Here is a 72,089-nt window from a genome sequence, read left to right as displayed (position 1 = left end):
GAGTTCTTGAGCTCTCCAACTAGTTGTGGTGAGTGCGTGGTTCCAAAGAGCCGAATCCTTCTCCAGTATGCCATGGGCCTCCTTTTATAGTCGAAAGGGGTTGCCACAGTGGCACACAGGAGGTGGAAAGGCGCACAATGCTATGAGCTTATCGCTCATATTACAGGACAAGACGCATTTAATGCGTAGCTTAGGTGTCCCCTTGTTTTATTGGGGACGGGGGCGAGGCACGTCCCGTCCGTCGCCGCTCCTCCTTGCTTCGACATGCGCCCTTGCCAGCGATGCATGCGGCGCCACGTAGGCAGGCAAGCAGCTGAGGTGGCGCGGTGGTGGAGCCTCCACGAAGATCTGCATGCCGCCACGCAGGCGCTTGTTGAGTTGGCCTGGGAGCTGGATGTTGCCACGCAGGTGCCCGCCTAGCTGGTTGGGCTGGCAGCTGCATGTGAACGGCGGTGGAAACTTGGTTGGCGCGGGCCGGGCAGTGGCCTTGCTGTCGTCTTTGGCGACGGCCTTGCCGGGTGGCTCGGCAAGGGTCTTGCCGTGGCGCGCTGTCGTCCCCGGCAAGGATTTTGCCGGGGGTCTCGTGGCCTTCCTCGGCAAGGATCTTGCCGAGGATCGTCGTCTTCTAAACGTCGAGGATCTTGCCGAGGATCCCGTTGTAGGGCAAGGGATCTCGGCCACGTCGAAGATGATCCTCTCCGTTCTGTAGTTCAACTCTCCTCCAAACGTCACGGGCAGCGTGACCTTCCCCTTTGGCTGGCTCCTCCCCGGATTGACCCCTTGAAACGTGCCCGTTTCCTCGAGGTCTCCATCAGGAATTTGTAGCCTTTTTATCACGACAGGCGAGATCAAGTGCAGGCCGGCCCCGCCGTCAACCAACATCTTGTTCACCTTGAGGTTGCGTATTGTTGGCGAGACCAACAATGGCAAACACCCAACCGCGATTGTGCGGTCAGGGTGGTCCTCGGCGTCAAAGATGAGGGGTGTGCTGGACCACTTCAGCGGCTTCTGAGCGTCGAACGACGGCTCTGCTGCTGTAATCTCATGCGCCCACTGTTTAAGCTGGCGGTGAGAAGTATGCAACGAGGCGTCACCATCGACGCACATGGCCTCCGTAGCCTTCTGGAACTCTTGCTCACCGGACTCGTCGTCCTCGTCGTTATCATCGTCTTCTTGTTTCTTGTCACGGCCCCAGGCGGGCCTCTCTTGCTGGTTGTCCTTTCCGCGGCGGCCTCCTTGGCCGCCACGCTTCTTGCCGGATCCCTCGGCACCATCCTGGTCCTTCTCCTTGTCCCGCCTCTCGTACTCAGCTTTTTGCTTCTGAGCAAGCAGCTCGTCTTGTCGGCAGTTCTGAAGGTCGTGGCCCTTGGTGTAGTGGATCTTGCAGTATTGCTTGCCGGAGCTTCCTGGATTGTCGGCAGCTGCTAAGGCCCGGCAAGCGGCGCACCCGGCAATCTCCTTGCCGGGGCCGTCTGCCCTGACCTTCTTGGCAGCGCCGATGTCGTCAGACCCCTCGACGGCAAGTACGGCCTTGCCCTTGCGTTTCCTGTTGCGACGCCGGCCCTTCTTCATCGGGGTGGCGGCATCTTCGTCGGTAGTGTCGGTTTCCGCGCCGGCGCGCGATGGTGGTCCGAGCATCTTCGTGAGCTCGTTCTCGAAGAACTTGGCGCTGGTCGTGGTGGGTCCGCGGGTCGGACGACGCTATAGAGATGTTATCACAAGCTTCGTCACGACGGGCAGACGCCCGCAGCGGCTAGCGAGGAGGAGGAGAGTGCACCGTGGCCACAGCTCCCCCGGTCCTCCCAGCACCAGCACATGGTGGCTCGGTGGAGCGCCAGTCCGAGGGCCCCGCCGGTCGCAGATCGTCTTTGTTGGCGACGGCGAAGAGGCTCCGGATGGTGGCTCTCCACTCGTCGAGCTTCTCCGCAGCAGGAGGGAAGTCAAGGACCAGCTGCGCATGCACCAAAGCTTCCGCTAGCGTGGGCGGCGGCGACATCTGCGTGGATTGCGGCGCGCTTCGACTTCTAACTATGTTAGAAGGAGCTCCATTACGACCCAGTGGCTGCGTGCCATTTTCGCCAGCACTTCGGCGGGCATGCTGAACCCCTTCATGTCGCAGATGACGCATAGGGCTCTTCCCACGGTGGTGCCCAGGGTCACCTGTGTGGTGATGCTGCTCGGCGCGCACACCATGGGAAGAGCGCGCAGTGGTCGCCGGTGTGGGCATCTTGGAGGTCACTGCGCCATCCGGAGGTGGCACAACAACACCCCTGGAGGGCCCCGCGCCGCCTGCGGGGGGCCCAGCTCCGTCTCTGGATCTGGCGACGTGCGGCCGGTCGTCTGGCGCGCGAACGACGCCGCTCGCCAGGCTCTGACTGCTAGGGTGATGCTGGTGCTCGCGGACCGCGGCCCGGGCCCTGTCCGCGACCGTTCCACTGCTCGTCCACACCGGCACGAGCCGTTCGGCTCCCAACGAGCCGATCGCCGTGGCCTTCTTCTTCTTAGGAGCCATGGCGATGAAAAACTGCTAGGCTAACTACTAGACCAGATTCTCACAATTGCGCCCCCTACCTGGCGCGCCAAAGATGTCGGGGAAAACGACACCTATGGGATCACAAGAATCCCTACTACGGTTGCCGGGGCACAGGGTTGCGAGAAGAGCAGGATTAGTAACCAGCACAAGGATCGTTTACCCAGGTTCGGGCCGCGAGGATGCGTAAAACCCTAGTCCTAATTTGGTGGGTGTATTTCAGAGAGTTCTTGAGCTCTCGAACTAGCTGTGGTGAGTGCGTGGTTCCAAAGAGCCGAATCCTTCTCCAGTATGCCATGGGCCTCTTTTTATAGTCGAAAGGGGTTGCCACTGTGGCACACAGGAGGTGGAAAGGCCCACAGTGCTATGAGCTTATCGCTCGTATTACAGGACAAGACGCATTTAATGCATAGCTTAGGTGTCCCCCTGCTTTATTGGGGACGGGGGCGAGGCCCGTCCCGTCCGTCGCTGCTCCTCCTTGCTTCGGCAGGCGCCTTGGCCAGCGACGCATGCGAAGCCACGTAGGCAGCTAAGGTGGCACGGTGGTGGAGCCTCCACGAAGATCCGCATTCCGCCACGCAGGCGCTTGTTGAGTTGGCCTGGGAGCTGCATGTTGCCACGCAGGTGCCCGCCCAGCTGGCTGGGCTGGCAGCTGCATGTGAACAGCGGTGGAAACTTGGTTGGCGCGGGCCTGGCAGTGGCCCTGCTGTCGTCTTTGGCGAGGGCATTGCCGGGTGGCCCGGCAAGGGTCTTTCCGTGGTGCGATGTCGTCCCCGGCAAGGATCTTGCCGGGGGTCTCGTGGCCTTCCTCGGCAAGGATCTTGCCGAGGATCGTCGTCTTCTAATCCTCACCTGATCTTGGGTGTTCCTTGTCTTCACAATGATCTGCATGCCACCATGGAGTTGCCTCCCGAGCCCTGGCCCAACATAATGTTGGAGACCGTGGGCTCAAGGGTGGCTCGCTCTGTTGGTGTGGGGCGAGCTGCCCTGGCAAGGGTCTTGCCGGGGCTGCTGAGGCTGCCTCGGCAAGGGTCTTGCCGGGGGAACCTGCTTCGTCCCTCTGCTCTTTGAGGTCTTGGCCTTGGCATTACTCTGGTTATCTTGGGCTTTGGTCTTTCCTTGGCTCACCTCCCCTGTTCTGCTTGGTGTGACCGTGGGCACGGCTCCGACTGCCCGTGCACAGGTAAAGGGGTACAAAAGTGCGCCCCTCCTTTTGTACACCGACAATGAACCCGGAAAATTGCGAAATTTGAACACGGTGATTTGCAGGGTGTACGTTCATCATAGAAAAACTCATGGACAAAGGACAAGGGAAATTTGGATCCCCCTTCAATCTTGGTGATTTCCCCCTCGAAACCATGAAACTTACTCGTTGATGGTTCGATTTATGAAAGGCGTGGATGATGACATAAGGAAAACATTCTCAAATTTGGCACGGTGAGGCCATACCATGGCACCACGCCAGGCATCATGTTTTCCAAGCCTGTATTTCATTTTTGTATAGTTGTTAACCCAGTAAATGACGCTTTTATGGTTGACTATTGCCACACATTTCCTTGAAATATCTGCCCATTCCTTGTAAAATGCATGAGAATGTACTAAATAGCACGAGCATGGTTTTCCAGACCGTTCTTGCGCACCTTTTCATGCACCGATTGTTCGATTTTGAATAATGTGCATTAATGCCTAGAAAATGTAAATAATCCCCTAAATATGGTAAATGAGCCCGGAAAAATGTCATATTTGAACACGTTGCATTTGAGGCGGTATGTTGATCGTTGGAAAAAAACTGAATGACAAACTAGGACGAAAATTTGGATTCCCCTTCAATCTTGGTGATTTCCCTCTCGAAAGCATGGAACTTCCTCGGTGATGGTTCGATCTATGAAGGGCGTGCATGAGGACATAAATGAAACCTTCTCATCTTTTAACCAGAGCATGGTGAGGCCATACCATGGCACCATGCCAGGCGTCATGTTTTTCAAGCACGTATTTCATTTTTGTATAGTACCCAGTAAACACATTTTGGTGATTTACTATCGCACATGATTCATCTCCGTCACCTCTACGAACCGTTTGTGTTCACACACACATGCAAAAGGAAAAAAGAAAACTGTCATCCACTTCGTCCCCACCCACTCGCCGCAGACTCCTCCGCAACTCTGCACCTCATCAACCTCTATCGCGGCGGCCACCCTAAGCTCGATGGCTGTTGTCGCCGGGCGGAGGTCGCGCTCCCAATGGCATAGGATTCGGCCCCTACCGCTTTCTGCCACCTATCTGCACCGACATTCTAGACTCTGGTCGACTGGGGTTTTCTGCGGGATTGGGCCAGGGATTTTTATCATGGAGAAGGTAATGGACTTAGCAAATATTCACCCATCTCTTATCGCAGTCCGTCCGTAGCTGTTAATCAACAGGCGGAAATTGCCGTGGAATCATTTTTGTTCTAGCTGATTTGTGGGTGTTCACTCATGTGTCCATAGTGTGAGCACAAATCAGGCAACCATGGTCGTGGGCCAGTCGGAAACAAAGTTCTATCTCACCATTCCGGATGACTTCAGGGAGCGCTCGGTATGTTCAATCTGAACCTACCATGGTCGTCATGGCCTAAATTTGTGAACATATACCGTCTATTGCTACATTATCTATATATATGCATCAAATCTTTGTTACATTATCCATTTTTAATTATATATTTTTGTACTTTGCTTTCATCTATATATTGATCTGTTCTATCAGTTACTCCCATATTTGCATCTTGCTCTGTTATTTCAATATATCTAACTTACGATCTTAATTTTTATTTCAACCAGTACATCCCTTGCTTTGCAAGAATAGGAGTAGAAGGAAATCTTGGGCTTTACTTTGTTGATGACTCCCAGGATAACGTATTCACAATGCAGCATGGATTTATGATGACGGTTAGCGTAAAACTTGATAAAGATGGTCACTCCTATTTTAATGCGGACCTTTGGAGAAAAATGTCTAAGTGTTATGAACTGAAGGCTGGCAATAAAATGCTAGTGCGTGCACCACAGCCTGGTCTAATTAACATGGATGTTTACTTCCCCAACGTCATCGGCCGATAAAAGTCTGATCGAGGTTAGTGTCCTTTCAACTTTCTCCATGTTGTCATATTACTTAGCAAAATCGGGGTATTTGTTCTGACTAATTGATCACTATTTAAGCAACCAATTGTGATTTCATTTTCTAACTCTGTTCCTAGGAAGTAACAAATTATATTTACCAATTTACACACACTATATATTCTTCTGCCTTGTTCTGAATAAATAATACCTTTCCACCTTTTAAGCAGGATATGTTGGATGCATAGTGAACGATCTGTATGTTACTAAGCGTACCAAATTTCACTGAAAGGATTGAAGCATGTCATAAACTTTGTTGATAATCTAATAGAGATAGCATAGCGTATGAACGCTAGATTTTGGACGGGATTAATTATACGTATGGTGCACACATTGAACAAGACCAATTGTGTGCACAAAACGCTAGTAAAAAGTCTTATTTTAATGTGGATGCTCATAAACTATATATATCTTCAACGATATGTTACAATTGGTTTTTATTCTACATTCAACAGAAATTGCCCACTGTAGTAGTTCCTAGATCGATTTCCCGGCGTGGTCGATTTACACTTGTGCCTGCTAATAACGCCAAAGTGATTGCAAGATATTGCATTTCCCGCAGAAATGGAACCATTCAAATTAACAAGTTCTCGCTTGTTGTGGCAATGCATCCATATTGGAAAATTGGAGACACTATTCTACTCATGCTCTACCAAGGCACAGGAGGGCTCTTCCTTTTCATTGACGAAATGTCAAGTCGCCGTGATCAAGCTGCTTCCAGCAGATAGTTGTGGTTATTGGCCCTCGGACTCTTAAAATGTGCTAGCTGTTACAATGTTAACTATGTAGATATGGACCGTATGGTTGTTGGCCCGTAGCCTCTTAAAATGTGATAGTTGTTACTATGTTAAGTATGTAGATATGGACCATATGGTTGTCAAAACCGTGTTACGAAGATCCTCCTTTTGTCAAAAAGTGTAACCACTATATATATGTTACTCAAATGTTGTTACCCAAGTTCTTAAATTTTCATGCAAAGTATTAGTATCATACACAGTTCATTGAGTTTAAGCATGTGCCCGATGTCCAGAAGGCATTTGCATATTAACTGTCCATATTGCAACTTCACACACATGTTGACATAAGGAAACATATGTGTAACTTACTAATCATCGCACATGAGTACTCGCAGACGCATCGTGTGCGATACTCCTAGCCACCGCAAGCAACTAGTTTGCATTTTTCAAAGTTTTTTGTACACACAGAATCGCACACGCACTCATCCATGTGAACTGTATGCCGCATATCACACACATATTGTTAAGTTGAACCATTTCTGTTGTGTACCCTAGTCGAAAATAGATCGTCCGAGTGAAAAGTATGCCGTATATCACACACACCTTGATCTGGCTAAATGTTTCTGTTGCACTCCCAAATAGCAAACATTTCATCGGAGTGAACTGTATGTCGTATATCGCACATGCATTGATATGGCTGCCTGTTTCTGTTGTTATGCCTCATCGCAAACAGTTTGAATGGATTAACCGTGTGCCCTGCATCGCACACGCAACTAAACTATTAACCGTGTTTGATGGCTCCGCCATTGCAAACATTTTGCACCTTTTTTGATGGTTTTTTTACACCACCGTTTGTGATTAATGCATCGCACACAGTTTCTTCAAAGGGTCTCTGATCGTAGTGTCGCGTTAGCAGAATTCTACAGTAGTGCATTGAGCTATTCCTATAAGTGTCACAAACAGCCCTAGAGTTCGTCGTAAAATAACACCATATGACACACATCAATCAACCCTGATGTCACCTAGATACTCCAATGTCACCACAAGTATCCGTGGGTCAATTATATGATATGCATCAAACAACTTCAGATTCATAATATTCAATCCAACACAAAGAACCTCAAAGAGTGCCCAAGATCCTACTGGAGAAACAAGGACGAAAACGTGCATCAACTCCTATACATAGATTACCCCAATGTCACCTCGGGAATCCGTGGGTTGAGTGCCAAAACATACATCAAGTGAATCAATAAAACACCCCATTGTCACCACGGGTATCCCATGCAAGACATACATCAAGTGTTCTCAAATCCATAATAGTATTCAATCCGATAATAGTGAAATCTCAAAGGTAAAACTCAATTCATCACAAGAAGGTAGAGGGGAGAAACACCATCTGGTTCAACTATAGTAACAAAGCTCACGGTACCTCAAGATTGTGCCAAATCAAGAACACGAGAGAGAGAGAGAGAGATCAAACACATAGCTACTGGTACATACCCTCAGCCCCGAGGGTGAACTACTCCCTCCTCGTCATGGAGACCGCCGGGATGATGAAGATGGCCTCCGGTGATGGTTTCCCCCGCTAGCAGGGTGCCGGAATGGGCTCTCGATTGGTTTTTCATGGCTACTAAGGCTTACAGCGGCGGAACTTCCGATCTAGGTTTCTTTTCGGGGGTTTCTATATTTATAGGAATTTTTGGTGTCGGAAACAAATCAGGGGTGTTCCCAAGGAGCCCAGAAGCCAGGGCGCGTGCCCTAAGGGGGGCGCCCCATAGGCTTGTGGTGGCCTCGGGACTCTTTTGGCCCAACTCTGATGCTCTGTGGGTCTCTTCTGGTCCATAAAAAATCACCGTAAATTTTTAGCTCGTTTGGGCTCCGTTTGATATTCCTTTTCTGTAAAACTCAAAAACAAGGAAAAAAAAACAGAAACTGGCACTGGGCTCTAGGATAATAGGTTAGTCCTAAAAATAATATATTAATGCATATAAAACATTCAAAACAGATAATATAATAGCATGGAACAATCAAAAAATTAGATACATTGGAGATGTATCAAGCATCTCCAAGCTTAATGCATGCTCGTCCTCAAGTAGGTAAATGATAAAATATAATTTTTGATGTGGAATGCTACCTAACATATTTATCCATGTAATCTTCTTTATTGTGGCAAGAATATTCATATCCATAGGATTCAAAACAAAAGTTTAATATTGACATAAAAACAATAATACTTCACACATACTAATAAAGTAATCATGTCTTCTCAAAATATCATGGCCAAAGAAAGTTATCCCTACATAATCATATAGTCTGGCTATGCTCCATCTTCATCACACAAAGTATTTCATCATGCACAACCCCGAAAACAAGCCAAGCAATTATTTCATACTTTTGATGTTCTCAAACCTTTTCAAGTTTCACGCAATACATGAGCGTGAGCCATGGATATAACACTATAGGTGGAATAGAATATGATGGTTGTGAAGAATACAAAAAGAAGAAGAAAGTATCACATCAACTAGGCATACTAACGGGCTATGGAGATGCCCATCAATAGATATCAATGTGAGTGAGTAGGGATTGCCATTCAACGGATGCACTAGAGCTATAAGTGTATGAATGCTCAAAAGAAAACTAAGTGGGTGTGCATACAACTTGCTTGCTCATGAAGACCTAGGGCAATTTGAGGAAGCCCATCATTGGAATATACAAGGCAAGTTCTATAATGAAAAATTCCCACTAGTATATGAAATTGATAAAATAGGAGACTCTCTATCATGAGGAACATGGTGCTACTTTGAAGCACAAGTGTGGAAACACATAGTAGCATCCTCTCATTTTTTTATTTTCTTTTTTCTCCTTTTTTTGTTTGGGCTCTTCGGCCTTTTTTATTTTGGGCTCTTTGGCCTATTTTTTTAATTCTGGAATCTCATCCCAACTTCTGAGGGAATCATAGCTTCCATCATCCTTTCCTCACATTGGACAATGCTCTAATCAGGATGATCATCACACTTTTATTTACTTACAACTCAAGATTTACAACTCGATACTAGAACAAAATATGACTCTATATGAGTGCCTCCGGTGGTGTACCGGGATGTGCAATAATTAAGAGTGACATGTATAAAAAATATAAACGGTGGCCTTGCCACAAATACTATTCCAACTACATGATCATGCAAAGCAATATGACAATGTTGGCGTGTGTCATAATAAAATGGTATGGTGGAAGTTGCATGGCAATATATCTCGGAATGGCTATGGAAATGCCATAATAGATAGGTATGGTGGCTGTTTTGAGGAAGGTAATGGTGGGTTTAATGCACTGGCGAAAATTGTGCGGTACTAGAGAGGCTAACAATGGTGGAAGGGTGAGAGTGCGTATAATCCATGGACTCAACATTAGTCATAAAGAACTCACATACTTATTGCAAAAATCTATTAGCCATCGAAACAAAGTACTACATGCATGCTCCTAGGGGGTAGATTGGTAGGAAAAGACCATCGCTCGTCCCCGACCGCCACTCATAAGGAAGACAATCAAAAAATAAATCATGCTCCGACTTCACCACATAACGGTTCACCATACATGCATGCTACAGGAATCACAAACTAAAACACAAGTATTTCTACCAATCCACAATTACTCACTAGCATGACATATCACCATCTTTATATCTCAAAACAATAATAGGAATCAAACTTCTCATAGTATTCAATGCTCTTTATATGAAAGTTTTTATTATATCCATCTTGGATGCCTATCATATTAGGACTAAATTCATAACCTAAGCAAATTACTATGATGTTTCAATACTCTCAAAATAATATTATTGGGGAACATAGTATTTCAAAAAATTCCTACGATCATGCAAGATCTATCTAGGAGAAGCATAGCAACAAGCGAGGAGAATGTGTCCATGTACCCTCATAGACCGACAGCGGAAGTGTTTAGTAACACGGTTGATGTATTCGAACGTCTTCGCGATCCAACCGATCAAGTACCGAACGCACGACACCTCCGCGATCTGCACATGTTAAGCTCGGTGATGTCCCTCAAACTCTAGATCCAGCTCAGGCCGAGGGAGAGTTTCGTCAGCACGACGGCGTGGTGACGGTGATGATGAAGTTACCGACGCAGGGCTTCGCCTAAGCACTACAACAATGTGACCGAGGTGCGAACCTGTGGAGGGGGGCACCGCACACGGCTAAGAGATCAACTTGTGTGTCTATGGGGTGCCCCTCTCCCCCGTATATAAAGGAGGGAGGAGGGGAGGGCTGGCCGGCCCCTAGTGCGCGCCCCAAGAGGGGAATCCTACTAGGACTCCAAGTCCTAGTAGGAATCCACCAAGAGGGAGAGAGGGGGAAGGAAGGAAGAGGGGGAAGCCAACGAAAGGGGGGCGCCGCCCCCTTCCCCTAGTCTAATTCAGACCGAAGGGGAGCACGGCCAGCCCCTCCTGGCCCTTCCTCTCTTCCCACTAAGGCCCATAGAGGCCCATTAGTTCTCCCGGGGGTTCCGGTAACCCCTTCCAGCACTCCTGTTTTATCCGAAACTCTCCGGAACACTTCCGGTCTTTCAACAACATGGTCCAATATATTAATATTTATGTCTCGACCATTTCGAGACTCCTCGTCATGTCCGTAATCTCATCTGGGACTCCTAACAACCTTTGGCACATCAAATCACATAAACTCGTATTACCAATCGTCTTCGAACGTGTAAGATCCTAATTTTCAATTTGGATGTTAATCATTAGGTCACCATATGCATTCATGCTCTTTGCATTTTTAATTGAATTTTATTTGGACATTTTGATCATAGAAATCTTAAGCAACTCAACGACCCAAGGAGAGAGTTGGAGGTTTCACTAAATGTTCCTATTTGAATTTATTTCAAATATGAAAAGAGGATCAATTTGATTTTAATAATTTCTCTCCAATTATTTCCAACAATAAAAATAAATGAGAGAAGATAAAATGACTTCTTCAACAAAGGAGAAATATTGGAGAATAAATTTTAAAATCAAATTATTTTTATTGGTATTTTATTTGAATTAGAGAAAAACATGCATTTTTGAAAATTGCATTTTAGTCCAGAAAAATGTTCATCTTGTCCTAAATGTTAAGTTTGGCTGGAGAAAATTCTTTCTGGAATTTTTTTAGAATTTTTTTATATTTTATTAGGATTTTTGTTCGGAGCAAAATTTATTTAAAAAAAGTTCCTAGGCCGGCCCAGCCGAGCGCCGCCGCCTTCCTCCGGCTCTGGACCGGAGTCCCGAGTTCGCACGCGCCGCCACCGTGTCCGACAAGGACACGGGGAACCCCGCCCCCTCCCCCAAGACGCCCCGCCGCCTCTCCCCTCCTTAAATACCCCGCCCAGCTGCCCCACTCCTCCTCATCAAGCCGCCGCTGCCTTAGCCACCTCCGCCGCGCCGCCAAGCCGCTGCTCACCGATGCCGCCGCCGCCCGCGCACGCCGCCGTCGCCGCCTGTTGCCGCTTCCACCGCCGCACGCCGCCCGAGCCGCCGCCGCCTCACCCGACGCCACCGTCGATCCGATCCGCCGCCGGTTTTTGTCGAAAACCGTCGAACAAGTAAAACCCGAACCGTCGCCCTGGTTTTTTCGGTTTTCTGTTTCAGATCGGTTTTTCTTTTAGAATTCGCTAATTAGTGAACGTTCACCCGATCTTCTCCGTTAATGAACGTATTCGTTCGTTAGTCTCTGTTAGCGGACATTCGTCCGGTAGATTTTTTCTTTTTCTATTTGATTTTCGGCCAGGGACCTATCCGTGAATATTTTTCTTATAGAATTAGTCCCTGAACATCAAACCCTCGTTACTTTTTGCTCGTTTGTCCAAATCCAGTGAAACCAACGCCAAAATCTTCGTATCGATCCCCTCTGTCCAGATAATCGACTTGAACATGGTTTTGACAATTTAAAATTTTTGTTTCAAGCAGATTTTAATTTGAACTTCTTTTGATCGTAGTTTGAATTTCGTAACTCCGATTCGGTTGATTCTTTTTGCAAATTGAAGCTCTTCTCTTGTACTTTCTGTTCAGATCTTTTCTCTTGGTTTTACCTTGCATCTTATGATTGAGTGCTTATGTATGCTATTGTTTGTTCACAATAGAGTTTTCGGAGTGCGAGGCTACTACGAATCTCAAGGGTTTTCCGACCGTCAGTAAGGCAAGTAACACTTTGATCATATCCCTTTATTACCCAATTTTTATGCATTAGTTTCAACCCTCAAACACTGCATGAGTAGGATTTGATTAACATGTGGGTATTGGGAAGTAGTTGATGAGGTAGCACCTATTGTCTTATATCAAACCATGGGTATGTTACTACGTTATGCTTATACTGCTATGCTATGCTCGTAGACGTGGTTTGGTTTGAGAGAATTCATTAAAGATGTGAGAGTTATTGTTAACTAAGGTTTAACTTAAGGTGGGTACTTTAATACACATCTGGGTGGATTGGTTTGTGGGCACCTGAGGAATCCAGTGTTGTCCAAGGAGATCCCAGGGTATCCGTGTGATCATCCTATGGTTCGCCAGCCACGCTCAAAGGGATCATAATATTATTCATGCTAGAAACTTCCATGTGCATCCACAAGCCATTATGGGCTCTGGCATAGTTGAGTATGTTGTGTGACCTCTTTCAGTGGTAGACTAGCAGATGCAGGGGATGTAGGTGGCACTGTCTACCCGTCGTAAAGAGCTAACTCTTTTGAAAGACTGTGTCTCGGTCATCTGTTTCTCAAACATCATGTAGTGCGAGAAATTTAATGGAGGAGATCGAGTCTTGTGGGGAAAAGTGCGCAAACCTTTGCAGAGTGTACAAACTAATCATGATTAGCCGTGTCCCCGGTTATGGACATCTTGAGTATCTGGTGGTTGAATTATTATGTTGATTTCATCACTCTACTTAAATAAATTTGTCGGGTTATTAAACTTTTAATCAGGATTGAGTTGGGATTACTTCTCAATGTTTTTTTCAACCAACTTTGTAGTTAAATAAAATATATTCCTTTGTTGTTGGGAAAAACTAGCTTAATGCAAATGATAAACATAGAGCCTCCACCAGCCATATATGCATGTAGTGATAGCTGTTATTTGCTCATTTCTCTATAGTGTTATCTTGCCAGCATATTCCATGTGCTGACCTACACAGGCTGCAACGTATTATGTTGCAGAGTTTTCAGATGAAGAGTAAGGTGCGCTAGGTCGTTGTCATGCACTCAGTTTTGCCGTGGAGTTGGATGGACTCTTCTACCTTCGAAGCTTCCGGTGTTATCTTATTTAGATGGCCTTCAGCCATATTATTGTAATAACTTCTCTTTTGAGACATTCGATGTAATAAGTGTGTGATTGAACTATGTTATAAATCCTCGAGTACTCTGTGTGTCAGCAATACCGATCCAGGGATGACACTTAAGCGTAGAGACTTGACCGTCTGAGGTCGGGTCGCTACAAGATGGTATCAGAGCACACGCTGACTATAGGACGTGACCACTAGGATAAGCCACAGGATACTCCTCTCTACTCATGTCTGAATCTTCCCCATTTTCTACTCTATAGATGGCGGACCCAAGGAACAAGTTCACTCAACCGGATGATGACACTCCTTTTGGACGACACTTGAAGGAAGTCACTAGGTACCTAAGCATCGGAATACCAAGCTTCACCAGGACCTACACTGCCACTTTACCAGAAGAGGAGTGCTGGATGATTCGAATTCATGTTCCAGGAAGGACATTCACACCAGTTACTGAGCCCATAGAGTTTTCCTTTGATGCACCAACCTGGAGTCTAGGAAAGAGCATGGCCGCCAACATCGCCATTGGACGCATCGGTGAGGTATACAACAAGGATCTTAAGCACACCATCTACGAGATATGTGGACGCCGAGACAAGCAATGGGAGATGATTTGCACCAAGAGGGATAAATCCATTGCAGCCTACATCCAGGAGTTAAACCAGCACATTCGTCGTCAGGAGAACCAGATGTGCGCCAGAATAATAGACATGAAGAAGGTGATGACCCGGAACATGGAGCTAGAAGAGGAACTCAAGTCTACACGCGATGGATATGAAGAAGAAATTGCAGTACTACTAGAGAAGAATGAAGACCTGAAGAAGAAGCTAGGAATATTCATGGGAGATCCCGAACCTGAAGAGGACAATCATCCTGGAGACTACATCATAATCGACTACACCGACTTCGACCCCGATAGTGATGATGATTATGAAGACGAAGCTGGAGCAGATATCATGGAGTCTTCCACCGATCAAAATTTCTAGTCGACCACCATATTATCATTAGTATTCCCCCATGTATATACTTATAGTCCGAGCTTTTTGTAATGATAGTCTAGATTGATTGTATGATCTTGTTTGAATTGAGTGGTGTGAAATAAATGTGATTGTCTCATGTGCATGTGGGTAGTGATTTCTCTTTAGACCTCACTCTATTCTGTTCTCACCCCTCTAAAACCTATCAGATTCCTCTGAGACATGACCCCGGATTTGTCTTCCCACCGGAGCTCACTCAGTTGATCCAACAGCAGAATGCCTTGATGAAGTTGCTAGTCCAGAACCAAGGCAACAACAACAACAACAACAACAACCCACCGCCACCACCTAAAGTGGACAACTTAGCCCGTTTTCTGAGGTTGAATCCGCCGGTGTTTTCTAGTAGCACCGAGCCGATTGTTGCTGATGACTGGCTCCGCAAGATTGGAAGGGAGCTGACCACCGCAGGTTGCACGGATGTTGAGAAGGTGCGTTTTGCCGCACACCAATTGGATGGACCCGCAGCCTCATGGTAGGAGAACTACACTGCCACTTTCCCCGTGGCCAATGTCACTTGGGATCACTTTTAGCAAGCATTCCGCATTGCACATGTCTCGACTGGAACTATGAGTATGAAGAAGCGTGAGTTTCGTAACTTACACCAGGGAATCGTACTGTGGCGCAGTACGTGGATGATTTTAGTAACTTAGCTCGCTACGCCCCAGATGATGTAGCCACAGATGCCGCGAAGCAGGAGAAGTTTATGGAAGGGCTGAATGACGAGCCAAGTATGCAGTTGATGGTGGAAACATTCACTAACTATCAGGAGTTGGTAGACAGGTCTCTTATGATAGAAGGAAAGCAGCAGCAGATAGAGAGCCGCAAAAGGAAGTATGGATAGGGGAAGTACAATTCTGGAGCTCAGCAGAAGCCTCGCTTTACCCCAAACTCGGGAGGACATACCCATCATAACCATGGAGGCTAGACTCACAATGGAGGAAGTTCACATAACCATAGTGGCCCTAAAAATGGAAGTGGGAATGGAGGAAACGACAACCAGAACCGTTCCAACCCAGCAACACCCGCCAAGAAGGATCTGAGTCACGTTACCTGTTACAAGTGCGGAAAAACTGGACACTACGCCAATGATTGTTCTGAATTAAAGAATGGCAATGGAAATGGAAGCTCTGGAAAGAAGCCCAATCCATTCACCAGAGGACACGTGAACCACATCAACGTGGAGGAAGTTGAAGAGCAGCCTGACATAGTGATGGGTAAGTTTTTGATTAAGTCATTTACCGCTCTCGTTCTTTTTGACACTTGTGCATCGCATTCATACATATCAAGGGGATTTGTGGACAAGTTTAAGTTGCCAACCTTAGCCCTTAGGTCACGCATGTTAGTAAGCTCGCCAGGAGCAGAGTATATGGCTAGCCGATGGTGTGATCAGTTACCTTTAACCATTGGTAGCCACGTTTTCCCCTCAGACCTAATAATTTTGGAGTCACAAGGATTGGATATAATACTAGGTATGGATTGGTTATCGAAGTATGGAGAAACATCGACTGTGCTGGTAAGTCCATACTACTCACCACCCCTGAGGGAAAAAGGATCAAGTATGTATCTAGGCATGCGTCAAGGAGGACCCAAGTAAATTCCCTCTCGGGAGTTGTTCAAGAAGAAGTGTCAGTAGTGAAGGATTACCTTGATGTTTGTCTAGAGGAATTACCAGGCATGCCACCAGATCGAGATATAGAATTTTTGATCGAGCTATTGCCCGGCACTGTACCAATATCCAAGAGACCATATCGGATGCCCGCAAATGATCTGGAGGAAATTAAGAAGCAAATTAAGGAGTTACCGGAGAAAGGTTATATTCGACCGAGTTCATCACCGTGGGGAGCCCCAGTGCTCTTACTTGAGAAGAAGGATGGATCCTTGAGAATGGTTGTTGATTATCGTGCATTAAATGAGGTGATGATCAAGAACAAGTACCCACTACCGATGATCAATGATTTGTTTGACCAGCTGCAAGGAGCTAAAGTATTCTCCAAGATCGATCTTCGATCAGGATACCACCAGCTGAAGATGCGAGAACAGGATATACCCAAGACAACTTTTACCACAAGGTATGGGCTATATGAGTATACGGTCATGTCTTTTGGATTGACTAACGCCCTGCCTATTTTATGAGTATGATGAACAAGGTGTTCATGCAGTTCTTGGATAAGTTTGTTGTGGTGTTCATTGATGATATATTGGTGTACTCGAAGAATGAAGAGGAACACAAGGAACATTTGCGCCTAGTTCTCGCGAAGCTCAGAGAACATCAGCTATATGCCAAATTCAGCAAATGCGGGTTTTGGTTGAAAGAAGTTGGATTTCTTGGATATGTTATATCAGGAGAAGGTATAGCAGTAGACCCTACCAAGGTTCAGTCTGTCACTGAGTGGTTGCCACCCACCTCAGTTGGAGAGTTTCGTTGTTTTCTTGGACTCGCAGGATACTATAGGAGATTCATTGAGAATTTTTCCAAGATTGTGAAGCCCGTGACAGAGTTATTAAAGAAGGACACCAAATTTAAATGGACCGAGGAATGTGAGGCCAGTTTTCAGGAGTTGAAGAAATGTTTAGTTACAGCCCCAGTGCTAATTCTGCCGCATATACGCAAGGATTTCCAAGTGTATTGTGATGCTTCTCGCCAGGGACATGGAGGTGTACTTATGCAAGACGGAAGAGTTGTTTCATATGCCTCACGTCAGCTTCGACCCCATGAGTTGAATTATGCCACGCATGATTTGGAGTTAGCAGCCGTAGTGCACGCGCTCAAGACCTGGAGACATTTTCTTATTGGAAACCGTTGTGATGTATACACGGATCACAAGAGTTTGAAGTATATCTTCACGCAGGAGTTGAATATTAGGAAAAGGAGATGGTTGGAGCTCATAAAGGATTATGATATGAAGTTGCATTTTCATTCGGTAAAGGCCAATGTTGTAGCAGACGCTTTGAGCCACAAGAGTTATGTCAATTCTCTCGTAACCGGAGGGTTACCACAAGAGTTGGCCGACGATCTCGAGGAACTTCGTTTGGAGATAGTTCTGAGAAGTTTTGTTGCAGCTTTGGAAGTTCAGTCCACGTTATTGGGAAAGATTCGAGAAGCCCAGAAGACTGATAAGGAGATTGTGGAAATAAAGGAAAGGATGAGTAAAGGAAAATCCAAGGGTTTTCGTGAGGACGAACACGAAACTTTATGGTTTGAGGATCGTATTTATGTGCCTAATGATGCGGAGATCAGGAAGTTAATACTTCAGGAGGCTCACGACTTGCCATACTCGATTCACCCCAGAAACACCAAGATGTATTTGGATTTGAAGGAACATTTCTGGTGGACCGGTATGAAGAAGGACATTGCCGAGTATGTGGCAGTATGTGATGTATGTCAGAGAGTTAAGGCAGAACACCAGAAGCCAGCAGGATTATTACAGCCTATGCCCATACCCGAATGGAAGTGTGATAAAGTTGGCATGGATTTCATCACCGGACTACCTAGGACCCGATCAGGTTATGATTCCATCTGGGTAGTAGTTGATCGCTTGACCAAAGTGGCACACTTTATCCCCATGAAAACCACTTATAAGAGCGCGAAGTTGGCCAAGATATATATGACCAGGATCGTATGTCTGCATGGATTTCCGAGGACCATCGTATCAGATAGAGGAACACAGTTTACTTCGAAGTTTTGGAATCAGTTACACCAGACTTTGGGTACCAGGCTAGAGTTCGGTACAGCCTTTCATCCGCAGACAGATGGACAGACCGAGAGAGTCAATCAGATTCTGGAGGACATGTTGAGAGCTTGTGCGCTAGATTATGGATCTAGTTGGGACAATAATTTGCCTTACACAGAGTTCTCATACAACAACAGCTACTAGGCTAGTTTGAAGATGGCCCCTTTTGAAGCCTTGTATGGAAGAAGGTGCAGGACACGACTACAAGTAACTCTTGTGAGGTGGCGCACACGAGTCCACATATTCACCATATCAATACACCACTATGGAAGTTGGAGACCGTCAGTTGTTCGGACCAGATTTAATCAAAGAGTCTGAAGAGAAGTTTAATTTGATTCGTGATAGACTGAAGGTAGCTCAGTTCAGGCAGAAAAGTTATGCTGATACGAAATGCAAAGAGGTAGTCTTCGGCATCGGTGACAGAGCATATCTTCGTGTATCACCACTGCGAGGAGTTACACGATTTGGAGTCAAAGGAAAGTTAGCCCCAAGATTTGTAGGACCATATCAAGTTTTGGAATGTATGGGAGAAGTGGCCTACAAGTTGGAGTTACCCGAAGGATTGTCAGGAGTTCATGATGTGTTTCACGTTTCCCAGTTGAAAAAGTGCCATGCAGAGATGGCCGATATTCCTCTGAGAGATGCAGTGCCCTTGGAAGCAATTCAATTGGAAAGTGACCTAACCTATGAGGAGAAACCCGTCAAGATTCTTGAGCTTGCTAGCCGGGTTACACGCAGCAAGGTTATCAAGTTTTGCAAAGTTTAGTGGAGCCACCATACCGAGGAAGAAGCCACCTGGGAGCGAGAGGAAGACCTACGGAAAGACCACCCACACCTATTTTCTAGCCAACCCGAATCTCGAGGGCGAGATTCATCTTAAGGGGGTAGGTTTGTAATATCCCAATTTTAAATTTGGATGTTAATCATTAGGTCATCATATGCATTCATGCTCTTTGCATTTTTAATTGAATTTTATTTGGACATTTTGATCCTAGAAACCTTAAGCAACTCAAGGATCCAAGGAGAGAGTTGGAGGTTTCACTAAATTTTCCTATTTGAATTTATTTCATATCTAAAAAGAGGATCAATTTGATTTTAATAATTTCTCTCCAATTATTTCCAACAATAAAAATAAATGAGAGAAGATAAAATGACTTCTTCAACAGAGGAGAAATATTGGAGAAGAAATTTTAAAATCAAATTATTTTTATTGGTATTTTATTTGCTATTTTATTTGAATTGGAGAAAAACATGCATATTTGAAAATTGCATTTTAGTCCAGAAAAATGTTCATCTTGTCCTAAATATTAGGTTTGGACAGTGAAAATTGTTTCTGGAATTTTTTTAGAATTGTTTTATATTTTATTAGGCTTTTTTTCGCGGTGAAATTTATTTAAAAAAAGTTCCTGAGCCGGCCCAGCCGACCGCCGCCGCCTTCCTCCGGCTCGGAACTGGAATCCTGAGTTCGCCCGCGCTGCCACCGTGTCCGACAAGGACACGGGAAACCCCGCCCCCTCCCGCAAGCCGCCCCGACGCCCCTCTCCTCCTCATCAGGCCGCCGCCTTAGCCACCGCCGCCACGCTGCCAAGCCGCTGCCCCCGCCGCCGCTGCTCACTGCTGCCGCTGCCCGCGCATGCCGCCATCACCGCCTATTGCCGCTGTCGCCGCCGCACGCCATCGAAGCCACCGCCGCCTCACCAGACACCACCGTGATCCGATCCGCCGCCAGTTTTTGTCGAAAACGGTCAAACCGGTAAAAACCGAACCGTCGCCTCAATATTTTTTTCGGTTTTCCATTTTAGACCGGTTTTTCTTTTAGGGTAGCGAACGTTCACCCGATCTTCTCCATTAACAAACGTATTCGTTCGTTAGTCTTTGTTGGCGGACATTCGTCCGATAGATTTTTTTCTTTTTCTATTTTATTTTCGTCCAGGGACCTATCCATGAATATTTTTCTTACAAAATTAGTCCCTGAACTTCAAACCCTCACTACTTTTTGCTTGTTTGTCCAAATCCAGTGAAACCAACTCCAAAATCTTCGCCTCGATCCCCTCTGTCCAGATAATCAACATGAACATGGTTTTGACAATTTGAAACTTGGTTTCAAGCAGATTTGAATTTGAACTTCTTTTGATCGTAGTTTGAGTTTCGTAACTCCGATTCGATTGATTCTTTTTGCAAATCGAAGCTTTTCTCTTGATCTTTCTGTTCAGATCTTTTCTCTTGGTTTTACCTTGCATCTTATGCTTTAGTGCTTATGTATGCTATTGTTTGTTCATGATACAGTTTCCGGAGTGCGAGGCTTGCGACTACGAATCTCTAGGGTTTTCCGACCGTCAGCAAGGCAAGTAACACTTTGATCATATCCCTTTATTACCCAGTTTTTATGCATTAGTTTCAACCCTCAAACATTTCATCAGTACGATTTGATTAACATGTGGGTATTGGGAAGTAGTTGATGAGGTAGCACCTATTGTCTTATATCAAACCTTGGGTATGTTACTACGTTATGCTTATACTGCTATGCTATGCTCGTAGACATGGTTTGGTTTGAGAGAATTCATGAAAGATGTGAGAGTTATTGTTAACTAAGGTTTAACTTAAGGTGGCTAATTTAATACACATCTGGGTGGATTGGATTGTGGACACCTGGGGAATCCAGTGTGGTCCAAGGAGATCCCGGGGTATCTATGTGATCATCCTATGGTTCGCCAACCAGGCTCAAAGGGATCATAATGTTATTCATGATAGAAACTTTCGTGTGCAGACACAAGCCATTATGGGCTCTGGCATAGTTGAGTATGTTGTGTGGCCTCTTTCAGTGGTAGACTAGCAGATTTAGGGGACGTAGGTTGTACTGTCTACCCGTCGTAAAGAGCTAACGCTTCAGAAAGACTGTGTCTCGTTCAACCGTTTCTCAAACATCATGCAGTGCGAGAAATTTAACGGAGGTGACCGAGTCTTGTGGGGAAAAGTGTGCAAACCTTTGCAGAGTGTACAAACTAATCATGATTAGCCGTGTCCCCGGTTATGGACATCTTGAGTATCTGGTGCTTGAATTATTATGTTGATCTCATCACTCTACTTAAATAAATTTGTCGGGTTATTAAAATTTTAATCGGGACTGAGTTGGGGTTACCTTCTCAATATTTTTTCAACCAACTTTGTAGTTAAATAAAATATATTCCTTTGTTGTAGGGAAAAACTAGCTTTATGCAAATGATAACCATAGATCCTCCACCAGCCATATATGCATGTTGTTATAGCTGTTATTTGTTCATTGCTCTATAGTTTTATCTTGCCAGCATATTCCATGTGCTGACCTACACAGGCTGCAACGTATTATGTTGCAGAGTTTTCAGACGAAGAGTAAGGTGCGCTAGGTCATTATCATGCACTCAGTTTTGCTGTGGAGTTGGATGGACTCTTCTACCTTCGTAGCTTCCGTTGTTATCTTATTTAGATGGCCTTCAGCCATATTATTGTAATAAGTTCTCTTTTGAGACATTCGATGTAATAAGTGTGTGATTGAACTCTGTTTTAAATCCTCGTGTACTGTGTGTGTCAGCAATACCGATCCAGGGATGACACTTAAGCAATGAGACTTGACCGTCTGAGGTCGGGTCGCTACAGAACGTTAAGCGTGCGGACCCTACGGGTTCGAAAACTGTGTAGACATGACTGAGATACCTCTCCGGTCAATAACCAATAGCGGAACCTAGATGCTCATATTGGTTCCTACATATTCTACGAAGATCTTTATTAGTCAAACCGCACAACAATATACATTGTTCCCTTTGTCATCGGTATGTTACTTGCCCCAGATTCGATCGTCGGGATCATCATACCTAGTTCAATCTCGTTACCGGCAAGTATCTTTACTCGTTCCGTAATGCAACATTCCGCAACTAACTCATTAGTCATATTGCTTGCAAGGCTTATAGTGATGTGCATTACCGAGAGGGCCCAGAGATACCTCTCCGAAAATCGGAGTGACAAATCCTAATCTCGATCTATGCCAACTCAACAAACACCATCGGAGACACCTGTAGAGTATCTTTATAATCACCGAGTTATGTTGTGACGTTTGATAGCACACTAAGTGTTCCTCCGGTATTCGGGAGTTGCATAATCTCATAGTATAGGAACATGTATAAGTCATGAACAAAGCAATAGCAATAAACGAAATGATCATAATGCTAAGCTAACGGATGGGTCTTGTCCATCACATCATTCTCTAATGATGTGATTCCATTCATCAAACGACAGCACATGTCTATGGCTAGGAAACTTAACCATCTTTGATTAACGAGCTACTCTAGTAGAGGCATACTAGGGACACTCTGTTTGTCTATGTGTTCACACATGTACAAAGTTTCCGGTTAATACAATTCTAGCATGAATAATAACATTTATCATGATATAAGGAAATATAAATAACAACTTTATTATTGCCTCTAGGGCATATTTCCTTCAAATATAAGTGAAGCATGAGAGTTCGCCAATTTTTTCAAAATAAAATCACCGCCATGCTCTAAAAAGATATAAGTGAAGCACTAGCTCAAAAGATATAAGTGAAGCACATAGGGTATTCTAATAAATTAACGATTAATGTGTGTCCCTCTCAAAAGGTGTGTACAACAAGGAAGATTGTGGCAAACTAAAAAGCAAAGACTCATATCATACAAGACGCTCCAAGCAAAACACATATGATGTGGTGAATAAAATCTAGCCTCAAGTAAATTTACCGATGGATTGAAGACAAAAGAGGGGATGGCATCAAGGGCATCCCCAAGCTTAGATGCTTGGTTGTCCTTGAATATTATCTTGGGTTGCCTTGGGCATCCCCAAGCTTAGGCTCTTGCTACTCCTTATTCGATAGTCCATCAAATCTTTACCCGAAACATGAAAACTTCACAACACAAAACTCAACAGAAAACTCATGAGATCCGTTAGTATAGTAAAATAAATCACCACTTAGGTACTGTTGTGAACTAATTCTATATTTATATTGGTGTTATATCTATTGTATTACAACTTATCCATGGTTCATACCCTGTGATACTACCCATAGATTCATCAAAATAAGCAAACAACACAATGAAAACAGAATCTGTCAGAAACGGAACAGTCTGTAATAATCTGGAAACTTTGTATACTTATGTAACTCCAAAAATTCTGAAAACTTAGGAAATTATATGCAATTTTTATATCATTATTTTGTCAAAAATTCAGATCAAAACCACGCTTCTATGATTTTTTAAATTTCTGGCAATGAGCGCAAAAGTTTCTGTTTTTCAGCAAGATCAAATCAACTATCACCATAGACCATCCCAAAGGCTTTACTTGGCACTTTATTGAAACAAAAGCTATAAAACATGATTGCTAGAGTAGCTTAATCATTTGAACACACAAAAACAGTAGGGGTAAATATTGGGTTGTGTCCCAACAAGCGCTTTTCTTTAATGCCTTTTTAGCTAGGCATGATGATTTCAATGATGCTCTCATAAAAGATAAGAATTGAAACATAATGGGAGCATCATGAAGCATATGACTAGCACATTTAAGCCTAAGCCACTTCCTCTGCATAGGGATTCTGTGGAAAAAAATTATGGTAACAGGAATCAACTAGCATAGGAAGGCAAAACAAGTGCAACTTCAAAAATTTCAACACATAGAGAGGAAACATGATATTATTGCAATATGAAAAAGCATACGTTCCTCTCTCATAATAAATTTTAGTAGCATCATGAATTAATTTAACAATATAACCATCACATAAAGCATTATTTTCATGATGCACAAGCATAGAAATTTTATTACTCTCCACATAAGCAAATTTGTTCTCATGAATAGTAGTGGGAGCAAATTCAATGAAATAACTATCATGTCAGGCATAATCCAATTGAAAATTAAAGTCATGATGAAAAGTTTCATGGTTATCATTATTCTTTATAGCATACATGTCATCACAATAATCATCATAGATAGCAACTTTGTTCTCATAACCAATTGGATCCTCTTCCAAAATAGTGGATTCATCACTAAATAAAGTCATGACCTCTCCAAATCCACTTTCCTAATTATCACAATAAGATTCAACACCCTCCAAAATAGTGGGATCATTAGTTCCTAGAGTTGACACTCTTCCAAACCCTCTTTCATCAACATAATCATCATAAATAGGAGGCATGCAATCATCATAATAAATTTTCTCATCAAAAATTGGGGGACTAAAAATATCATCCTCATCACACATAGCATCCCCAAGCTTGTGGCTTTGCATATCATTAGCATCATGGATATTCAAGTAATTCATACTAACAACATTGCAATCATGCTCATCATACAAAGATTTAGTGCCAAACATTTTACTGACTTCTTCTTCTAACACTTGAGCACAATTTTCCTTTCCATCATTTTCACGAAAGACATTAAAAAGAAGAAGCATATGAGGCAACTTCAATTCCTTTTTTTGTAGTTTCCTTTTATAGACTAAACTAGTGATAAAACAAGAAACTAAAAGATTCAATTGCAAGATCTAAAGATATACCTTCAAGCACTCACCTCCTCGGCATCGGCGCCAGAAAAGAGCTTGATGTCTACAATGCAACCTTCTTCTTGTAGACTCGTGTGGGGCCTCCAAACACAGAGTTTTGTAGGACAGTAGCAAATTTCTCTCAAGTGGATGACCTAAGGTTTATCAATCCGTGGGAGGCGTAGGATGAAGATGGTCTCTGTCAAACAACCCTGCAACCAAATAACAAAGAGTCTCTTGTGTCTCCAACACACCCAATACAATGGTAAATTGTATAGGTGCACTAGTTCGGCGAAGAGATGATGATACAAGTGTAATATGGATGGTAGATATAGGTTTTTGTAATCTAAAAATATAAAAACAGCAAGGTAACTAGTAACAAAAAACTGATCGAAAAAGGTATTGCAATGCTTGGAAACAAGGCCTAGGGTTCATACTTTCACTAGTGCAAGTTCCCTCAATAATGATAACATAATTAAATCATATGGCAATCCCTCAACGTGCAACAAAGAGTCACTCCAAAGTTCCTATCGCAGAGAACATAAGATGCAATTGCTTGTAGGGTACAAAACCACCTCAAAGTCATTCTTTCCGATCAATCCATTGAGCTATTCCTATAAGTGTCACAAACAGCCCTAGAGTTTGTAGTAAACTAACACCATATGAGACACATCAATCAACCCTAATGTCACCTAGATACTCCAATGTCACCACAAGTATCTATGGGTCAATTATATGATATGCATCGAACAACTTCAGATTCATAATATTCAATCCAACACAAAGAACCTCAAAGAGTGCCCCAAGATTCCTACTCGAGAAACAAGGACGAAAACATGCATCAACTCCTATGCATAGATTACCCCAATGTCACCTTGGGAATCCACGAGTTGAGTGCCAAAACATACATCAAGTGAATCAATAGAACACCCCATTGTCACCACGGGTATCCCACACAAGACCTACATCAAGTGTTCTCAAATCCATAATAGTATTCAATCCGATAATAGTGAAAGCTCAAAGGTAAAACTCAATTCATCACAAGAAGGTAGAGGGGGAGAAACACCATATGATTCAACTATAGTAACAAAGCTCGCGGTACATCAAGATTCTGCCAAATCAAGAACACGAGAGAGAGAGAGAGCGATAGAGAGAGAGAGAAATCAAACACGTAGCTAATGGTACGTAGCCTCAGCCCCGAGGGTGAACTACTCCCTCCTCATCATGGAGACCGCCGGGATGATGAAGATGGCCTCCGATGATGGTTTCCTCCTCCGGCAGGGTGTCAGAACGGGCTCCCGATTGGTTTTTGGCTATAGAGCCTTACGGCGGCGAAACTTCCGATCTAGGTTTCTTTTCGGGGGTTTCTATATTTATAGGAATTTTTGGCGTCGGAAACAAGTCAGGAGGTTCCCGAGGAGCCCACAAGCCAGGGGCGCCTTCTAGGCTTGTGGTGGCCTCGGGACTCTTCTGGCCCAACTCCGGTGCTCTGTGGGTCTCTTCTGGTCCATAAAAAATAACCGTAAATTTTTAGCTCATTTGGACTCCGTTTGATATTCCATTTCTATGAAACTCAAAAACAAGGAAAAAAACAAAAACTGGCACTGGCCCCTAGGTTCATAGGTTAGTCCTAAAAATAATATAAAATAGCATATTAATGCATATAAAACATCTAAAACAGATAATATAATAGCATGGAACAATCAAAAATGATAGATATGTTGGAGACGTATCACACACCCACTTAGTTTTCATGTTCGCTTTCATACACTTACCGCTCTTATTGCATCTGTTGCATGGTAGTCCCTACTCCTCACATTGACATCAATTGATGGGCGTCTCCATAGCCCGTTGATTAGCTGCGTCGATGTAAGACTATCTTCCTTTTTTGACTTCCCCTTAATGATCTCTATCACCCCATTCTATTCCACCCATAGTGCTATATCCATGGCTCACGCGCATGTATTGTGTGATGTTGAAAAAGCTAAAGCACGTTAAAAATTATGAACCAATTGCTCGGCTTGTCATCGGGGTAGTTCATGATTAATATTTTGTGTTAGGAAGACCAAGCATGACAAGTGATGTGGAGCATCCTATAGTCATCCCCATGGATCAACATACATCTCCCCAAGTGTCTAGTGGACCAATGACACAAGCTCGTGCAAGAGCTCTCGGAACCGAGGTGACATCTCTCCTTTGTGATATTCCGTATGACCCATACGACACATGGTTACTACCTAAGTCCGGAATGCTATGTGTGATCAAGCATCAAGACGACCCTCTCGGAGATGCTCGTGAAGACGGACAAGTTCCCAAGTGCACGGATGAAGAGGACCAACGGAAGGAACCGGAGAAGTCTCTAGGACCTAGATATCAGGCCCCAAGACCCGGACTTCCGGCCCCTGCAATGTGCAGCCCAGCCGTAGGCCAGTAGCCGAGGCTACAGGGCCCGGACATCCGGCCCATCCATCATAGAGCGCAACCGAGCCGCCCGAAGACCACCCCCGGACACCCCCCCCCCCACACACACACACACGCAAAGGCCAGGACATTCCTCCCGACGCCCGAACATCCGGCCCCCTCTGTCTGCGCATAGTAACGGGCCGAAGCCCATGTACCCTTTTGCACCCTAGACTATATATACTCCTTCTTCCCCAATGTTCTAGGGTTAGCATTGTGATAGCTCATTTTGGAGATAGAGCCTTGCTCATCCACTTGTACCCCTACTCCATTGGAGATCAAGGCCTCCTAGTAGAAGATCCCCCAAGTGGATTCAAGACCCCCCCCCTTGTGGGAAGATCCCCTAGTGGTTCAAGACCTCTTTCCTCGCAGATTGGGATGAACTAGCTACCACTTTTGTTGGATTTTGACCCTTGTTTCCTCGTCGTGTATGTGGATCTACCACATGTGTGATTGGATCGAGACTATTTGAGTGTTTCCTCTCATTTTCCCTCTTGTGTTCTTCGCATTCTTCATAGGATCCACTCCAATCGTGAAAGATCGGCCTCACCCAGTATCATCTTGGTATCATGAGCCAAGGTTGATCACGAATTTGGAGCCCCTACCCCACTTTCTAGCCTAATTTTGCTTTGTTTTGTCCCAATATCGAAAATCCCCACAAAAATAGCCATACCAAATTTTTCTGTGATTTATTGGTGAGATGATGTTTTGTTGCATTTGGTCCATGGATTTGATGTGTTACTCATAGATCTAGCTTCCCCATATTTTTCCCCAATTCCATCCACGAAATTCCACTACTTTTGCCCCGAAATTTTGTTTTATCCACTAGTTCATCGAGTTCGTCCAGGATTTGGTGCCTCGGACATCCGGCGCCTAGCACACAAAAACACCTCCACCATTTCTCTTATCACCATTGTCCCCGAATCTTGACCGGTATCCACCAGTCCTTCCGCATACCACCACCACATTCCGCAACCACCACCCCTTATCCGCTACCATCTCCCAAAGTTTTGACACACTTGTTTTGAGAATTTGAGTTGCGGTTTCCGTTTCCTAACATGTTTTGGCTAATTAGGGACAGTTCGACACCGACATCACCGATGTTCATCTTCGCCATGGAATCCACATGGACAAAGACCACGGCACCATTTTAACACCGTCAACCGTAAGCAAGGACGGTAACCTCGACGACACTCTACTATATTCTCCCTTGCCATTGCATTGTTAACCCCGAGCCGATTTTTGCGTCACTTTCCTATCTCGACTAGTCATTTGAGTATTGTCGGGCAATGTTACTTGTGCAGATTAGTGATCATCGTTACCATTGCATTCATACCTCATCTTGCTAAGATCTTATCATCACTAGTGTTATACTTCGCTCCCGCATACACAATTGCTATCTTGGTTCGAGTATTTTGAAAAAAGTGGCCGAAGAAAGAAATCAAACAAGAAAGAGCGAAAAGGCTTTTAAGCAAAAGATATCAAAGAGCTTGTAAGCAAGAGCCATAGCATCATACCCCATTGCATATAAAATTGCCACACTCGATCATCTTCGATCGTCGTGAGAAAACTCACTGGAACATCATACGTAATAGCATACTTGGGATAGGAAGTCATTGCATTTTTTCTTTGTAGGTTGTGCACAAGTATCGTATCCGCCTATTGAGCAATCGTGCTGGCATCTCTCTAGTGTTGTACAACAAGAGCATTTTTTGTGGATTCCACATTTTGAGCTCGGTCCTCCCCATCTATATATCCGTTTGTGTGTTTCCTTGTGTCCCTATATAGCTATTGGTCTACTTGTTGCACTTGCATATTTTTGAATCTTTTGCGACTTTATCTGAATCTTGCTAACAATTGCATAAATTTTGTGCCACCATCCTCACCAAGCTACTCCAAAAGGTTTCATTGTGTAGGCCACTCACATATTTGCTTGCGATGATGGATAGGCCAAGTACTCCTACGAACCCACTCTTCCTTGAGCAAGATGAGGACCCGAACAACTAAGTCACCAAGAATCACCTATTCGGCGCACAAAGAGCTTTGCATCAAGAGAATGAAGCATTGAGTGACCGCATCAACCTACTCGCTACCTACTAGCGACAATCCGAGCTACGTACAAGAGACTACTTGGATAACAAGCTTTCCGCACAAATGGAAGAGATCGACGCAAGGATGTCTACTCAAATGGACAAAATTCACACTTTGTTGGTCAACCGTTCTTCTACGACATCATCATACTCAAGACAGCGCCACTCAAGCTGACATTCTTCGCAATCTTCTTCAGACGACGGTATTCCTTCAGCTCGTTCGCATCGTTACCAAGACCATGAAGATCATCAAGCTCCACAAGACCCATTTCATGGCAATGGTTTACAAGACCGTCTCCAGGAACATGAGCGACATCGTCGACAACCTAGTGATAATTGACGTGGGTAGACTGCATCGGTATTACCTCAAAGAGGAAGGGATGATGTAGCACAGCTACGGTAAGTAATTCCCTCACTTGTGAAACCAAGGTATCTTCCAGTAGGAGAACCAAGCAACACTATGTTTTTTTTTGACTGGATAAGCAACACTATGTTTTTTTGACTGGATAAGCAACACTATGTAAACGGTACCTGCACACAAAGAAAAAATACATGCAACCCAACGCGTAAGAGGGGTTGTCAATCCCTCCTCGGGAAAATATAGATTGGTTTGTATGAGTTTTGGTAAATAGATCTCGCAAAAATACAAAACAAAATAACTAAAGAAAAAGTGTAGCAAGGTATTTTCGGGTTTTTGGAATAATATATCTGAAAACAAATGCGGCAAAAACTAGATCGGAAGGCAAATATGATAAAAGATAGACCCAGGGGTCGTAGATTTCACTAGTGGCTTCTCTCGAGAAATAGCACACGGTGGGTAAACGAATTGCTGTTGGGCAATTGATAGAAGAACAAATAATTATGACGATAACTAAGGCAATGATCAATATATAGGAATCACATCCAAGATTAGTAGACTGACTCCTTCCTGCATCTACTACTATTACTCCACACATCGACCTGTATCCAGCATGCATCTGGTGTATTAAGTTCATGTAGAAACAGGGCAATGTAGTAAGAACGATAACATGATGTAGACAAGATCTATTCATGTAGGAATATACCCCATCTTATTATCCTTAATAGCAATGATACATGCGTGCCTCGCTGCCACTTCTGTCACTGGGAGAGGACACCGCAAGATCGAACCCATCACAAAGCACCTCTTCCCATTTGAAGAAAAAACAATCTAGCTGGCCTAACTAAACAAAAGGTTAGGAGAAGAAATACGAGGCTATAAATAATCATGCATATAAGAGATCAAAGAAGACTCAAATAATATTCATGCATAAAAATCTGACCATAAACTTGAACATCATCGAATGCCAACAAACACACCGCAAAAAGTCATTACATCAAATAGATCTCTAAGAGACCATTGTATCGAGAATCAAAAAGACAGAAGAAGCAATCTAGCTAGTGCCTACAAACCCGTAGGTCTATGGTGAACTACTCACGCATCATCGGAGGAGCACCAATGAGGATGATGAACCCCTCCATGATCGTGTGCCCCTCTGGAAGAGTGTCGGAATAGGGCTCTAGATTGGATCTCATGGTACTGGAACTTGCGGGGGCTGGAATTGTGTTTCGTCGACTCCCCTGGGGTTTCTGGAATATTTGGGTATTTATAGAGCTGAGAGGCGGTGGAGGAGACCCTCGTGTGCCCCACAACCCATCAGGGCACGTCAGGGGCCTCTGGCACGCCCTGGTGTCTTGTGGGCCCCACGAGCCTCCCCCAGGTGCTTCCTTGGCTCCCAAGTTGTCTTCTGGTCCAAAAAAATCTCCAAAAATTTTCGCTGCGTTCGTACTCTGTTTGGTAGGGTTATTCTGCGAAGTTAAAAAAGCAAAAAACTGCAAGTGGCAGTGGGCACTATGTCAATAGGTTAGTCCCAAAAAAATTAAAGTTGCTATAAAATGATGGTAAAACATCCAAGATTGATAATATAACGGCATGGAACAATAAAAAATTATAGATAAGTTGGAGACATATCAGCGTCCCCAGGCTTAATTCCTGCTCGTCCTCGAGTAGGTAAATGATAAAACAAACGTTTTCTAATGCCCCCGATTCAATCATACACGCAAACGTCTATGATCAAGATCATGGACTCACGGGAAGATATCACAACACAACTCTAAACACAAATAAAAGTCATACAAGCATCATATGACAAGCCAGGGGCCTTAATGGATCGAATACAGGTGCTCGGACATAAACGAGTCAGTGGAAGCAACAATATATGAGTACAGACATTAAGTTAAACAAGGTGCCATAAGATGGCTAGCCCAAACTGGGATACAGATCAAAGAGGTGCGGGCCTCCGGCCTGGGATCCTCCTAAACTACTCCTGGTCGTCGACAGCCTGCACGTAGTAGTAGGCACCCTCGGTGTAGTAGGGGTCATCGTCGACGGTGGCATCTGGCTCCTGGGTTCCAACATCTGGTTGCGACATCTAAGAAGAAAAGTAAAGGGGGAAAAGAGGGAGCAAAGCAACCGTGAGTACTCATCCAAAGTACTCGCAAGCAAGGATCTACACTACATATGCATCAGTATCAATAAAATGGATAGTATATGTGGACTGAACTGCAGAATGCCAGAATAAGAGGTGGATAGCTAGTCCTATCAATAACTACGCTTCTGGCAGCTTCCATCTTGAAGCATGTAGAAGAGAGTAGCAAGTAGTAACAAGTGTCAACGCATAGCATAATCCTACCCGGTGATCCTCCCCTCGTCGCCCTATGGGAAAGCGATCACCGGGTTGTATCTGGAACTTGTAAGAGGTGTGTTTTATTAAGTATCCGGTTCTAGTTGTCATAAGGTCGAGGTACAGCTCCGGGTCATCCTATTACCGAGGGACACTGCTATTTGAATAGATAAACTTCCCTGCAGGGGTGCACCACATTACCCAACACGCTCGAATCCTCTGGCCGGACACACTTTCCTGGGTCATGCCCGGCCTCGGAAGATCAACACGTCGCAGCCCTACCTAGGCACAACATAGAGGTCAGCACACCGGTCTAAATCCTAAGTGCACAATGGTCTGGGCCCATCGCCCGTTGCACACCTGCACGTTGCGAACGCGGCTGGTGAGCAGACCTAGCAACCTCCATTAGAAAGGAAGTTGCGTTACGCGGTCCAACCGAGCGCGTGCCGCTAAGTCATTGACGTCAAGAAGGCTTCGGCTAATACCACGAAGTCGAGTGCCCATAACTATTCCTGCATAGTTGGTTAGTGCGTATAGGCTCGTAGCCAGACTCGGATCAAATACCAAGATCTCGTTAAGCGTGTTATTTTGAAGTAACCGTGGACGCCGACAAGGGACCAGGCCCACCTGTCTCCTAGGTGGTCGCAACCTGCCATGTCGCTTGGCCACAAAATAACAATCAGGGGGCTGCTGGGAACCCAGGCCCGCCACTACCTAGGTGGAACCACCTGCCCCTTCAGCCCCCATCTCCGAACAATAACATAGGTAATGTAAAAGTATATAGTATATTTACCCGTGATCACCTCCCTAAGTGATCACGGCCCAGTAGTATAGCACGACAGACAGACAAGAGTGTAAGGCCACTGATGTTAAACTAGCATCCTATACTAAGCATTTAGGATTGCAGGTAAAGGTAACAACAGAAGTAACAAGGACAGGCTATGCAGCAGAATACTTTCATCCAAAACCAGTAATAGCTACATTACTCTAATGCAAGTAGTAGAGCGGAAGAGTAGGTGATATCGGGATGAACAGGGGTGGCTTGCTTGGAGGCTCAGCAGAGAAGGACGGGTTGCCAACTCCGTAGTTGATCGAGGCAGCAGCGGCGTCAGTCTTGTAGTCTATTGGAGAGAAGAGGGGGAAGAAACAATGAATACAATGCAAAAAAATGCATTAAGATGCATGACATGACATTTAGCGGTGCTACGATGAGCTAACGCAGTACTAGGTGCTACTGGCGAAGGGGGAAAACATCCGGGAAAGTATTCCCGGTGTTTGACGTCTTTAGGCAAACGAAATGAAGGTGAATTTTTGCATGTTCACTATTCTAGGGACGTGTGGCAGACGAACGGACTGTGTATTCGGATTTGTCTCGTCATTCTGAACAACTTTCATGTACAAAGTATTTTTATCCGAGTTACGGATTATTTTATATTAATTTTCAAAGTTTTAATTCATTATTGGAATTATCAGCTTAATTTAATTCAAAAATATGTTTACTACATCGGCATGACGTCAGTATGATGTCACCAGCCAACATTGACCATTGACTGGGTCAACTGACGCGTAGGTCCCGGTTGTCATCGACACATATTAATTAAATAGAGTTAATTAGTTTAACTAAGTCATTAGGTTAATTAAATAGACTTATTTAAGTTAATTAATTAATTTATTATAGTTATTACAATTTTTTTAAATCATCAATGTTTTAACTATTTTTGTTCTGGGCTGGGGCCCCCTTGTTAGTGGCCCTGCTGTCATCGGCCCATGTGGCCATAGCGGGCGTGGGCGCAACGGGTGCAAAGCACCCGCCCGTTCGTGCACACGCCCAGACGTCCAGAGGGGCGACGGCGACGGTAGGGCGCCGGAGTGGCACGGCGAGGGGGCGGCCGAGTCCATGGTGGGCGGTGCCGGATGGGCGGCCAGGGGAGGTCGATGGCGGGAAGCACGTGCAGCGGGCGTGCGAGGCAGAGGTAAGGCCGCGGGGGATGCACGGTGCAGGGCACGGCGAGCGGCGCGGCTATCGCGTAGGCGAGCCGTTCAGAACAGGGGGCCTGATGTCTGCTAGAACTACATCGTTATTTCCCCAGATAGGAAGGGATGATGCAGCACAGCAACGGTATGTATTTCTCTCAGTGATGAGACCAAGGTTATCGAACCAGTAGGAGAACCAAGAAACACTACGTAAACAGCACCTGCACACAAATAACAAATACTCGCAACCCGATGTGTTAAAGGGGTTGTCAATCCCTTTCGGGCAACGGTGCCAGAAATTGGCAAAAGGACGTGCTAAAAATATGATAGATGGGATAAATAGATCTCAAATAAAATAAAGTGCAACAAGGTATTTTTGCATTTTTGGTTTAATTGATCTGAAAATAAAAGTAGATCGCAACAGCAAATATAATAAAGAAGAGACTCGAGGGCCGTAGATTTCACTAGTGGCTTCTCTCAAGAAAAATAGCAAATGGGGGGTGAACAAATTACTATTGGGCAATTGATATAACTTCAAATAATCATGACGATATCCACGCAATGATCATTATATAGGCATCACTCCAAGATTAGTAGACCGACTCCTGCCTGCATCTAGTACTATGACTCCACACATCGACCGCTATCCATCATGCATCTAGTGTATTAAGTTCATGGAGAAACGGAGTAATGCAATAAGAACGATGACATGATGTAACAAGATCTATTTATGTAGAAATAGACCCCATCTTGTTATCCTTAATAGCAATGATACATATGTGTCGGTTCCCCTTCTGTCACTGGGATCAAGCACCGTAAGATCGAACCCATTACAAAGCACCTCTACCCATTGCAAGATAAATAGATCAAGTTGGCCAAACAAAACCCAAATATCGAATAAGAAATAGGAGGCTATAAGAAATCATGCATATAAGAGATCAAGGAAGACTCAAATAACTTTCATGGATAAAAAAGATGGATTTGATCATAAACTCAAAGTTCATCGGATCCCAACAAACACATCGCAAAAAGAGTTACATCATATGGATCTCCAAGAGACCATTGTATTGAGAATCAAAAGAGAGAGAGGAAGCCATCTAGCTACTAACTCCGGAGCTGTAGGTCTACAAAGAACCACTCACACATCATCGGAGAGGCATCAAAGGACATGATGAACCCCTCCGTGATAGTATCTAGATTGGATCTGGTGTTTCTGGAAATTGCGGTGGCTGGAATTGATTTTCGTCGACTCCCCTAGGGTTTCTAGAATATTGGGGTATCTATAGAGCAAAGAGGCGATGCGGGAGGCCACCGAGGTGGGCACAACCCACCTAGGCGCGACTGGGCCTCCAGGTGCGCCCTGGTGGGTTGTGCCCCCCTCGGGGCACCCCCAGGTGCTTCTCCGGCCCACTGGATGTCTTCTGGTCCATAAAAATTCCACAAAAAGTTTCGCTGCATTTGGACTCCGTTTCATATTGATTTCCTGTGATGTAAAAAACATCTAGAAAATAGCAACTGGCACTGGGCACTATGTCAATAGGTTAGTACCAAAAAACGATATAAAATGACTATAAAATGATTGCAAAAATCCAAGAACGATAATATAACGGCATGGAACAATCAAAAATTATAGATACGTTGGAGACGTATCAAGGCCGCGGCTGGGCCAGCCAGCACACGTTGAAGGCGCGGAGTCGGCCGGTGGAAGCGAGGCAGGGCGGGTGCATGGTGGAGCAGAGCCGCGGAGCGGGAGTAGGCGGGGCATGGCTCGAATGGCAGGGCGGCGCGGTTCGCGCGCAGGCGCGGTCTGGCGCAAGGGCAGACGAGGCCGGAGGCGAGGCGGGCGTTCGACGGAGCCGATCTGTGGGCGAGCGGCCGTGAGCGAACGGGGCCGTAGGTGTGCACGAGGGCGCGGTGGGCGCATGCTCACCACGAGCGTGGGCGTGGCCGATCCGGCGACGGGAGAGAGAGGGAGAAGAGGAGGTGCTCACTTCCGGAGCAGGGGATCGGGGCGGCGAGGCTCGTCGGCGCCTTTGGGGAGGAGGACGAGGAGGCAACGACGACTGCAGGGGGGCGACGGGGTGGCTTCGGCGAGGTCTGCAGAGCTTCGGGCGGCAGCAACGGGGCGCCGGGTTCGAACCCATCCCTGATCCAGATGGGATCGAGAGGGGGGCTGACGAGGGGGGAGTGGGGGAAGTGGGTGCGATGGGGGTTAGGGTTTCCAGTCGGTGGAGGTTATGGGGAGCGAGGTGGGTCGGCCAGTGGGTTGAATGCCCAGTTGGGCCGAACGGCCCATGGGGGAGGTGTGTTTGGTTGCTTCTTCTTTTTTGTTTTGTTTTATTTTTACTTTTTCTTTTTATATAGTTTTCCTATACTATTTTATTTTACTTTAGTGTTATGAAATACAAAAGTTAAACCTAAAATAATATTATGAACTATATCTCTGTCATAAATAATTTGGCACTTTAAATAAGTATTTTGTATTTTTTATAACTTAAAGAGAATTTAATTATTTGTTGTACCGATGTGTTAATTAATTTAGTGCATCATCTTTTTATAAGTAGAGGGTTACTGTAGCTTAATTATCCGAGCGTCACAATTCTCCTCCACTAGAAGAAATCTCGTCCCGAAATTCTAACGAATCTTCTCGGTCTTGGTTGCTCTTCTCGAAGAGGTCGATCCGTTACATTGACGTCTTCATTCCTCTGTTTCAGGTCATCATGATGAAGTCATCATCCTTCCTTCAGGAACTCCATCATACTTACGAAAGGGTAGGAGGTAAAACTACAAGCACAGATGTCTGCAAGGACTGATATTCAGTATTTAGCTCAGGGATTTTGGCCCAAGGTATCTCTCGAGTTGAAACTTAGGAAAACATCGAGATCAAAGTAAGAAGGTACAATAAGGAGTTTCAAGCGGCCAGACAATCGTTCGATGCGTGAACAAAGTGTGATAGGAGTCCCGAGCAAGGAGAATAAGTATTGCGTCTGATACCAGAATGGATCACTAGGAAGGTGGCCCGTGAATTACCTACGAATCCAAAGGAGAGGATTAACTTTTGAAACAGGGGTGTGTATAGGAGAGTCAAGTTTCGATCATGTGGAACTGTGGGTTATGGGCCCACCATGCGGGTTAAAAGTAGGAAGGGCGCCGACATCTTGCATGGTCATTATAGCAAGACATGTCAGAGGGTAGCCTGCCGGCAACAACGTCAATACCAAGGGTGAGGGACGAAGAGAACCATTTTCCTGGTCACTGAACGAGGCAAAGTTCTCATCCATCGGTGCTTACCGAAATGTCATCAACAATAATAATAGGGTCTTACCCACAAAGTGGTACAACGAGGTGCTTACATAAGAAGGGAAATATTACTGCTTATATCATATAGATCACAAGAAGGTTAAACAAAGCAATGGAAAGGAAAATGTGGTTATCGGATTTATACAGAACAATGGAAAGGAAAATATGTATACACGAGTATTAGGTGTATCTCCTTCCCAAGGGCAAGCAGAGCGGGATAACCATGACAGGACTACAAGTAGATAACCATCTAGGGAAAAGGGCAAGGAAACTCATGATGCTACCCATACAATGGTGTTTGGATAATTGATCAAGAATCATTTAGTATCGCGCTTCCAATTTTCTTACTGAAAATCAGAGTGCCAAAGACATGCTTTGAGATAGCATTGACATGGTCTTCAAGCAAAGGTCAGACTTTGGATACACAAAGGACCCATTAGGAACACTCATAGAATAAGTCTTACAATTTCCTCATGGAAGAATGGATAACTTTGCTAAAAAGGAAACTATAACAATAGGTCCTCCGGCCAGGTGTGCTAGGCAAGGCATCACCTTATCGGGTCAAAGAACAGTGTCATAACTCTTGGGAATATGTTCCAACCATCATATCTGACCGAGATTCTGATCTGATTGGTGTCAGGATACCTTAGACCCAGGATGCCTGAGAAGGAAGGGGTGCAACACAGTTTGACGAGATGGCATTGCAAGATTCTCGAGAAATGAACTATGGAAGCAAGTTCCGAATCATGAGTTCATTATTTAACCAAGGAGAGGATGAGGAGGTGGCTGATGTACTCAAAGACAATTCATCGAGATTTCCAAAAGATGGATTTCCACAATTATGTGAACAAGGAGATAACATTTGTCAGATCAAATGACATAATGAGGTGTGCTCGAGGAAAACATACTCAATCAAACATTGGTTGAAAGGTGCACCCGTAATATGGGCTTACGTAGCAAGATCAATGTTAGAATGGTGATTGGATAACCAATGGTCTAAGAATGAAATGTCGACCATTAACTTCAAAGCAATAGGGTTGCTAGAAGTACAGAATCCAAGCAGCACCGTTCACTTGTTGGTATCCCGGTTAGAATTGACATGAGGACCAAGAAAGAATGGTGATGGCAAGAAGCATCATTATATCAAGAGTTCTTAAGAGGTGGTGAAACTCTCACACCATCCCTGACAAAATACAGCAATAATTCAAGGTAGATCTTAATACAAGCTGGATAGCAAGTTGCATCCACAACATGAACAAGTTTGTGATGAAAGGAATGTAAGGATGTTGTCGATGGTAACTCAAATTACCAAGGGACAAGGACGGCACTTATCATCAAGAATTCGATCGATAACCTAGAAGGAATCAAAATGTTGATGATCCGGACAAATTTTGTCGAGAGGCTCCACGAATAAGCAATCAAACAGTGACTGCATCAAGCAAAAGGGCTGGTGCAACGAAAGATTATTGGATCCATAAATACGACATCAGTCGAAATCAAGCTTGCTGTTCAAGGTGAAATGATAAGACAAGGAAGATCGACATAAGCTTAGCTCATCGTCGAAAGTTGTTCTCCGGGAATAAGGATCGGGTAGCACAGTTAAAATCAGCACGATAATGATATAGCCGATCGGGCTAGGAATGACGTGATCGAGTACTAACTCGTAAGTAAAGAAGATTACTAAGAGTTGTTTAATCACGATGCGGACTCGATTCAGTTATCGACGACCTTGAGTGTCTAACAACTCAGAACCCGGGAAAAATTGGAATCAGTGAGAATGTAATACTTGGGGAAGACTCGTAATAAGAAACATCATTCTGTGATATTATCAAGACACCAGGGGGTAATACTCGAAAGTATGAGAGAATAAAGGTTGGACAGGCGTATTGATCTACAGAAGACAAGTACTTTAACTTGCCTGAGAAAGGGAATCAAGGAATATTAATATGGCCGGAAGCACGATTCCAAAAACCAGATCCCAGATATAAGATGAAATTATACCAAGGGAATAATTACTTTAATAGAATCTTCCATGATAAGATCTACATCGTAGCCATGGGCATGAACACAAAGTTCAAGGTCGACTCCCACGTCTCCAATGCATGACCAGTCATTGACTGCTCTAATGAAAAAATGATTTCAGTGTGAAAACCTACGTGATGAATTCAAGAGGAGTATGACCCGTGAAAACTTTCGGGTTCACATAGATTAAGGAACGCATAGGTTCAACCCATCGGGGCATCTCAGAAACATATACCACAAGCTTCGAGATTAATTATCACTGGCTCGAAAGCAGAGCATGGTTGGCCAAATCAGAGAATAGGATTTACCAATGGCATTATGCATTAGGGAAAGAACTTCTCGAGGTTTTTGTATACGAAGGACACTGTCGGATGACAATTCAACAAAGGGTCTGGCGGTACATAACAGAGCTGGTGTGAGCATCGGCACACAACCATAGGAAGAAACAATGCAAAGGCATTGGATTATAGAACCAACCGACTAATTCAAAGCTCAAAGGCAAAGGAATTAAGATTTCTAAATCAAAGGATTAGGAGCAAGGGCTCTGATTAAGGATGGATAAGTCGAGTAGGCTTAGGGAATAATCGATGGCAATTTAATTGGTCGAGATCCAGCTCATGTTTAAAAAGACGTCTGAGCCGGAAGGATGAATTCTAGGATCTGATTGAGGATTGCGAGCATTCGCAACATTTTGAATCAACAGACTCAAAATGATAATGACAAAGGATGCCAATTAGATCACCAGACTTATGGGATTAATCATAATGCAAGCAAGCAAGAATTTCAAGAGCAATAGGTTGTTGAGGATTTTCGGAAGATCGGATGGTATTCCGAAGACTTTTGTGAAATACATGAATCAACTGGGGGTGAATGGATAGTCGATAGGTGTGAGGTATTATCCGTAGGGTTATTTCTGCGGCAAGGAACTACAAGGCAGTGGCACAATGGATTTTTAAAAGTTGGAGAACAATTCGATGTATCTTGTAATAACAAGAGCAACTGGGAGTAATTGTAAGAACAACAAGTGTATCTCGTTATCCATATGGATATTGGTAGTAGGGAATTGAAAAGGCAGAGGGCACAAGGGTCTCAGGAATCATCAAAGAATATGTTCAAAATCTTCTGGTGAAGCAGTCGATCATCTGGAATGAAGGGGCTCTCCGGCAGAAAGTGGTTAAGAGAACCTAGAGTTAGAATTAGCAAAATCATTTAACCCGAATAGAAGAGAGATCAGAGTCCCAGAGTATAGATGAGGAGTAAAAGATCCTAATGCCACCCAATGGTGACGTGGGCCCGTAAGCCGCACAGCCATGTTAGTAAAAGTTTTTCAACGACTAGACTCAACTTTGGCAAGGAGTTGGAAAGGGGGATTCCTACAGGCAATTGGCTCTGATACTAACTTGTGACGCCACTAATTCAATTATACACTAATCATACATGCAAACGTGTATGATCAAGATTAGGGACTCACGGGAAGATATCACAACACAAATCTAAACACAAATAAAAGTCATACAAGCATCATATTACAAGCAGGGGCCTCGAGGGCTCGAACACAAGTGCTCGGACATAAACGAGTCAGCGGAAGCAACAATATCTGAGTACAGACATTAAGTTAAACAAGGTGCCATAAGATGGCTAGCACAAACTGGGATACAGATCGAAGAGGCGCGGGCCTCCTGCCTGGGATCCTCCTAAACTACTCCTAGTCGTCAGCGGCCAGCACGTAGTAGTAGGCACCCTCGATGTAGTAGGGGTCGTCGTCGACGGTCGCATCTGGCTCCTGGACTCCAACATCTGGTTGTGACATTTGAGAAGAAAAGGAAAGGGGGAAAAGAGGGAGAAAAGCAACCGTGAGTACTCATCCAAAGTACTCGCAAGCAAGGATCTACACTACATATGCATCGGTGTCAATGAAATGGATAGTACATATGGACTGAACTGCATAATGCCAGAATAAGAGGGGGATAGCTAGTCATATCGAAGACTATGCTTCTGGCAGCCTCCATCTTGAAGCATGTAGAAGAGAGTAGCAAGTAGTAACAAGTGTCAATGCATAGCATAATCCTACCCGGCGATCCTCCCCTCATCGCCCTGTGGGAAAGCGATCACCGGGTAGTATCTGGAACTTGTAAGAGGTGTGTTTTATTAAGTATCTGGTTCTAGTTGTCATAAGGTCGAGGTACAACTCCGGGTCGTCCTTTTACTGAGGGACACGGCTATTTGAATAGATTAACTTCCCTGCAGGGGTGCACCACATTACCCAACACGCACGATCCCTCTGCCGGACACACTTTCCTGGGTCATGTCCGGCCTCGGAATATCAACACGTCGCAGAGAAGGACGGGTCGTCAACTCTGTAGTCGATCGGGGCAGCAGCAGTGTCAGTCTCTTAGTCTACCGGAGAGAAGAATTGGAAGAAACAATGAATACAATGCAAACAGATGAATTAAGATGCATGAAATGACATTTAGCGGTGCTAGGGTGAGCTAATGCAGTACTAGGTGCTACTGGTGAAGGGGGAAAACATCCGGGAAAGTATTCCCGGTGTTTGACGTTTTCGGGCAGATGAAACGAAGGTGGATTGTTGCATGTTCACTATGCTAGGGACGTGTGGCAGACGAACGGACTGCGTATTCAGATTCGTCTTGTCGTTCTGAGAAACTTTCATGTACAAAGTATTTCCATCCGAGTTATGAATTATCTTACGTTAATTTTCAAAAAATTTATTCATTTTTGGAATTATCAGATTAATTTAATTCAAAAATATTTTTACTGCATCAGCATGACATCAGTATGACGTCAACGGTCAACATTGACCGTTGATTGGGTCAACTGATGCATGGGTCCCGGTTGTCATCGACACAAATTAATTAAACAGAGTTAATTTGTTTAACTAAATGATTAGGTTAATTAAACAAAATTAATTAAGTTTATTAATTAATTGTAATTTTTACTATTTTTTAAATTCATCAATTTTTTAACTATTTTTGTTCTAGGCTGGGGCTCCCTTGTGAGTGGCCCAAATGGGTGAGGCCCAGCTGTCATCGGCCCATGTGGCCATAGCGGGCGCGGGCGCAACGGGTGCCAAGCACCCGCCCATTCGGGCGTACGCCCAAACCTCCAGAGGGGCGACGACAATGGCAGGGCGCCAGAGCGGCGCGGTGAGGGGCGGCCGGGGCCGTGGTGGGCGCGGCCGGCGGGCACGGCCGGACGGGCAGCCAGGGGAGGTCGAAGGCGGGCGTGCGAGGCAGAGGCAAGGCCACGGGGGATGCACGGTGCGGAGCGCGGCGAGCGGCGCGGCTGTGGTGTAGGCGGGCCTGTCAGAGCATGGGGGGCCACAGCTGGGCGAGCCAGCACGCGTTGAAGGTGCGAATGCGGCCGGCGGAAGCGAGGCGGAGCGGGTGCGCGGCGGAGCAGAGCCGCGGAGCGGGAGCAGGACGACACGGTTCACGCGTGAGCGCGATGTGGCGCAGGGGCAGAGGTGGCCAGAGGTGCGGCGGGCGTTCGATGGAGCCGATCTGCGGGCGACCGGCGGTGAGCGAACGGGGCCGTGGGCGTGCATGGGGGTGCGGTGAGCGGGTGCTCACCGCGAGAGTGGGCATGGCCGATCCGGCGACTGGAGAGAGGGAGAAGAGGAGGTGCTCACTTTCGGAGCAGGGGATCGAGGCGGCGAGCCTCGTTGGCTCCTTTGGGGAGGAGGACGAGGAGGCAACGGCGAGGCCAGGGGGCGACATGGCGGCTCCCGCGAGGTCCGTGGAGCTCTGGGCGGCATCGACGGGGTGCTGGCTTCAAACCCCTCCCCGATCCAGATGGGATCGAGAGGGGGGTTGACGAGGGAGAGAGTGGGGAAAGTGGGTGCGATGGGGGCTTAGGGTTTCCTGTCGGTGGTGGTTATGGGGAGCGAGGTGGGCCGGCCGGTAGCCTGAATGCCCAGTTGGGCCGAACGGCCCAAGGGGGAGGTGTGTTTGATATCTTCTTCTTTTTTTGTTTTGTTTTATTTTTACTTTTTCTTTTTATATAGTTTTCCTATACTGTTTTATTTTACTTTAGTGTTATGAAATACAAAAGTTAAACCTAAAATAATATTTTAACTATATCTCTATCATAAATAAATTGGCACTTTAAATAAGTAATTTGTATTTGGTTATAACTTAAAGAGCATTTAATTATTTGTTTTATCAATGTGTTAATTATTTAGTGCATCTAAATATTTTATAAAAAGATGATTTCTCCACCACAATTACCTATGATTTATTTGCCACATTTCGAACACTTTTGTTTTAATGTTTGAAATCTTTCACCATTTGACTTGATTTTGAATTTTGAATTCGAATGGGGTTTGAATCAGAGTGAATTTAGTAACAGTAACAGTGGTGATGTGGCATCATTAGTAGAGGGCTACTATAGCTTAATTATCCGGGCGTCGCACTTTTTGATGTGGAATGTTGCCTAACACGTTCATCACATATTCTTTTCTTTTGTAGCATGGACATTTGGAATTTTATATGGTTCAAAGCAATAGTCTAGTTTTGACATGAAAACCTCAATACACATATCAACAAGCAACCATGTATTTCAAATTATCAACACTAAAGAAAGTTATCCCTAGCCCATCATGATCAATCATTGATCCATTCACAAAACACACTCGAGTATTAGCTGCATCCAATGCTCAATTATGATCATAGTGCTCCCCAGTTGGTGCTTTATAAGAGAAGATGGAGACTCAAATAAAAATAAAACTTGCATAAAGTAAATAGATAGGCCCTTCACAGAGGGAAGCAGAGATTTGTAGAGGTGTCAGAGCTCAAAGCTTAAACTGAGAGATAAAAATTTTTTAGAGGCATACTTTTCCCGTCAACGAGAACGACCGAGTAATCCCCAATAGTTCCCATGCTAGATATATCATAGGCGGTTCCCAAACATAAAATAAAATTTATTCCTTTTCCACCATACTTTCACACTCCACGGCTAGCCATATCCACGGATATCGTCTGTACCAACACTTTCCAATGAATTTATTATTTGACAACATAAAGTAATTTCTTTTTCATTTTGGGACCAGGCATCCCTATTACCGCCGCACTCTCGTGAAATGACAAGTGAATAAACAGTCATCTTGAGAATAACACATCTAGCATGGAAAATATTGGCCACCCCCTTCCGCTTCATGAGCGGTACGAGCACACAAAAAGGAAATTCATTTTGAAAAGTTAGAGATGGCACATACAAATTTACTTAGAACGGCACGGAAATACAGCATATAGGTAGGTATGGTGGACTCATATGGCAAAACTGGGTTTAAGGATTTTGGATGCACAAGTAGTATTTCTACTTAGTACAAGTGAAGGCTAGCAAATAGATTGAGAAGCAACCAACCAAGAAACGAAAATTCACATAAACGAGCATTTAGCATAACTAACACCGAATAATGCACCACAAGTAGGATGTAATTTCATTGCATAACTATTGACTTTCGTGCTTCCATAGGAAATCACAAACCTTAACACCAATATTCTTACTAAAGCATAATTACTCACCGACATGGCTCACATATTACTATCATCATATCTCAAAACTATTACACGGAATCAAGTTTATTTTGTCCAATGATCTTCATGAAAGTTTTTTTTATATCCCTCTTGTATATCTATCACTTTGGGACTAATTTCATATGTTGCAATTGCTTTTGACAAGCTCAAATAAATTTAAGTGAAGAACATGAGCATAAAAAATTTCATCTCTCAAAATAATCTAAGTGAAGCATGAGAGAATTTCTTCAAAAAATTTACTAACTCTCAAATAAATCTAAGTGAAGCAAGAGAGTATCTCTTCAAAAATTTACTAACTCTCAAATAAATCTAGGTGAAGCATGAGAGTATTTATTCAAAAATATTAAAGCACACCGTGCTCAAAAAGATATAAGTGAAGCACTAGAGCAATTCGATAGCTCAAAAAAAATTAGTGAAGCACATAGAGCAATTCTAACAAATCATAGCATAATTTTGGCTCTCTCAAATAGATGTGTCCAGCAAGGATAGACGAGACAAACTAAAAGGCAAAACAAGCAAAGACTCATATAATACAAGACGCTCCAAGCAAAACTCATGATACGTGATGAATAAAAATATAGCTCCAAGTAAAATTACCGATGGTTGTTAGAAGAAAGAGGGGATGCCTTCTGGGGCATCCCCAAGCTTACTTGTTTGGTTCTCCTTGAATATTAACTTGGGGTCCCGTGGGCATACCCAAGCTTAGGCACTATTCACTCCTTATTCCTTCATCCATCGTGATCTCATCCAAAACTTGAAAACTTCAATCACACAAAACTTAACAAAACTTTTGTGAGATGCGTTAGTATAATAAAACCAATCTTTGCTTTAAATACTGTTGAAAACCCATTCATGTTTTGTTTTTTGCATTATACATACTGTATTCTAACTTTACCATGGCTTATACCCTCCAATACAAACTACAGATTCATCAAAACAAGCACACAATGCAAAGAAAACAGATTCGATCAAAAACAGAACAGTCTATAAAGATGCAAATTTTACTCATACTTCTGTAACTCCAAATATTCTGAAAAATTAGGACAACAGAGGAAATTGTATATCAATCTTGTCCAAAAAATTCAGAAGTTCTCGTCGCTTCCGTGAATTTAAACAATTCTGTTACTGGATACAAAAGTTTCTGTTTTCAACAGGATAAAATCAACTATCACTCAAAGCTATCCCAAAGATTTTCCTTGGCACAAACATTAACTAAAACATAAAAAACAATCATAACAGTAGCATTATTGTGCAAACACTCAATAACAGAAACAAAAGGGCAAAAATAAATTTTATTCATTGGTTTGTCTCCCAATAAGCGCTATTGTTTCACACCCCTAGCTAGGCATAATATTTCAATGATGCTCACATAAAAGATAAAAATTGAAGTACAAAGAGAGCATCATAAAAGATGTGACAAGCAAATTTAAGTCTAACATGCTTCCTATGCATAGGCATTTTATAAGCAAACAAATTATCAGGGCAAGCAAAAACTAGCACATGCAAAGGAAAGGAATAAAACATTGACAATCTCAACATGACGAGAGGAAATTTAAGATCATGAGACTTTCTACAATCATATTTTCCTCTTTCATAATAATTACATGTGGGATCATAATCAAATTCAACAATATAACTATCACATATGATATTTTCTACATGATCCACACGCATGCAAGTTGACACTCTTCCAAAATAGTGGAATCATTTTTACCTAAAGTTGACGCTCTTCCAAACCCACTCTTAATATTATCACAAGCATATTCATCATGAGGTTTAAATAAATTTTCAAGATCATAAGAAGAATCACCCCAATCATGATAATTACAATGAGTAGTGGACATAACAAGATCAACATCCCCAAGCTTGGGGTTCTGCATATCATTAACACAATTGACATTAGTAGAATTTATAATAAAATCATTGCAAGGATGCTTTTCATTCAAGGAGCTATCATGAATCACTTCATAAATTTTTCCATTTAACACTTTATCACAATTTCATATTCATAACTTTCAAGCAAAACTTCATACAGATAATCTAGTGCACTCAAATCACTAGAAATTGGTTCATCATAATTGGATCTTTTGAAAAGATTAGCAAGTGGATGATGATCCATATCAATAGATTTTTAGCAAGAGAAGATGCAAAAATATAGAAGGCACATGGCAACACAAGCAAAGAAAAGATCGAACGAGAAAAAGGCAAACAAAAAACCAGCCAAATAAATAGGAAAATATTTTTGTGCATTCGCAAAAACGTTTTAAAAGTGGGGGAGATGAAAATGATAGGCCAATGGAAAATAATGTAAATTGCAAGGAGATGAGATTTGTGATTAAGAACCTGATAGATGTTTATGATGTCTCCCCAGCAACGGTGCCAGAAATTCCTTTAACGTGGCTAGACTGTGTCGGTATTTCCCAAAAGAGGAAGGGATGATGTAGCACAGCTATGGTAAGTATTTCCCTCAGTTGCAAAACCAAGGTATCAATCCAGTAGGAGAACCAAGCAACACTATGTAAACGGTACCTTCACACACAAAGAACAAATACTTGCAACCCGACACGTAAGAGGGGTTGTCAATCCCTCCTCGGGAAAATGATAGATTGGTTTGTATGAGTTTGGGTAAATAGATCTCGCAAAAACACAAAATAAAATAGGTAAACAAAAAGAGCAGCAAGGTATTTTTCGGTTTTTGTAATAATAGATCTAAGAACAAATGCGGCAAAAATATATCGGAACACAAATATGATAAAAGATAGACCCGGGGGCTGTAGATTTCAGTAGTGGCTTCTCTCGAGAAATAGCACACGGTGGGTAAAACAAATTACTGTTGGGAAATTGATAGAAGAAAAAATAATTATGACGATATCCAAGGCAATGATCAATATATAGGCATCACGTCGAAGATTAGTAGACCGGCTCCTGCCTGCATCTACTACTATTACTCCACGCATCAAACGCTATCCAGCATGCATCTAGTGTATTAAGTTCATGGAGAAACGGAGTAACGCAATAAGAACGAGTGACATGATGTAGACAAGATCTATTCATGTAGGAATAGACCCCATTTTGTTATCCTTAATAGCAACAATACATGTGTGCCTCGCTGCCCCTTCTGTCACTGGGAGAGGACACCGTAAGATCGAACCCATCACAAAGCACCTCTTCCCATTGCAAGAAAAATCAATCTAGTTGGCCTAACTAAACCAAAGATTTGGAGAAGAAATACGAGGCTATAAATAATCATGCATATAAGAGATCAAAGAATACTCAAATAATATTCAGGGATAAAAATCTGATCATAAACTCGAACTTCATCATATCCCAACAAACACACCGCAAAAAGTCATTACATCAAATAGATCTCCAAGAGACCATTATATTGAGAATCAAAAATAGAGAAGCCATCTAGCTACTGCCTATGGACCCGTAGGTCTATGGTGAACTATTTACGCATCATCGGAGGAGCACCAATGAGGATGATGAACCCCTTCATGATCATGTTCCCCTCCGGCAGAGTGCCAGATTAGGGCTCTAGACTGGATCTCGTGGTTTTGGAACTTGCGGCGGCTGGGATTGTGTTTCATAGGATCCCCTGGGGTTTCTGGAATATTTGGGTATTTATAGAGATGAGAGGCGGTGGAGGAGACCCTCGTGGACCCCACAACACATCAGGGCGCGCCAGGGGTCTTTGGCGTGCTTGGTGTCTTGTGGGCCCCACGGGCCTCCCCCAGGTGCTTCCTTGGCTCCCAAATTTTCTTCTGGTCCAAAAAGTCTCCAAAAAGTTTTGCTGCATTTGGACTCCGTTTGGTAGGGATATTCTGCAAAGTAAAAAAACAAGCAAAAAATAGCAACTAGCACTGGGCACTATGTCAATAGGTTAGTCCCAAAAAATGATATAAAGTTGCTATAAAATGATGGTAAAACATCCAAGATTGATAATATAACAGCATGGAACGATCAAAAATTATGGATACGTTGGACACGAATCAGTGATCCTACGGTCCAAGAACTCCAATATGCCAAGATCACCAAGTACACTTGAGATGGTGATGCCCTACAACTAGAACAACAATGTCATGAGCAACAAGCCCTTGAAGCCCAACGTACTCTAAATGAAGCGACCCAAGCCCTCAATGACCGAAACCATCGTGTACGCGAATAATAAGACGCTATCCGACGATGGCGACAAGAAGTAGCCGCACGCCTTGAAGAGCAATAAGAATTTGGGAACCGCGTAAGGATACCACGCCTTCAACATCAAGTTCATTAAGAGGAGCACGAGGAGAAAGCGGCTCAATCTCCTCCACCACAGCAAGAGCGACACCACCATCTGCAAGAACATAATGAAGAGCAATGCTACGGCAAGCTCAAGTTCACCATGCCTAAGTTCTCCAGAAGCAACAATCTCGAAGACTACCTTTCATGGGCATTGAAGGTCGACAAGATCTTTCGCTGACGCTGCTACTTCTGTAGCTTGCGTTGCTTTTTTCCTTGAAGAGGAAAGGGTGATGCAGCAAAGTAGAGATAAGTATTTCCCTCAGTTAGAGAACCAAGGTATCAATCCAGTAGTAGAAAATGCACAAATCACCAATACCTGCACAAACAATCAAACAACTTGCACCCAACGCGATAAAGGGGTTGTCAATCCCTTCACGGTTACTTTCAAAAGTGAGATCTGATAGAGATAGATGAAACTAAACAAAGATAAAGTAAATATTTCTGGGTTTTTGGTTTATAGATCGGAAAGTAAAAGATTGCAAAATAGTAGATCGGAAACTTATATGATGGAAAATAGTAGTTCGGAAACTTATATGATGGAAAATAGACCTGGGGGCCATAGGTTTCACTAGAGGCTTCTCTGAAGATAGCAAATAATACGGTGGGTGATCAAATTACTGTCGAGCAATTGATAGAAAAGCGCAAAGTTATGACGATATCTAAGGCAATGATTATGAAATATAGGCATCACGTTCGTGTCAAGTAGACCGACTCCTGCCTGCATCTAGAGTATTAAGTTCATGAAGAACAGAGTAACGCATTAAGTAAGATGACATGATGTAGAGGAATAAACTCAAGAAATATGATGTAAACTCCATCTTTTATCCTCGATGGTAACAATATAATACGTGCCTTGCAGCCCCTACTGTCACTGGGAAAGGACACCGCAAGATTGAACCCAAAGCTAAGCACTTCTCCCATTGCAAGAAAGACCAATCTAGTTGGCCAAACCAAACTGGTAGTTCGAAGAGAATTACAAAGATATCAAATCATGCATAAAAGAATTCAGAGAAGATTCAAATAATATTCATAGATAAGCTGATCATAAATCCACAATTCATCGGATCTCAACAAACACACCACAAAAGGAGATTACATCGAACAGATCTCCAAGAACATAGAGGAGAACATGGTATTTAGAATCAAAGAGAGAGAAGAAGCCATCTAGCTACTAGCTATGGACCCATAGGTCTGAGGTAAACTACTCACGATTCATCGGAAGGGCAATAGAGTTGATGGAGAAGCCCTCTGTGATCGAATCCCCCTCCGGCAGGATGCCGGAAAAGGCCCCAAGATGGGATCTCATGGGAACAGAAGGTTGCAACGGTGGAAAAGTGTTTTCGTGGATACATCTGGTGGTTTGGGAATATATGTGAATATATAGGACGAATAATTAGGTCAGGGGAGTCACGAGGGGCCCACAAGGTAGGGGGCGCGCCCTCCCCCCTTGTGGTCGCCTCGTGGCTCTTCCGACTTGATCTCCAAGTCTCCTGGGTGTCTTCTGGTCCAAGAAAAATCATCGCGAAGGTTTTATTCCGTTTGGACTCCGTTTGGTATTCCTTTTTTGCGAAACTCAAAAACAAGGAAAAAACAGAAAGTGGCACTGGGCTCTAGGTTAATAGGTTAGTCCCGAAAATAATATAAAATAGCATATAAAACATCCAAAACAGATAATATAAAAGCATGGAACAATCGAAAATTATAAATACATTGGAGATGTATCAGACACAACTATGAAGAAGAAAAGAAGATTGCCATGGCATTGCTAGAGTTCCAAGACAATGTCCTCATTTGGTGGGATCAAGTCATTGAGTGACGACAAGCAAAAGGTGACCCACCCATCACAACATGGAACCAAATGAAGGATGTCATGCGAGCGCACTTTGTACAAACATATTATAGTCGAGATCTCTTCAAGAAGTTGCAAGGAAATGGAGATTGCCATGATTCGAGCCAATGTCACAAAAGATGAGGAGCAAACCATGGCACGATTCTTGAATGGAATCAACCATCCTATCAAGAAGATTGCAGATTTCCAACCATATTCGAACCTCCTCGAGCTAGTGCACCAAGCTAACAAGGCGGAGGGACAAGTGCAAGATGATTACAAATACGCCAAGTACTTTTCCAAGACCTACAGTTCATACAATGAAGCTTCAACGACTATGACACCTTCTACCTCGACGAAACCTACACCAATCAACAACGACAAGTCAAGTTACAAGAAAACTTCGACATCCTCAAGTCGTCCTCCTACTACAAGCAACTTCAAGCCGGGAGCTTCATCATCTACAACTCCACCGGATGAGATGTAACACCCCAAAAATTTAATCAGATTCTCATTAAGTAAAATTTGGTCAGAAATAAAAAATTTGAGCTATATGAGCTCAGTAATTAATTTCAGAGCTTTTCTATTTTCTGTTTTACAAAATTCTTCCCTCCATAGGAGATTATTTTTGTGAAATGTTGTGGTCCTTGGTTGTTTTGTAAATCATTTCATTTATATCATAAACAACAGTAGGAAACATTTTCATAATAAAATTTTCCACAAAGTAATACTTTTAAAAGCATTTTCAATACTTAAAATGCTTCTATTGCACTACAAGTATTTTAAATAATTGTTTTAAAATCCCACAAAAGTTATGAGAGGTCAGGTGATGCCTATATGTAACTTTTGAGCAAAAACCTAATTATGTCTTGAGTGAAACATCCTCTTTCAGTTTCTGTCCCATTCTTGAGTTATAACAGTAATCCTCTTTTTCCTAGCTCCACTAATTCTTAAACTTTGCCATCTTGTAGTCCTTCCAATCAAAACCTTAAGTCTTGGAGATCAGCTCCATTTGCATATTTTACGTCCACCAAAAATTCCTCTCAAGTTTCTATCCAAAACTAAAGTTTTGTAAAACTTGCACTAGCAAGTTTCTCATCTTGCCAAACTAACTCCACCACCATCTCTATCATCTACAGAGACCTCATCCTGCCAAGTTTCATCACGAACAAAATTCTTTGGCTAGCCCTAGCATTGTGTCGAGCACCTCATGTGCATGACAGAATTCTGCAAGTTCATAAACTTGCATTGGGCACCAGCTCATCTGATCAAACCACCATGTCGAATAGCTCTATCATACCCTAATTCAACTCTGTGGAAAGTTTCATTAGCATCAGAGGCTCCTAGATCACCATGGCATTTCGTCGAGCACTTTGTGCACTTGCTCTGGGCACGGCCAGAGCATGCGTTTTGCAGGCGTTGGCAGCGAGCTCCAGCCGTGTCCCTGCTGTCGCCCCCTCTAATCCTGATCCTCCTCTCGATCAACCCGACCACCAGAAACCTCGCCGACACCCTCGCTTGGCCCCTAGCGCCGTCCACCGCCGTCTACGGCGACCAAGACGACCGCCCGACGAGTCCCACACGGCCACGTCTCTGCCCGACCTGCGTGGCGCGTCCCGAGCAGCCGAGCTCCTCCCAGGAGTAACTGCGGGCGGCCACCGCCCTCACCGTCCACCTTGACGACCTCACGGCCTCACATGTCGCTGTAATGATCGCCGCCGCCGTGCTTATCCTTTGGACACCATGGAACCGACCCTCTCGCGCTATAAAAGCTCACCCCGATCCACACTCCCCTTCCCCTCTCTGATCCTCCCGTAGCAGCAACACGACCGGATATGGCCGTCTTCTTCCTCTCCGGCAACTCCAGCCGCCGCCATCTCTCAGACGATTCCGACGCTACCAGAGCTTCCCCTCCTCCACTCTCCTCACCATCCACCCCCTCCTCTCCCCACGACTCCATCCCAACCTTCAATTCGCCCTGGAAGCCGCCGTAGGTGAAACCCCCTTTTGCCCGACGCCACCGTCCGCCGGAGAGCTCGGCGTCGGTGACTCCGTCCACCATGGCGACCACGAAGGGTACCCACCGGTCCACCTCGATCCCCTGAACACGTCCAGGTGCTCAGCTCCCCGCCGTTCGCCGGCGAGGGCCGCCGGAACGGCGCCTCTGTTCTGCCATGGGAGGGAGGGCGCGGCTGGACTGGTCTAACCTGACCGTTGGGCCAGGCGGGCCCACTGTCAATGACCCAGTGCCGCGCCAGCTCGTCTTAAGTGGAGACGGGTTCTGTTGAAGTTGCTTTCTCGCGGGAAAAGCGTATTGCAGCGAGCACACCTTCGACGCCGCAGCCCTCCTACGCGGTCGAGCGATTGGGCTTGGCCCAGTAGCGCCAGGCGGCTATACCGCGCCCAGGGCGTGTTTCTGCTCAGCCCATCACAGTAATATCTATTTCCTTTTTCTTTTCCAGCAGATTTCAAATAATTCCACAGCAGCCATTTCACATCCAAATTTGATGATTCAAATTTCTACCTACTCCTAAATTCATGCTCTATTTATCCAGATAGGGTGAACATTTTTCCTAGGCCTGGTTTTTGCTGGATCTAATAAATAGTCTATTTCCTTGATTATTCCAGCTTAGTAAATCCATAGGAAAATCATATGAACTCCAGATGACTTGATTCCTTCTCTGTTCTTTCTCAAATTTCATCTAGTTTATTTTAGTTTTTATTTCAAAATTTTCCAAATAACTTTTGTCTACTGTTTTGGAATTATGTGGTCATTATAATATTTTGAAAATAGGAAATGGAGGGGAGATATAACTTTCAAAGTTTTAGAGTACACCCAAACTTTTTGCATGCTCAAGGCAAGCATTTTGAACACATGATATGGTGACTGCATAATTATTTGTGGGATGTGTATTTGAATTATGAATATGTTGAATTCCTATAGAGTTTGCATATTGTTGGTCATACATGCATGATCCCCTTGATGGTATTCTATTTTCACTTAAACATGAAGTATAAGTGAGTACGGTTGTTTTCATGTGTCATATGTGCCTGTGTTGGTCCGGGCTAATTTTCAGGAAGAATCAGTGACGAGAAAAGTGACCGTGAGACTGAAATCTCGTGGTGACGAGAATGATCAGTGAGGGTATGTTGGGAGATGCCAGGTGGTGACCCTGTTAGGTACTACCAAGGAATTATAATGTGCTAACCACTGCAGGCTAACTTAAACCTCCTAAGTTGACCGTAGATCGAGTCTTGTTCCGGTAACCCCCATACTGGTTTCGTGCTACCACTTGTCCCTGCCACAGGCTGGGTATGGTTCAGTAATTTGTTAACCCCTTTCCCTGCACACACCGTACAGAGAGGCCACGATGAGGGTTTCCAGGTACCGGCTGCAATGCCAGTCATCGGGCGAGGGGGCATGGGTGTATCCGGCTGGGCCGAGAGGGGGGCACCCCTTGTAATCTGCGCGTGTTAATAGTGATCCCATGCTACTCGAGACGATGGTCTCCCCGCCTTAGAGTTTCTCTTGAACGATGCTTTGGGTGATTCCTGGCATCCAGAAAGTTAATCTGGTGTGTGTTGGTTAGGTGTAACGGGAATTAGTCAGCGTCTCGGTGTTGGCTAAAGAAATCCTTTACTTGTGGGTAATGAGTACATCCTCTGTAGAGTTGTATCTATTCGAATAGCCGTGTCCATGGTTAAGGACTACAGTCTGGGTTGGTCAAGTGTCGTTCTTAGTGTTAGTCTCTGGAGGAAATAAATAAATTGATCAAGGTTCCTTTTGCAGGATAATGATTGTCACTACTGGTGCTATTTTGAATATTATTTTTGATATGGATATTATTGTGGACTAACCTTTTCCTCTTATGTTTAACCTTGAGCATCTCTTGGGATGGCTAGACTACCCGGGATACTCCAGTTTATTTTCGTTTCTGAGTATTACTTGGGATGGCTAGTCCACCTGAATACTCCTGTTATTTTCTTATAAGCCCTTTGTGAGGCGTCGCTCAGACACCCGACTATGGCATTTATTTTCTAAACCTCTCGAGGCGTCACTTTTAGACACCCATTTGGCATTTATTTTCAAGACCTCTCGTGGCGTCGCTTGAGTTCTCGGGCGGTCCTATCTCGCCCGATTCTCTTTTAGACACCCGTTTGGCATTTCTCTTGGAATTCTTCGGGCGGTCCAATGCCCGACGTTCTGTTTCATTCCTTTGATTTACTAATCACATGATTTATTTTCAATACGAATATTTGTCATGCCATGCTTTAATAGTCAGTCAGCACATGCATGTAATTTAATTCATCATGAGCATATGCATCAGGTATATCTTTTGTTCTTGATGTTTGCGAGTACATTCAAACATACTCACTGGCTTGTCCCTGGCCATTGTCTTGGCCAGATCATGACTCAGAGAGGAGCACTGTGACGACACCCCAACCTAGGATTTGGAGATAGTAGCCACACGAGATAGGAGTTATCCGGGTCAGCTGTTCCTGTGGGAATGGAGTTCCATCAATCTTGGAGATCCACGAGTCGCTTCCATCATCTGCCACTGGAAATAATTGTTGCACCCAATGGACCTATAAGGTCTTGTACTCAAATCCTTGTAATTGCTTGGAATTCTGTATCAAGTAAATATCCACCAGCAACAGTAATCCTGGGGCTAGTGGTGACATAAGGGTCGTTTGCTGGTAATTTATGTCCCAGAAATCCGGCCCCTACATGAGACCATCAAGACGAGTTCCATCAAATGCTTCACATGTCAAGGCCGAGGCCACAAGACATTTGAGTGCCCCACTCAGCGCACCATGATCGCCAACGAGGACGACACCTATGACTCGATGAGTAAGGAAGAAATGGAAGCACTTGAGCATGTGGCCATGCACTGGCGCGTGAATGAAGATGAAGATGACTAGGTCTTTTGTGACAATGATTCGAGCCCCACTCTCGTTGTCTCCAAGGTCTTGACACTTCAACACCAACAAGACAAAGACCAGCGTTGCCACATCTTCCACACCAAAGCGGGCGCCAATGGACCTTTCATGCAGGTCATCATCGACGGAGTAAGTTGCCACAATTTGGAAAGTGAATAGCTGTGTTCCAAGATACAATTGGTCAAGATGAAGCATCCTCATCCCTACAAGGTCCAATGGCTTAGCGACTCTGGTACCATTCAAGTTGAGCACACCGTTCAAGTCTCCTTCAAGATTAGAGCATACGAAGACACATTGGAGTGTGATGTGGTTCCCATGTCCATTTGCCACCTTCTACTAGGATGTCCTTGGCAATTCGATCGCGGCGTAATCCACAATGGGCGAACCAATCACTATAGCTTCAAGATGAAAGGAAAGGAGTATGTGCTACGACCCATGTCGCCAAGTGATAAGTGCATTTCCTATTCATATTTTGGCACACAAACACACCATTTATTGTGATCCGACAATCCATTCTTGCTATTAACTATGATATATTTGAATCAAAATCATATAAAAGATCATTTACTCGTCATTTGATTATTTTGCAGAAAAGGGCGCAAAGGCACTATAAAGTTCAAGATTCGGACAAATTGGCTATTGAGAAGAGAGAAGGGAAGGAAAGAAGTGAAGAAAGGGACTTGAGCGAGAAGAATTGAAGTAATCAAGGGGCCAAGCTATAGATGGCAGGACCAACTTGGGAAGAAAGAAGAGAAATAGCAGGGCCAAATCATAAACTGGCAGAATAGAGGAGGGGATCAAAATCCCTAGCAGCCTCAATTCCCCTTGGGCCTGGCCACCTCTCCCTCGGTCTCTCCTTCACCCCTCTCCCTCCAGCTCTAGCCGCCGCCACAGCCAGGCCAGCGTGGTGGTGTGCCTCCCATCCTGTGACGCCCCCGATTCAATCGTACACTAATCATGCACGCAAACATGTACGATCAAGATCAGGGACACACGGGAAGATATCACAACACAACTCTAAAACATAATTAAGTCATACAAGCATCATAATACAAGCCAGGGGCCTCGATGGCTCGAATACCAGTGCTCGATCATAGACGAGTCAGCGGAAGCAACAATATCTGAGTACACACATAAGTTAAACAAGTTTGCCTTAAGAAGGCTAGCACAAACTGGGATACAGATCGAAAGAGGCGTAGGCCTCCTACCTGGGATCCTCCTAACTACTCCTGGTCATCGTCAGCGGGCTGCACGTGGTAGTAGGCACCTCCGGTGTAGTAGGAGTCGTCGTCGACAGTGGCGTCTGGCTCCTGGGCTCCGGCATCTGGTTGTGACAACCAGGTAGAAGGGAAAGGGGGAAAAGAGGGAGAAGAGCAACCGTGAGTACTCATCCAAAGTACTCGCAAGCAAGGAGCTACACTACATATGCATGGGTATATGTGTAAAGGGCCATATCGGTGGACTGAACTGCAGAATGCCAGAATAAGGGAGGATAGCTAGTCCTGTCGAAGACTACGCTTCTGGCAGCCTCCATCTTGCAGCAAGTAGAAGAGAGTAGATTGATGTCCTCCAAGTAGCATCACATAGCATAATCCAACCCGGCGATCCCCTCCTCGTCGCCCTATTATAGAGCGATCACCGGGTTGTATCTGGCACTTGGAAGGGTGTGTTTTATTAAGTATCCGGTTCTAGTTGTCATAAGGTCAAGGTACAACTCCGGGTCGTCCTTTTACCGAGGGACACTGCTATTCGAATAGATAAACTTCCCTGCAGGGGTGCACCACATAACCCAACACGCTCGATCCCATTTGGCCGGACACACTTTTCTGGGTCATGCCCGGCCGCGGAAGATCAACACGTCGCAGCCCTACCTAGGCACAATAGAGAGGTCAGCACGCCGGTCTAAATCCTATGCGCGCAGGGGTCTGGGCCCATCGCCCATTGCACACCTGCATGTTGCGTACGCGGCCGGAAGCAGAACTAGCCCCCTTAATACAAGAGCAGGCTTACGTTCCAATCCGGCGCGCACCGCTCAGTCGTTGACATCACGAAGGCTTCGGCTGATACCACGACGTCGAGTGCCCATAACTGTTCCCGCGTAGCTGGTTAGTGCGTATAGACCAAATGGCCAGACTCGGATCAAATACCAAGAACTCATTAAGCGTGTTATTTTAAAGTAACCACGAACGCCGACCAGGGCCAGGCCCACCTCTCGCCTAGGTGGTCTCAGCCTGCCCTGTCGCTCCGCCTCAAAGATCCACTCGCGGGTACTCCTACGAGCCGACCCGACTTTAGTCACCACAGGTATCATGTATAGTACATAAGTATATACCCATGATCACCTCCCGAGTGATCACGGCCCGATAGTATAGCAAGGCAGACAGACAAGAATGTAGGGCCACCGATGGAATACTAGCATCCTATACTAAGCATGTAGGATTGCAGGTAAAGGTAACAATATTAGAAGCTAGGACAGGCTATGCATCAGGATAGGATTAACGGAAAGCAGTAACATGCTACACTACTCTAATGCAAGCAGTATAGAGAAGAATAGGCGATATCTGGTGATCAAGGGGGGGGCTTGCCTGATTGCTCTGGCAAGGAGGGCTCGTCAACGCCATAGTCGTACTGGGTAGCAGCGGCGTCAGTCTCGGTGTCTAGCGGGAGAAGAGGGGGAAGAAACAATAAATACAATGCAAACAAATGCATGACGATGCATGACATGACAAGGCGTGATGCTAGGTGTGCCCAAACGCGGTAGTAGGTGATACCGGCGAAGGGGGGAAACATCCGGGAAAGTATTCCCGGTTTTTCGCATTTTCGGGAAGATGAACCGGAGGGGGGAAAGTTGCGTGTTCGATATGTTAGGGGTGTGTGGTGAATGAACTGGCTGCGTAACCGGATTCGTCTCGTCGTTCTGAGCAACTTTCATGTAGAGAGTATTTTCATCCGAGTTACGGATTATTTTATACGATTTTCTAAAGTTTTGATCATTTTCTGATTTTAATTATTTATTTAAATCCAACATTATCCAGAACAGTATGGGATGATGTCGGCATGACGTATGTGTGATGCCAGCAGTCAATAGTGCGGTTGACTGGAGTCAAAACTGACTTGTGGGTCTAGTGGGACCCACCTGTCATTGAGCCAGAGTTGAAATAGGATTTGTTTTAAACTAATTATGATTAACTAAGTGTGGGCCCCATTTGTCAGTGACTAATTAGCCTAGAATAATTATTTTAACTAATTTAATTAGCTTATTAAGTGGGGGCCACTGGTCAGCTGCTGGGACCAGTCCAGTCAGCAAGTTGACCATGGTCAACTGGGCCAACCGGGCTCCTGGGGCCACCAGGCAGTGACCCTGCTGGACCCCAGCGGCAGGCCACGTCGGCGGCAGGCGCCAGAGCGACTCCGGCGACCAAAACAACGGCGGCCCCTCACCGGAGTTGGCCGGAATCGCGCTACGGGGCTCGGGGAGGAGCAGGGCTAGGTGCGTTCGAACGAGCACACAGCGCCGCGTCCAGTGGTGGCCGTAGCATCGCCGAACTTGGCCAGAATCGGCGCTGGCGAGCGGCGGAGGCGGCGGCGTGCACGGGTGCTCGATGAAAACGGAGCTGCGGCGCGCAAGCGAGCAAACAAAGAGGCTGGGGAGTTTCTACGCGGCATGGGGAGTGCAACGGGGTTGAGCCCGTGACCAAAAGATCACCGGAGCCTTGCCGGCGGCGAGCTCCACGGTGATGCATTCGGGCGCTCATCGAGGACGGCGTTAGGAGGCACGGGAGGGAGCGTGCGCAGGTGCGTTGGGCTCCTAGGAACCCCGGGAGCACAACGGTGAGCTCGGGCGAGCGTGACGGCGGCTGTGGCCACGGCGGCGAGGTACACCACAGCGACCAGAGCCCGGGCACAAAGACGAGCTAGCTACAACGCGAGCTAGGGGAGCTAGAGGGCAGAGGAGGGAGGCAGCTCACCGTGCGGCACGCTAGATGGCCCGTGGTGGTTTAGTAGCAGCAGGGGGCGTCACCGGAGTTGGTGAAGAACGGCGGCGACCGGAGATGTGGAAGAAGGGGACCATCGCAGCAGCGCCTCCGAGCTCCAGCTGCGGCCACCGGTCGACGAGGAAGACGATGGTAGACCTTGGGGACACCGTGGGGCGGCGAGGTGGGCACGGTGGCCGTGGCTAGGCCGGAGCCATGGCGGCGGTGGCGCTCGGATACGGTGGGGAAGGAGGGAGCGGCGTGGATCTGAGGGGAGAGGGAGAGGCGCAGTGACCGAGGGCAAGAGCGGGGTGAGTGGGAGGAGGAACCGAGGAGACGGGGGCATGGCGACCTTATCCCCTCCTCGATGCCGGCGAGGGGGTCCGGCGGGGATGCGCCCCTGTTCCGACCCTAGTCGGGGGAACAGGGAAGGGGAGGGAGCGACCGAGGGAGGCGGGCTGGGCCGGCCGGATGGGCCAGGTGGGCCGGTCTGGCTGCGAGCTGGGTTGTCTGGTCCAGGGGGGTTCCTTTTCTCTTTTTTTCTTTTGTCTTCTGCTTTTGTATTTTCTTTTCTTTTTCTTTTCTATTTTATTTAATTTAGGGCATTTAAGTATTTTATAAAATTTAGTCTTCTACACCATAATTACCTATGCCATTTTTGGCACTGCCCGAACATTTTTGTTTCAACTTTTGAAAACTTTTGTTGTTTGACATATTTTGAATTTGACTTTTGAACGGGTTTTGAACTAACGAGAGTTTAGTAACAGTAAACAGAGATAACATGGCATCATTAGGAGAGTTTTACTGTAGCCTAATTATCCGGGCGTTACAAATCTCCTCCACTACAAGAAATCTCGTCCCGAGATTTAGGAGGTAGAAGGAAACAGTGCGGGGTATTCATCACATAGGCGATCCTCGCGTTCCCAGGTGGCTTCATCTTCAGAATGGTGCGACCACTGGCGTGTGCGGCGTGTGCGGCGTTCAGCTTGGTCGAGAATGCGGACTGGATGCTCTTTATAGGAGAGGTCTTGTTGCAATTCGAGCACTTCATGATCCACTGCTCGGATTGGGTCCTTGAAGCATCGGCGGAGCTGTGACATGTGGAACACATCGTGAACCTGAGAAAGGTTCGGTGGAAGTTCAAGTTGATATGCCACTTTTCCACGCCATTCGAGAATAGTGAATGGGCCAATATAGCGAGGAGCTAGCTTGCCCTTGATCCCGAAGTGGTGAGCACCCTTCATTGGTGTAACTCGAAGATAAGCCTTTTCGCCGGGTTGATAGACCATGTCTTTATGTTTACGGTCATACTGACTCTTCTGACGTGACTGAGCAGTCTTGAGATTCTCACGAATAATGCGGACTTGTTCTTCGGCATGTTGGATAATATCCGGACCAAAGAGTGGACGTTCCCCAGTTTCTGACCAGTTCAGAGGGGTTCGGCACTTTCGTCCATTTAACACTTCGAAGGGGGCCATCTTCAGACTAGCTTGATAGCTATTATTATAAGAGAACTCAGCATACGGGAGAGATTCCTCCCATTTCTTGCCGAAGGAAATAACACAAGCTCGAAGCATGTCTTCGAGAACTTGGTTGACGCGTTCAACTTGCCCTTGCGACTGAGGGTGAAACGCAGTACTGAATGACAGATGAGTTCCCATAGCTTCTTGAAAACTTGCCCAGAATCTTGAACTGAATAAGCTGCCACGGTCTGAACTGATAACCAGTGGAATACCGTGAAGTGAAACAATTCTGGACATGTAGAGAGTTGCAAGCTGACTAGCAGTGATCGTTTCTTTGACCGCCAGAAAATGTGCAACTTTAGAAAGCCGGTCAATGACGACAAGAATAGCATCATTACCTTTCTGCGATTTGGGAAATCCAGTGACGAAGTCCATCTCAACATGGTCCCATTTCCATTCAGGAATAGAGATAGGTTGCAGAGTTCCAGCAGGCCTTTGATGTTCTGCTTTGATACGACGGCAAACGTCACATTCAACAACATAACGAGCAATGTCTTGCTTCATATTAGACCACCAGAATCTCTAACGGATGTCTTGGTACATCTATGTACTACCAGGATGGATACATAGAGGTGTATCATGAGCTTCTTTCATAACTTCCTGAGTCATATCTAGGTTTTTCTCTGCACATGGCACCACTAGGCGGCCCTTGAAGTACAGAGTGCCATCATCAGCAATAGTGAAGAATGAGGGCTTTCCTTCTGCGAGGTAGCGCTTAATCTTGTGGGCTTCAGAGTCATATCCCTGTATTCTCTTGATGGAGTCCAATAGATCTGATTCGATAGCCAGGGTATTGAGGGAACCCTGGGAAACAACCCGGAGGTTCATCTTGCGAAACTCCTTAGGAGGGGGAGCGAGTGCACCCAGAGGAACAATATGGAGGTTCAGCTTTCTGAATTCTTCAACAATCGAGGGCTGAACTTTGTGAACCTAGAGGTGGTTGCAGTAAGACTTGCGGCTCAAGGCATCAGCCATTACATTAGCCTTGCCTGGCATATAGGAAATAACCAAGTCAAAGTCTGCAACAATCTCCATCCATCTCTGATGACGGAGGTTCAGGTCTGGCTGAGTAAACAGATACTTTAGACTTTGGTGGTCAGTGAAGATCTCGCAACGATTACCGAGAAGGTAATGTCGCCACTGCTTCAGCGCATGAATGACAGCAGCAAGTTCGAGGTCTTGAACTGGGTAGTTCTCTTCGTGAGGGCGTAATTGCCAAGAGGCATAAGCAATCACTTTGCGGTCTTGCATTAGGACACAGCCTAATCCTTGCTGGGAAGCGTCGCAGTAAATAACGAAGTCCTTCTTAGTATCAGGTGGAGCAAGCACTGGAGCAGAAGTCAACTTGTCTTTGAGTGCCTGGAAACTTTCCTGACATTTGTCTGTCCATTGGAACTTGATGCCCTTATGCAATAGGTTAGTCAGAGGCCTGGCGATCTTGGAGAAGTTCTCGACGAATCGACGGCAATAGCTGGCGAGACCGAGAAAACTTCTGACTTGTTTAACATTCTTGGGAGGAGTCCAATCAAGGATAGCCTGGACTCGTTCAGGGTTGATGGCAATACCATCCTTGGAGATGACATGCCCAAGATAGGTTACTTCGGGTAGCCAGAATTCACATTTGGAGAACTTGGCATATAGTTGATGCTCTCGTAGCTTTTCCAGCACAAGACGAAGATGTTCAGCATGTTCCTCTTCGTTCTTGGAAAATACCAGGATATCATCCAGATAAACCACGACGAACTTGTCGAGGTAATCCATGAATATATAGTTCATCAGACGAGAGAAGGTGGCTGGAGCATTGGTTAAACCGAAAGACATGATGGTGTACTCGTATGAACCATATCGAGTCACGAAGGCGGTCTTTGGGATATCCTCTTCACGAACACAGATCTGGTGGTAATCCAACCTCAAGTCGAGTTTAGAGAACAGTGATGAACCAGCCAGTTGATCATACAGATAATTGATCCGAGGAAGAGGATACTTATTCTGAATGGTAGCTTGGTTTATAGGATGGTAGTCTTGGACCAATCGGTTTGTCCCATCCTTCTTCTTGACAAAGAGAGAAGGTGCTCCCCGAGGAGAGCAACTTGGGCGAATGAATCCTTTGCGAAGAGATTGGTCGATTTCCTCCTTAAGCTCAAGGAGTTCATGCGGCGGCATCTTGTAGGGTCGCTTGGCTATAGGAGTGGTGCCTGGTTTCAAGTCGATGATAAATTCGACAGCTCTAGCAGGGGGAATCCCTGGAAGTTCTTCAGGAAAGACGTCGAGGAATTCACGCACGACGAGAATGTTTTCAATGCCCTCGAGTGGTGCAGCGTTCAATGCATTCAATGCATAGAGCCATGCCTCGGCATTTTGCACCAGATGAGCTTGGTAAGTAACTATTTCATCTGAAGGGTGTAGCAGATGGACGGTCTTAGTGGCGCAAACTATAGAAGCAGTATGCGCTTTCAACCAATCCATCCCCAAAATGAGGTCGATATTAGACGACTTCAGGATAATAGGCGAGGCATAGAATTCCAGCCCTTCGATTTCCACGGGGACGTCGATGCCAACCATGGAGGTTTGACATTGTCCCACGGGGGTTTTTACCACTACCGAAGTGTTCATCTCCTCACATTTAATGTTGTGCTTGTATGCAAAATCTTCTAACATGAATGAATGCGATGCACCTGTATCAAATAAAACGGATGCTGGTACTGAATTTACGAGGACTGTACCCATCACAGTAGCAGGCTGGTCTTGAGCTTCGTTCAGATCAACGTGGTTGGCATGAACACGGCCATAAGACTTGGCATTGTTGCTGCGGGGCTGGTTGTTTCCACGGCCAGCTGCTAGAAGGGCAAGTTGATTCTGATTCTCATTGCAGTCCCTGGCATGGTGACCTGGTTGACCACACTTGTAGCACAGACCATTATTGGGAGTGGGAACAGGAGCTTGGGGTGGTGGAGCTGGAAGCCTTGGCTGCCTAGATGGTGGAGGAGGCAGACGAGGTGCAGCATAGGTCTGCCTTGGGGCAGGTGCATTTGGACGGTACATGCTGTTCGGGATCCATATCTTACGCTTCTGCGAGGGCAGGCCCGAAGATGAGCCCGTGTCATGGTTGCGCCTGTGAGAGCTCTGGTATTCCTACAGACCAGTTTTGACATTGATGGCCTTGTTCACCAAGGTGGCGAAATCAGTAAAGTCATGCACTAGAAGTGCGAGCTTGATGTCAACTTGAAGGCCGTTACGGAACTTCTCCTGTCTATGGGCATCAGTTGCAATGTCCTCTTCAGCATAGCGGGACAAGTCCAGAAACTCCCGCTGATAAGCTTCAACAGTTTTGTTTCCTTGGGTGAGGTTTCGGAACTCACGCTTCTTCCGGTCCATGACTCCCTGAGGAATGAAGCGGGCACGGAAAGCAGCTTGGAAGTCTGGCCAGGTGATGATTGTTCCAGCTGGCAGAGTACGCCTGTGGCTATCCCACCATTGAGCTGCGGGTCCCTTCAGGAAGAAGGAAGCAAAGGTGACATAGCTGGCAGGGGCTACATCGGCAGACTCCATCTCATAGGTGATGTCACGGAGTCAGTCATCAGCATCCAGAGGCTGAGTTGAGCTGCGGTACACAGTTGGGTTGAGGCGCATGAAATCCTGCAGAGTTACTGGGGTTGGCTGCTAGTTCATATTGGGGCGAGGAAACTGAGCCATCATATTTTCCATGAATTGGCGGTTCAGTTCGAACTGTTGGATCATACTAGCCATGTACTCAGGTGGTGGTGGGGCATTGCCACCACTACCACGACCACCTGGCCTAACCATCCTGCTAATATATAACAGGGGTAGTTCAGCATTGAGAAATTTACAAAGACAAGAATCATTCATGATGAAACATGCATAATGAAAGGAGCACGATAGCTACTACATAGTAGTCGGCATAACTTACAACAGGGGTCATGCATAGAGTTCAGTACACAAAGTTCAGTACATAGACTAAAACACCATAGGCGGCACACAGGCTCGCGACGAATGCATCTGACACTAGCAAGCAAGCCAACATCAGTCCCAAGAGGTACTGTGGAGGTAGGTGTAGCCGGAAAGCTGGTAGTGTCGCATCGGGAACTCCACGTCAGCAACCTGGGGTCCGCGAATACTCTGGTGCAGAACCTGATGCTCAGGTGGCAGAAGAGGACCAAGTGCGGGAGAGTAGCCTCCCACATCTGGCCAGCCGACACCCTGGGGCATCACAGTCATGGCTGGGTAGATCGCAGAATGGGGCAGCTCTCTAGATCGGACAAAGGGGTGCAACAGCGTCAGAGCACGGTAAAGGTGCTGACGGGTGGTGTACAACTCGTGGCGAAGAGCTCGGTTAGCTCGATCCAGCCCAGCATGCAGAACCAGGTTCTGATGGTAGAAGGGCTCTCGGGTGACAGTGGAGTAGGCAGCAGTATAGTATCCCTCCGCACCAACATCAGATGCGATAGCAATGTGCCTGAAAGGGGAGGTATCCAACTCCCGATACTCTCCATGAAGACGTGTCAGAGCAGCATAAGCAGCATCGTGGACAGCCATATCGATGGTCACTCCAACACCATGAGCGGTGTGCAGCACAGTAGGGGAGTCATATTCCCGAGAGTAGAGGTGGACGATGGCACGATACTGCTCCTGGTTAAAGTCCTGGTACTCCTCGTAGACGGTGTACTCAGGGTGCCAACGATAACCCAGATAGGTCATCATCTCAGCTAGCACAGCAGGTGATCCTGAGGCACCAATGGCCGTCGTGTGGTGCACGACCTGCCTCGTGGTTCCATCTGAAAGCAAAGATGTTTCAAAGGAGTCAAATGACAGTGTGGGAATTGTTCAAAATACTATTCTAAAAAATAACTATGGCTTATCCAACTTCGGGGTGAATGTGGTCACGGGATCCTAGTGTTAGAGTTAGTAAATTTGTTTAACCCGAGTAGAAGAGAGTTCAGAGTCCCAGAGTAAAAATCGAGGAGTAAAAGATCCAAGTACCACCCAATGGCGACGTGGGCCCGTAAGGTACACATCCATGTTAGTAAAAGCTTTGTACTGTCTAGACTCGACTTCGGCCAAGGAGTGTGGAAGGGGGATTCCTACAGGCAGTCGGCTCTGATACCAACTTGTGACGCCCCTGATTCAATCGTACACTAATCATGCACGCAAACGTGTACGATCAAGATCAGGGACTCACGGGAAGATATCACAACACAACTCTAAAACATAATTAAGTCATACAAGCATCATAATACAAGCCAGGGGCCTCGAGGGCACGAATACAAGTGCTCGATCATAGACGAGTCAGCGGAAGCAACAATATCTGAGTACAGACATAAGTTAAACAAGATTGCCTTAAGAAGGCTAGCACAAACTGGGATACAGATCGAAAGAGGCGCAGGCCTCCTGCCTGGGATCCTCCTAACTACTCCTGGTCGTCGTCAGCGGGCTGCACGTAGTAGTAGGCACCTCCGGTGTAGTAGGAGTCGTCGTCGACGGTGGCGTCTGGCTCCTGGGCTCTGGCATCTGGTTGCGCAACCAGGTAGAAGGGAAAGGGGGAAAAGAGGGAGAAAAGCAACCGTGAGTACTCATCCAAAGTACTCGCAAGCAAGGAGCTACACTACATATGCATGGTTATATGTGTAAAGGGCCATATCGGTGGACTGAACTTCAGAATGCCAGAATAAGGGGGGATAGCTAGTCCTATCGAAGACTACGCTTCTGGCAGCCTCCATCTTGCAGCATGTAGAAGAGAGTAGATTGAAGTCATCCAAGTAGCATCGCATAGCATAATCCTAACCGGCGATCCCTCCTCGTCGCCCTGTTAGAGAGCGATCACCGGGTTGTATCTGGCACTTGGAAGGGTGTGTTTTATTTAGTATCCGGTTCTATTGTCATAAGGTCAAGGTACAACTCCGGGTCGTCCTTTTACCGAGGGACACAGCTATTCTAATAGATAAACTTCCCTGCAAGGGTGCACCACATAACCCAACACGCTCGATCCCATTTCGCCGGACACACTTTTCTGGGTCATGCCCGGCCGTGGAAGATCAACACGTCACAGCCCTACCTAGGCACAATAGAGAGGTCAGCACGCCGGTCTAAATCCTATGCGCGCAGGGGTCTGGGCCCATCGCCCATTGCACACCTGCATGTTGCGTACGCGGTCAGAAGCAGAACGAGCCCCCTTAATACAAGAGCAGGCTTACGTTCCAATCCGGCGCGCGTCCTCAGCCGCTAACGTCATGAAGGCTTCGGCTGATACCACGACGTCGAGTGCCCATAACTGTTCCCGCGTAGCTGGTTAGTGCGTATAGACCAAATGGCCAGACTCAGATCAAATACCAAGAACTCGTTAAGCGTGTTATTTTAAAGTAACCGCGAACGCCGACCAGGGCCAGGCCCACCTCTTGCCTAGGTGGTCTCAACCTGCCCTGTCGCTCCGCCTCAAAGATCCACTCGCGGGTACTCCTACGAGCCGACCCGACTTTAGTCACCACAGGTATCATGTATAGTACATAAGTATATACCCGTGATCACCTCCCGAGTGATCACGGCCCGATAGTATAGCAAGGCAGACGGACAAGAATGTAGGGCCACCGATGGAATACTAGCATCCTATACTAAACATGTAGGATTGCAGGTAAAGGTAACAACAGTAGAAGCAAGGACAGGCTATGCATCAGGATAGGATTAACGGAAAGCAGTAACATGCTACACTACTCTAATGCAAGCAGTATAGAGAAGAATAGGCGATATCTGGTGATCAAGGGGGGAGCTTGCCTGATTGCTCTGGCAAGGAGGGGTCGTCAACACCGTAGTCGTACTGGGTAGCAGCGGCGTCGGTCTCGGTGTCTAGCGGGAGAAGAGGGGGAAGAAACAATAAATACAATGCAAACAAATGCATGACGGCGGCGAGGTACACCACGGCGGCCAGAGCCCGGGCACGAAGACGAGCTATCTACAGCGCGACCTAGGGGAGCTAGAGGGCAGAGGAGGGAGGCAGCTCACCGTGCGGCACGCAAGATGGCCCGTGGTGGTTTAGTAGCAGCAGGGGGGCGTCGCCGGAGTTGGTGAAGAATGGCGGCGACCGGAGATGTGGAAGAAGGGGACCGTCGCAGCAGCGCCTCCGAGCTCCAGCTGCGGCCACCGGTCGACGAGGAAGACGATGGCGGACCTTAGGGACACCATGGGGCGGCGAGGTGCGCACGGTGGCCGTGGCTAGGCCGGAGCCATGGCAGCGGTGGCGCTCGGATGCGGTGGGGAAGGAGGGAGCGGCGTGGATCTGAGGGTAGAGGGAGAGGCGTAGTGACCGAGGGCGAGAGCGGGGTGAGTGGGAGGAGGAACCGAGGAGGCGTGGCGACCTTATCCCCTCCTTGACGCCGGCGAGGGGGTCCGGCGGGGACGCGCCCCTGTTCCGACCCTGGTCGGGGGAACAAGGAAGGGAAGGGAGCGGCCGAGGGAGGCGGGCTGGGCCGGCAGGATGGGCCAGGTGGGCCGGCCTGGCTGCGAGCTGGGCCGTCTGGTCTAGGGGGGTTCCTTTTCTCTTTTTTTTCTTTTGTCTTCTGCTTTTGTATTTTCTTTCCTTTTCCTTTTCTGTTTTATTTAATTTAGGGCATTTAAGTATTTTATAGAATTGTGTCTTCTACACCATAATTACCTATGCCATTTTTGGCACTGCCCGAACATTTTTGTTTCAACTTTTGAAAACTTTTGCTGTTTGACATATTTTGAATTTGACTTTTGAACGGGTTTTGAACTAACGAGAGTTTAGTAACAGTAAACAGAGATGACATGGCATCATTACGAGAGTTTTACTGTAGCCTAATTATCCGGGCGTTACACATCCATCAGCGCGCAAGTCACCACCATCCCCATCCATCTCCACCAGCGCCATCCACTCCATCCACCAGCCATAGCGCCACCACTCCACCACCGTACCTCGCGCGCCTGATCAGACGGGCGTATGATCCCCCGCACGATTTCCCCTACCTTGCTGCTGCTTCATTTTTCCCTTGCCTCGCTACTCCTCCTCTCAACCTCTCTCTTCTGCTGGTGCCCGCAACCTCTAGCCGCTTGTAGGATCAAAAGTATGTCTAGATGGGGGTGATTAGACTACTTGACCAAATAAAAATCTAGCCTTTTCCGAATTTTAGTTCTTGGCAGATTTTAGCAACTTAGCACAAGTCAAGCAATCAACCTACACATGCAATTCTAAGAGTATAGCAGCAGAATGTAAAACAATTGCATATGAAGGTAAAAGGGAGGAGTTTGAGGGAGCAAACACAATGTTGACACGGAGATTTTTTTATCCGTGGTTCTGATAGGTGGTGCTATCGTACATCCACATTGATGGAGACTTCAAGCCACGAAGGGTAGTGGTTGCGCGAGTCCACAAGAGGGCTCCACCCACGAAGGGTCCACGAAGAAGCAACCTTGTCTATCCCACCATGGCCGTCACCCACGAAGGACTTGCCTCACTCGGGTAGATCTTCACGAAGTAGGCGATCTCCTTACCCTTACAAAGTCCTTGGTTCAACTCCACAATCTTGATGGAGGCTCCCAAGTGACACCTAACCAATCTAGGAGACACCACTCTCCAAGAGGTAATAGATGGTGTGTTGATGATGAACTCCTGGCTCTTGTGCTTCAAATGATAGTCTCCCCAACACTCAACTCTCTCTCACAGGATTGGATTTGGCGGAAAGAAGATTTGAGTGGAAAGCAACTTGGGGAAGGCTAGAGAACAAGATTTATGTGGTTCGAATGGAATTTATTGACCTCAACACAAGTGTAGGTGGTTCTCTCTCAGAAAATGTATGTTGGAAGTGTAGGCATGTTCTGATGGCTCTCTCCACGAATGAAGAGTGGGTGGAGGGGTATATATATAGCCTCCACACAAAATCTAACCGTTACACACAATTTACCAAACTCGGTGGGACCAAATCATAAGACTCGGTCGGACCGATTTAGTTCAAAATGTGAACGTTAGGATTTTCGGTGGGACCGACACGTCAACTCGGTGGGACTGATTTTGTTAGGATTAGGGCATAACGTAATCTCGGCGAGACCGATTACACAAACTTGGTGAGACCGATTTTGGTAATAGACTAACCAGAGAGTTGGTCAGGCAAACTCGGTGGGACTGATTCACTCATCTCGGTTGGATCGAAACGTTACGAAAGGGAAACAGAGAGTTTGCATTGCAATCTCGGTGGGACCGATCGCTCATCTGGTTTGACCGAAACGTTACGAAGGGAAACAGAGAGATTACAATCCCATCTCGGTGAGACCGAGATCCCTATCGGTGAGACCGAAAAGACTAGGGTTTGTGGCAGTGGCTATGTCAAGTGAACTCGGTGGCGCCGGATAGAAAGGTTCGGTAGGGCCGAGTTTGACTTTTGCTTTGAGACATATGTGGATATGAGAAAGTAGTTGAGGGTTTTTGGAGCATATCACTAAGCATTTTGAGCAATAAACTCATTAAGCAACACCTCACCCCCCTCTTGATAGTATTGGCTTTTCCTGTGGACTCAATGTGATCTTGGATCACTAAAATATCTTGGATCACTAAAATGAAAAATGTAGAGTCTTGTGCTTTGAGCTTGAGCCAATCCTTTTGTCCTTAGCATTTTTAGGGGTCCACTTTCTAATCCATGCCATGCCAATCATTGAGCTTTCCTGAAATATTTATCTTGAAATAGCATTAGCTCAATGAGCTATATGTTGTTGGGAATTACCAAAACCACCTAGGGATAGTTGCACTTTCAATCTCCCCCTTTTTGGTAATTGATGACAACATATAGATCAAAGCTTCGACAAATGATAAGAAGATTTAAAAACATCTTCGCTTTGAGAAGTATGTGACAAGCAAGAGCTACCCCTAAATTTGTGCATTATTTAAAATTTGCTTTTGAATGCAAATGCACAATCGATTAGGATCATGGGTTACTCTTCCATGTCACATACATCTTGGTGGAGTGCTCAAAATGATACAAATTAAAAGCATGCACTCATCACCAAGCAAGTGAATGATCATATAAGGATATAAGATATCATCCAACAAGCATTAAGGGTAGCATATGATCAAACACATGATCAAACAAGTATCTCACAAGAACATAAAGTATCTCACACAAGCACACAATCAAGAAGTTCAACCAAAAACAAGAGAGATAAAAAGCAACACTCTCTCTCGAAGCCTATGATCTATACATTTTTCTCCCCCTTTGGCAACAAGTTACCAAAAAGTTCAAAAATGCATAGTGCTAAACGACTCTCAGGCTTGATCTTTGGGAGGTGGTGTAGAGAGAACTCCAAGGACGAAGGCATCAGTTGAAGTAGCTGGAGCTGGTGGAGTGGCTGCTGGAGGTGGCACTGCAGCTGTAGCTACT

The sequence above is a fragment of the Aegilops tauschii genome, chromosome 4 (assembly GCF_002575655.3).
Source record: "Aegilops tauschii subsp. strangulata cultivar AL8/78 chromosome 4, Aet v6.0, whole genome shotgun sequence".
In the NCBI taxonomy this organism is placed as follows: domain Eukaryota; kingdom Viridiplantae; phylum Streptophyta; class Magnoliopsida; order Poales; family Poaceae; genus Aegilops; species Aegilops tauschii.
Note: the sequence above shows the minus strand (reverse complement) of the source record.